This window comes from Apium graveolens, chromosome 5 (genome assembly GCF_009905375.1).
Source record: "Apium graveolens cultivar Ventura chromosome 5, ASM990537v1, whole genome shotgun sequence".
NCBI classification, from domain to species: Eukaryota; Viridiplantae; Streptophyta; class Magnoliopsida; order Apiales; family Apiaceae; genus Apium; species Apium graveolens.
In genome coordinates this window covers 314,318,466-314,390,554 of record NC_133651.1, presented here as the reverse complement: position 1 = coordinate 314,390,554, position 72,089 = coordinate 314,318,466, and the positions used below count along the sequence as shown (strand labels likewise).

At 37.0% G+C, this 72,089-nt stretch overlaps 3 protein-coding genes across 7 annotated transcripts; 1 reads left to right on the top strand and 2 right to left on the bottom strand.

The window, feature by feature from the left end:
* Positions 1 to 25,071: 25,071 nt before the first annotated feature.
* Positions 25,072 to 34,272, top strand: LOC141659449 (nuclear pore complex protein NUP98A). 3 transcript variants are annotated; one of them, XM_074466317.1, is made up of 12 exons: positions 25,072 to 25,224; positions 26,357 to 26,438; positions 26,932 to 27,204; positions 28,058 to 28,621; positions 28,742 to 28,969; positions 29,059 to 29,696; positions 31,634 to 31,715; positions 31,794 to 31,854; positions 32,152 to 32,290; positions 32,681 to 32,797; positions 32,988 to 33,162; positions 33,313 to 34,272. In XM_074466317.1, exons 2-12 carry the CDS (start codon positions 26,420 to 26,422, stop codon positions 33,990 to 33,992), a joined length of 2,976 nt encoding a protein of 991 aa, XP_074322418.1. In that variant the 5' UTR covers positions 25,072 to 25,224; positions 26,357 to 26,419; the 3' UTR covers positions 33,993 to 34,272. The 3 variants fall into 3 exon arrangements, with proteins under 3 accessions (XP_074322418.1, XP_074322417.1, XP_074322416.1); XM_074466316.1 differs by having other exon boundaries at positions 26,932 to 27,210; XM_074466315.1 differs by having other exon boundaries at positions 26,932 to 27,237.
* A 4,106-nt stretch (positions 34,273 to 38,378) lies between these two features.
* Positions 38,379 to 56,068, bottom strand: LOC141659447 (DDT domain-containing protein PTM). 2 transcript variants are annotated; one of them, XM_074466311.1, is made up of 10 exons: positions 54,469 to 56,068; positions 53,764 to 54,375; positions 47,205 to 48,327; positions 45,295 to 45,583; positions 45,067 to 45,191; positions 43,745 to 44,205; positions 41,677 to 41,705; positions 39,331 to 39,978; positions 39,023 to 39,231; positions 38,379 to 38,944 (listed from the first exon to the last, which is right to left on the bottom strand). In XM_074466311.1, exons 1-10 carry the CDS (start codon positions 55,740 to 55,742, stop codon positions 38,669 to 38,671), a joined length of 5,046 nt encoding a protein of 1,681 aa, XP_074322412.1. In that variant the 5' UTR covers positions 55,743 to 56,068; the 3' UTR covers positions 38,379 to 38,668. The 2 variants fall into 2 exon arrangements, with proteins under 2 accessions (XP_074322412.1, XP_074322413.1); XM_074466312.1 differs by having other exon boundaries at positions 38,379 to 38,941.
* A 1,083-nt stretch (positions 56,069 to 57,151) lies between these two features.
* LOC141659448 (phytochromobilin:ferredoxin oxidoreductase, chloroplastic) lies at positions 57,152 to 70,139 on the bottom strand. Of its 2 annotated transcripts, XM_074466314.1 has the most exons (9): positions 69,799 to 69,937; positions 68,903 to 69,102; positions 63,634 to 63,753; positions 63,039 to 63,133; positions 61,462 to 61,555; positions 61,231 to 61,362; positions 60,442 to 60,546; positions 57,638 to 57,688; positions 57,152 to 57,563 (listed from the first exon to the last, which is right to left on the bottom strand). In XM_074466314.1, the coding sequence occupies exons 3-9, from the start codon at positions 63,736 to 63,738 to the stop codon at positions 57,390 to 57,392; spliced, it is 756 nt and encodes a 251-aa protein (XP_074322415.1). In that variant the 5' UTR covers positions 63,739 to 63,753; positions 68,903 to 69,102; positions 69,799 to 69,937; the 3' UTR covers positions 57,152 to 57,389. The 2 variants fall into 2 exon arrangements, with proteins under 2 accessions (XP_074322415.1, XP_074322414.1); XM_074466313.1 differs by lacking the exon at positions 68,903 to 69,102 and having other exon boundaries at positions 69,799 to 70,139.
* Between the last annotated feature and the right edge of the window lie 1,950 nt (positions 70,140 to 72,089).

The window sequence follows — 72,089 nt, the reverse complement described above, 5'->3', positions numbered from 1 at the left end:
AAAACATAAGAATGATACTATATTAGTCCAAGTCTATGTGGATGATATAATATTTGGGTCTACTAATGATAATCTCTGTAAGAGATTTGCTAAGTTAATGCACAGCAAGTTTGAAATGAGCATGATGGGAGAGCTGAAGTTCTTCCTTGGATTACAAGTAAATCAAAGGTTAGATGGAACATTTATTTGTCAATCCAAGTATCTCAAGGAACTCCTCAAAAAGTACAATCTAGAGGACTCTGCATCAGCAAGGACTCCATCAACTACAGCTGTCAAGCTTGGACCATGTGAAAACTCCATTAAGGTAGATGTCACAAGCTACAGAGGTATGATTGGCTCGTTACTCTATCTTACTGCAAGTAGACCAGATATTATGTATGCTACATGCTTATGTGCAAGGTTCCAAGCGGATCCTAGAGATATTCATCTCATTGCTGTTAAACGAATCTTAAGATATCTTAAAGGAACACCAAATCTAGGTATTTGGTACCCTAAAGAATCTGGTTTTAACCTTGTCGGATATACAGATTCAGATTATGCAGGAAGTGTTGTTGATAGGAAAAGCACCTCAGGGAGTTGTCAATTCCTAGGTAGCAGACTAGTCTCATGGTACAGCAAGAAACAACAAACAGTTTCCAACTCAACGGCCGAGGCTGAATATATTACTGCTGGAAGCTGCTGTGCTCAGATCTTGTGGATTAGGAACCAACTACGAGACCATGGCTCTGTATTGAACAAAATTCCTATTTTATGTGACAATACAAGTGCAATAGCCATCACCAACAACCCTGTGCAGCACTCGAGGACAAAGCACATTGACATCAGGTATCATTTTATTAGAGAGCACGTCATGAATGGTACTGTTGAACTATTTTTTGTTCCAACAGAAGAACAAATAGCATATATTTTCACTAAACCACTTGACGAATCCACATTTACCAGATTAGTTGGTAAATTGGGCATGTTGAATAGTTTTAGTGATTAATTTAGTTAATATCTGGGATCTGTTCTTGAATGAATTTACAAATGAATTTTTCATAAATGAAAAATTCATTTACAAATTTATTTTATCATTTTATCATATTTCTTGCTTATTTCTATGTAATTTATATTATCTTATCTGTTTTTATTTTCCCTACTTGTTAATTTAAAATATCTCAGAATATTTTATTTTCTCTAAAAATATTTTTCTATGAATTTTATTTGCTAAAATTCAATAGAAATCTATTTTTAGAATAAAAATAATAAATTCTGATATATTATCTTTGTTTCTGTAAATATTATAGGTCTGTATTTCAGTTTTACTATTTTGTAAATATTTTCTGATATTTTTACTAAGTTATATAAGTCTTTATTCCAGTACATATTTATATATGTGTGTTTCTGTGTTTAAAGCTGATATGACAATCGGCAAGACAATTGAAATTGTCTTGCTGAAAGTCATTTCAGTTTAAATTTTGTTTATTATGTTATTCAATATAGTTTTATACTGGCAAGACAATCGGTATGACTATCAATTGTCTTGCCAGTTATAAACCTTATATATAATTATTTTCCTTTTATTATTATACTGGTATGACAATCGGTATGACTATCAGATTGTCATACCACTTATAATTTTAGTATTTATTCTTTTATTTGTTTTCTTTCTTTTTACCTGGTATGACAATCGGTATGACAATCCCGGATTGTCATACCAGTTATACTACTTAATCGTTTATGTGTGTTTTTATTTTCATTCAGTTTCTCTCTTTTCAAATTCCAACAGTTATCTTTTCTCTCTTCTCTCTCTTCGATCAAAATCAAACTAAACTGCCATTGTTGATCTTAATTGCTCGAGTTTTTACTCAGCATACAAATTCATCACTTTGTGATATATACATACAAGTATATATATACAGAGGTGCTGTTGGATTTTTGTTAAAAAAAAACAAAAACTAATCAAAATCAGTTTCTGTTTTTTATTTTAGTTATTTATTTTGGTTATTTTTAATTTTAATTTCAATTTCTGTTTTGTGTCTTTTGGCTTTTCAAAACTGCGTTTGTGAGTTAAGAATTTTAACGAGATACATTTCTGTCTAAATTTTTCGATTATAATTAATTTAATTCGAATTATTAAATTAATTTAATTAATTCGAATTTTCTTAATATTATTCTTAAAATTCTGAAAGTGTGTGTCTTATTATTATTTTAAATGGCTCTCAATTTCCAAATTATCGCGCATAATCAGGTTGGTTATTTTAATCCGGAAAAATGTGATGTTGAAAAATTTAAGCCTTGGATTAGATTTTTAAATGACCATTCGATTGTTAGCTCTGCTATAAAATCAAATGTGATTTTAAATGCCGATCTTCTTAGACTGATTTGCACAACCTCTACTGTGGCCGATGATTCAAAATCTTTTTCATTCACCGTCGCAAACACACAGTATGTAGTTGATGAAACAGTCGTCAATCGTGCGTTAAATTTTCCACTAGACAATTTCTGTAATTTACCCTCTGAAAATGATATCACAAATTTTTTCCATGCTATTCACTATCAGGGGGTGATCAATTTAACCAAACTTTCTAAATCCAATTTGGTGTCTGAATGGGATATTTTCTTCGATACACTTTCCAAAGTGTTTGCCAACTGCACAAAATCCAATTTTCATAACATCACTTCCACTCTGCAGTATATTGGTCTTGCGGTTGTTTTCAATCAAAGGATCAATTTTGGCAAACTACTTTTTCCCATTCTCTTGAGACGTCTAACTTCTGCTTTACGTGATCATTCTACAAATCGTAGGGTATCATGTTACTATGCTCGTTTTCTCATGCTTATAGCAGATCATCTTCTCACACCTGAACACAAAGCCCTTTTTGCTAACTCTGCAGTAACCGAACCCCCTCCAGTTAGCAAAAAGATTTACACTCGCCAAGACACAACCTTCAAATTCATGCAAGTTCCAGTACTTGTATCTGCTTTCATGGCCACTTATATTCCTTTACCTATTTTCAATCTTCCCGGTCATGAACAGCAACCTCAACCTCCAGTGGTTCAAGCCACCCAGGCTCCTCCAACATCAGATGCTCTTCCATTACAGGTGGTAATTCCTCACTCTCACTCCCTTCCTACTTCTGTTGAAAGACCCCCAGTGGTTGATAGGGCTGACCATGAAGTTGTAGAACCACAGCTTCAATCCCAGGTCATAGAGCCAAACACAAAGTCACATTCTATCTCAACCTCTCCCCCACTGTCTAAAATGTTACCCAGAAGATTACTAGGAAGTAGTACATTGTTAAATATGAGTGAACCCTCAGCTCTGCCTCCTCCTAAGAAAAGAAGAACATATTCTGAGGCATCTGAAAGCCCATCCTTGTCCTCCCAACAGGACATGGACTTTGAAATGGCCAATGAACAGTTACTAGAGGCATTCTCTCAACAGGATGCATCTATTGAAATTCGCCATAGGGCCATGGCATCTTGTACTGAGTCAAGCACAATTCCATTACTCACAATGGAACCATACACTTCCCCAGATCATACTCAGGACACAGAACGAGGAGTGCACGTAGAGTCGGTTACAGTGCCTGCCATAGTTACGGCAGAAGAGCAGTCACATGCTTTAGAGGGAAAATCTGACTCTCCGCCATCTTTAATAGAGTCATTTTCTCCCCTCCCAGATCCAACACCTCTGGCTCCCTTATGGGATTCTCCACTCGCAGATTTATCTGGAGAAAGTGGAGGGCAACTCGGTCAATCTATCCCTGAAGAAATTCAGACATCTATTTCAAAAGATTTGATGGTATTGACTGAGGATCGGGACTAGCGAATTCCCATTGCACCACCACTGACCTCTCTTGAAGAGGCTAGGGTGATTTTTACTGCAGGTACAGAAGAACAGCAACAGGAAGACTCCTCACGAGCAATTATATTGAGAGAAACACAAGCACGTGAGGTGAGTGAACCAAACACGAGTGAAATTCAGGTGAGAGCACACACAGACACAGATACTCAAAACCTGTTAGCTCAAATTGCTGCTCTAAAAGAAGAACTTGCTAAAAGCCAAGCTGAAGCTCAAGCATTCAAAGCACAAGTGGTTGAACGGTCTTCTTCTTCCACCTCTGTCAACAATCAGCTGGCAATCATCAGGAATGACATCTCAGATCTCAAGACCACTGTAATACCAAAGCTCAATTCCATTCAGGACACTCCAACTTTATCAGCTGATGACATATCCAACTTCTGCTCTCTACACACACGAATGACTTCTCTTGAAGACCTCGTTGAGATGAATCATTCACTGGACTCCTCAAGATTTCTAAAGATAGAGACGGGCATGGAACATCTCAATAAAGGGATGAAGCACCTATATTTCATGATCAAGAATTCTCATTGCCCTAATGAAGAACAAAGAGCTTATTTTGAAGGACCGTCTGGTGGAGGATCAGGCTCTGAAGGTGATGGAGGTTCCAAAGGAAGGTCAGAAGAGGATCCCTCAACTAAGGGGGAGAAGAAAGGGAGTAGTGCCAAAGGGAAGGAAAAAGATACCTCTGCTGGAGACAAAGGAAAGGCTGATGATGTCTACTACAGTGGAGAACAGGATGACTTTGACATTTTTGACATTCCCACTGAACCAGTCTTGGAAGATAAAGATGGTTTATTTGAAGCTGAAGAGGAAAGTGATTTTGGAGATTGGGAAGAGGAAGCTACAGTGGATCCTATCTTTGAGAAAGAGTTTCAGCAGCAGTCAGAGATGAAAAGAAAAGAAGCTAAACTCAAAAAGGTCTCCCAGATCATTGACAAGAGGAAAGACATACAAAGAACAGAAACTCTACAAAAGCAACGTCTTCATGACATTAAAGCTCAAGAAAGGAGAAGAGATGTCAGACTGAAGATTGGTGAGAAATGGGATGAAGCTAGGAGAGTACTTGATATGCCTCAGCTGAGCACTAACAATGATAGATAGTTCCTACATCTTCTTGACAAGCTGGAAATCTCAAATCCTAACAATGATATGTACATGAATGCTATCAAGACTGAAGTCTCAAGGATCACAGCTGCTTTTGATAGATCCCTAAATGAGATGAGCATTTTTGTATATTGTCAGAGTGAAGGATCTTTCAAGGTGTCACTTCATATGTTTGAGAATCGTTCTTTGTCAGAGATTTGGGTTCTTCTCAACAAGATAAAAAGAAGCTCAGAGTTGAATGATGTTCTTCGAGAAAGGCTTAAAGAGTTTGCCAGCAGGACTAGTCCTCAAGTGGTCAACAATCCTCATCAAGTGAGATTCTTTAAGTCTGATTGTCTTCAAATCTGTCAGCTAGATGTACAATCTCTTAAAGACTACTCAGCTAAGCATCTGGTCTGGATGGAACATCATTTAAGAACTGCTGGATACTCATCCATGTTGAAGACTCAAGCTGCTGATTTGATTCAAGCTTATTATGAAAAGAATATTAAAAGGTACAATCAGATCAAGAATAAGCTCAAGTCAGTTGGAGTTCAACCAGTCAGACCAGCAAGCTTCACTTCAGAAAAGGATCGTGTCTTTGACAAGGAATTGCTTCAAGATTTAGAAGAAGGTGAAGTCAGAAGAGAAGACAACTGAAGTCAATTAGCTCAAAACTCAATGTAATATGATTAGAGCTTTATGAATCAAGATAGTCTAATGTAGTTATATGTTCAGGCTAGAGGAACATCTATCTTGTATTCACTTGTAAATTTCATTTGGAATCTGGAAAATGTTAAATATAATCCAGAACTTTTCTGCTATTTACTTTGCATTACTGTTTATATCTTTTTCTTATTTGTTAGTTGAGTTATCCTCTAGGTATTTGTTGTTATTGTCTAACAAGCAAATAGGGGGAGATTGAAAGGCATATGTCATAGCCTATTCGTTTATTCGAGGATTTAACTCAACTCTGATAAGAATGTAATAAGTAAATAGTGGATCGACCGTCAGAGAGATCTCACAAAGTAACATCTATCAAAGGATAAAGAAACATTGTTCATGTGCAGACTTGAAGATTCACTGGAAGAAGTTCAAGAATTTGATCATGCCTCAGTGATATAAATCAAGATCGTGGATTTAATCAAGTGACAGAGATCTCGTCAGGGTATCAATTTATTACAAGGATTTAATCAGAGTATCAAAGTCAAGACATGAAGAAACGTCACGGAAGTTAGTCACTCATGAACCAGACAGTACATCGAGTGTCAGCATTGAAGTGGCGGAATTGATTCATAAGTCTCAGTGATTTTCAGAAGATTGTCAGAAGAATGGATGCTGCTCAGGGATAGTATTAATTCTCTATTAATTAATTAAGTCATATAATTTAATTAAGAAAATAAATTATATCTGCAAAGATTAATTTATTGATTAATTGAATTAAATTGATTAATTAATTTAGAATTAATATTGAGGATTTACAAGATTTTAATTGGTTTAAAATCTGCTTAAATTCAAAACAAGACAATTCATTTGAACTAGTATGACAATCGGTATGACAATCGGTATGACAATTGATAGTCATACCGAAAGTCATGCCAATACATTTAATTGTCTTATTAGAATTTCTGTTTAGATTAAAATATGTTATTAATTCAGCAAGACAATTTATTTGAACTAATATGACAATCGGTATGACAATCAATAGTCATACCGAAAGTCTTGCTAGTTCATTTTGATTGTCTTGCTAGTTGTAAATATTGTCATACCGAAAGTCTTGCTGGCCAAAGAGATTGTCATGCCAGTACATTTTTTAGTTCGGTGTTTGATAAAAGCAGCAGAAGACCTTTATTGATCAACACTTACAGAATCCAATCAAACAGAACACACAAGAGAAAAAGGAGCAGAAAACAAAAGCATAACATTTTATTTTTCATCTGCTTTTCTTCAAGATTAAATTTCTAGATTGTTAAGTTAAATCCAATCAACTAGAAATATTTATCTTGTTCTTGTGTATCAATCTAGCGGATTAAAATCCCTAGAACTTAATCTCAAATCGCATTTAGCATTTGATCTTTTAATTACAAAAATAGAAAAAGTTCATGTCGAATTTATTCTAGATTTGTAATAATTGATTTGAGATTAATCCCTTGTAACCGATACCGTAGTTGTAACACCTTTCAAGTTTAATAAAAGTTTTATTTAACTTGAATTTTGTTTCACAATTTTATTCCGCATTTTATTCGATTAAACGGTATTGTTTGCATTCAACCCCCCTTCTACAAACAAATTGGGACCTAACATCAACCCCAACAGAAAACCAGTAAAACAAAAGAGAAGAAACTTTGCTCCGGAGAGGCAGAGAGCCATTGACGAAGAAGTAGAAAAGCTACTCAAAGCAGGAATCATCAAAGAAATCAAATATCCGGAGTGGCTAGCTAATGTGGTCATGGTTAAGAAGTCCAAGGCAAATGGAGAATGTGTGTGGACTACACTGACCTAAATGATGCATGCCCGAAGGACCCGTATCCTCTTCCAAACATTGATCAACTGATAGATGCCACCTCAGGACATGTAATGCTAAGTTTCATGGATGATTTCTCCGGATACAACCAGATAAAGATGAACCCGAAGGACATCCCTAAAACAACATTCATAACTCACAGAGCAGTATACGCTTATGTGATGCTACCCTTCGGCCTTACAAGCGCAGGATCCACTTACCAAAGAGCCATGAACAAGATATTCAAGACCCAGATTGGGAGAAATTTGGAATGCTACGTCGATGACATGATTTCTAAATTAACAACTATACCAGGGCACGTGGAAGATCTGAAGGAGTGCTTTGAAAATCTGAGGAAGAACCAACTCAAGCTAAACCCGGAGAAATGCACCTTCAGAGTAGGAGCAGGAAAGTTCCTAGGATTCATGATCAGCAACAGAGGTATAGAAGCCAATCCGGAGAAAATAAAAGCAATCCAGGAGATGAGAGCTCCCAGGACCCAAAAAGATGTGCAGAAACTAGCAGGATCACTAGCAGCACTCAGGAGATTTGTCTCAAGACTAGCAGAGAGGTGCTTACCTTTCTTTGATTTACTCAAAGGAGCAACCAACAAAAAAGAGGTAAACTGGAGCCCAGAGTGCCAGAAAGCATTTGAGGAAATCAAATCCTACCTCTCCCACCCACCAATCCTAACTAAAGCTGAGCCAGAAGAGCCTCTCTACTTATACTTGTCAGCAGGAGCACAAGCCGTAGGAGCTGCACTAATCAGGGAAGAGAATGGAACACAACAACCAGTCTACTATGTAAGCCAAGTCTTAAAAGATGCAGAAACAAGATACCCAAGATTGGAAAAGTTTGTCTTTGCTTTGGTTACAACATCAAGGAAACTCAGACACTACTTCCAAGGGAGGGAGATCAGAGTAGTGACAAATCAACCACTAAGGAAAATACTCCACAAGCCAGATATCTCGGGAAGACTCGTTAATTGGGCTATGGAATTGAGCCAGTTCAACCTAAGCTTCATTCCCAGGACTGCAATCAAAGCTCAAGCTCTTGCAGATTTCATAATCGAATGCAACTTCCCGGAAGAAGACCAAGAGACAATGGACATGGATCAGGAGCCAAAAAAGGAAATTAGTCTGGGAGCCTGGACCTTAAAGGTAGATGGTTCTTCAACAACCGAGAGGTCAGGAGCCGGACTCATACTCAGGAGCCCAGAAGGATTTAAGATTCAGACAGCTATATCATTCAACTTCCCAGCAACAAACAATCAAGCAGAATATGAGGCGTTGATCGCAGGACTAAAGCTCTCCCGGACTCTAAGGGTCCAGAACTTAAAAATCTACAGCGACTCCCAGATAGTGGTCAAGCAAACAAACGGAGAATACATAGCGAAGGACCCTATTCTGGCGAAGTACCAAGCGCTGGTTCAGAGCTACTTAGCCTCAATCCCAAGCCACCAAGTCCTCCAGATATGCCGAGAAGAAAATGAAGAAGCGGATTTCCTATCCAAATTAGTCCGGAATTTATCAGATCTGGACTGCTCAGTCTACTTCGAAGAACTCCACAGACCATCCATTGACTCCGGAGAGGTCTTTGAAATAGAAAGCACCCAAAATTGGATGACTCCATTCATAAACTACTTGGACAAAGGGGAGCTCCCAGAAGATAAAGGAAAAGCTCAAAGATTGAAAGCAAAAGCAGCCAAGTTCTTCCTCGAAGAAGGAGTACTCTACCGCAGGACCTTCTCATCTCCAATCCTGAAGTGCATCGGCCCAGAAGAAGCAAAGTACTGCTTGACAGAAGTACATGAAGGAATATGCGGTGACCACATGTCTGCCAAAGCCCTAGCTCATAAGATCGTAAGACAAGGTTACTACTGGCCAACAATTCATCAGGATGCAATAGAATTCGTCAAGAAGTGCAAGGAGTGCCAGCTCTTCAGCAATGTGTCCCGGATAAGCCCAGTCCTACCATCCTCAGTCCTGTCACCTATCCCCTTCGCTGTTTGGGGTATTGATATCATGGGACCCTTCCCTCGAGCAAAAGGAGACCTCAGGTACCTACTAGTCACTATTGATTACATGACAAAATGGGTTGAAGCAAAAGCAATGAGGACAATCAATCAGCAAGACTGCATAAAGTTTATGGACAACATTTTGATGAGATTCGGGATACCACGAGTCCTAGTATCAGACAATGGGCCCCAATTCATCGGATCAGAGTTCGAGTCTTACCTCCAAGAGCGCGGGATCAAGCACAAAAAATCATCAGTGGCATATCCCCAAGGAAATGGCCAAGTAGAAGTAACCAACAGAATCCTACTCCGAGGTATCGAGAAAAGACTCAAAGAAAGCAAAAGCAAGTGGCCAGAAGAACTACAAAGCGTACTTTGGTCCTACAGGACAAGCCCAAGGACAAGCACGGGAGAAACTCCATTCAAACTAGCTTATGGAACGGAAGCAATGCTGCCCATTAAAGTGGGCTCTCCTTCCCACAGAGCAATACACTTCGAAGAAGAAGCAAATGAAGAAGGACTCAAAACAAACATGGAACTAATTGATGAGGTCCGGGACCAAGCTGTGGAAATAATGGAGAAATACAAGGAGAAAACAGGAGAGCATTTCAGTAAGAAGTCAAGAGTAAAAAACTTCCAAGTTGGAGACCTAGTCCTTCGAGACACTGAAGCATCAGACCCCACAAATACCGGAAAGTTAATGCCCAAATGGGAAGGACCATACAAGATCAAAGAAGTCCTCAGGCCAGGAACATACAAGCTCTTGAACATGGATGCCTCAGAAGTCCTAAACACTTGGCATGGACTAAGGCTAAGGAAATTCTATCAGTAGTAAAGCAAGCAAAGCAACCAAAACACTTGTAGACAATATTGGCAACCAACCAAAATGTTTCTCATTCTATATTGTGTGAATGATCAATGAAAAGCTTTCTCTTTAACTTGCATATTTTTAGAAATCCACCACTAGTCCGGACGAGCCATTAGTCAGGACTAGAGCAACAAAATTTTACTTAGAATTAATTTTCTAACTAAAAGCAACCACTAGTCCGGACAAGCCATTAGTCAGGACTAGAGCATCCAACTTTTACTTAGAATTAATTTTCTAACTAAAAGCATCCACTAGTCCGGACAAGCCATTAGTCAGGACTAGAGCATCCAACTTTTACTTAAAATTAATTTTCTAACTAAAAGCATCCACTAGTCCGGACAACCTATCACTCAGGACTAGAGCAACCAACTTTTACTTGGAATTAATTTTCTAACTAAAAGCAACCACTAGTCCGGACAAGCCATCAGTCAGGACTAGAGCAACCAACTTTTACTTGGAATTAATTTTCCAACTAAAAGCAACCACTAGTCCGGACAAGCCATTAGTCAGGACTAGAGCATCCAACTTTTACTTAGAATTAATTTTCTAACTAAAAGAATCCACTAGTCCGGACAACCTATCAGTCAGGACTAGAGCAACCACCTTTTACTTAGAATTAATTTTCTATCTTAAAGCAACCACTAGTCCGGACATGCTATAAATAAGGACTAGAGCAATCAACTTTTACTTAGAATTAATTTTCTAACTAAAAGCAACCACTAGTCCGGACAAGCCATTAGTCAGGACTAGAGCATCCAACTTTTACTTGGAATTAATTTTCTAACTAAAAGCATCCACTAGTCCGGACAACCTATCAGTCAGGACTAGACCAACCAACTTTTACTTAGAATTAATTTTCTAACTAAAAGCATCCACTAGTCCGGACAACCTATCAGTCTGGACTAGAGCAACCAACTTTTACTTAGAATTAATTCTCTATCTTAAAGCAACCACTAGTCCGGACATGCTATAAATAAGGACTAAAGCAATCAACTTTTACTTAGAACCAACTTTCTAACTAAAAGCAGCCACTAGTCCGGACAAAAGGATTAGTCAGGACTAACCAACAAAATTATACTTGGAAAAATATTCTAAGGCAAAAACAAACTACAGAAACAGACTAAAACAACAGCAAGGAAAGCATTCATTACAAATTCACCGGCCTCAAACGAGCCCGGAATAAAGTACAAAAAAAAATATTACAACAACCAAATATTATCAAATATTAAATCAGTAGCAATTTTACAAATCAAATATAGATCAGGACTCCGGAGCATTAGGAGGCAGGAAACTGGGACAAGGGCCATCGAACGGCTCCAGTTCACCTAGTCAAAGCTCAATATCTTCCTTGGCTTTGATAAACTCAGAGACGAAACTATCCCAATCAGCCTCCGGATTCGTCTTGATATGCTTTTCAGCAATCAACCAGCACCGAGCTATCTCCGGAGCACCAGCATCGGCAAGGGCTCTATCGTACTCCTCGGACCTTTTAAATTCAGCAACAACCTCAGACTCCGGACGCACAGCGGACATCTGCTTCCGGAGCTCAGCTAACTCTGACTTTAATTCGGAAGCCTCCTTTTCAGCATTTTCCGCCCGGATTGTTACCTCATTCAGGTGCTTATTCAGTCCGGAGAGGGAATTGTCTTTCACAATTATCTGGTCCCGGAGCTGACTAATCTCCGAGTCCTTACCAGCAATGGTACTCCGGGAGATTTTAAGTTCATTGTAGGCCAGAGAAGCTGATCCGGCCATATACCCGCCAAGCTGCAAAAAATGGAAAAACTCAGAAAAATATTCTAAGGCAAACCAAGGCAAAAAACAAGAACGGAAAGAAAATACCTGACCCCAGAGCCTGGAACACTCCTTCATTGTGGCATCAAATCCGGACTCATTCATCTTACTCCACTGAGTTTGAGTCGGAATCCCAGCCATGAAGCGAGCCACATTCTCCTCCAGCCCCGGACCATCTTCATCCGGACTATCCACATCAACTGCTTTCCCTTTGCCAGCCCCGGACCCAGAGCCAGCTTCATAGTTTTCAGCCCTAGGAGGTTTTGACCCAAGAGTCCGGAGCCTCTTCCTCCTCCGCCCAGAATCAGCACCCGGAACCTCCCCAATAGGACCTAGATCCTCAAGATTGTCAAACTCATTACCCATATCCAACTCAACATTATGCTCCGGAGTGGATTGGTTCACATGAACTTCAGGCTCCGGATTGGGGATGGCATTGCTCTGCAATCCCTCCTCGGCCGAGGCGTTTGATCCGGAACCACCAGCAGCATTCTTCTTTGGCAACTTGAAAGCCTTGCCCAGACCTTTCAGAGTATCAATGTAAGCGGAGGACGACATGTCCGGATTATAATGTGGTAAACCTGCAGGAAACAAACAAAAAACACAAGTCAAAAGCAAGAAGCAAACAAGAAGGGGAGCAGATAGGAAACATTTAAAAGATCCGGACAAGAAAGAAAACTACTTACAGCCCAGCCTATGCAGAGTTCTATGATTCATAAAGGTGTCTCGGGTCATCTGGAAACCCAGACATTCACAAAATGCAAAAATTAACCGGAGAGCGTCACCCCGGAGCACATCCCCGCGGAAGCGAGTCCGGACTCCTTCCGAAGCTATATGGGGTAAATAGTGCAAGTCCAAACCCCGGAGCATGATCAACTCCCCATTCCAAAACTTCAGCGAAGATTGCTGAATAACGGGCCTATAAGAGCCACCGTATCCACACTCCGGAGCCCGGAACCGAAGCTCGTATAACGGAAACTGGCTAGACCGGACTAAATGAAAGATGTGATGCCACAGCTTGAACGTGGGCTGAACTTTAAATTGATTGCAAGTGGCAATGAACCAAGTCATCCACTTTATTCCATTAGGCGTTATCTGCATTGGAGAGATCTTGTACACATATTTGCACAAGTGTTTTAGAAACAAATGCCAGTGCGGATTCCATCCAGACCGGAGATGCTCCAACCACACGGGAACGAAGCCATCAGCCGGCCTATGATGAGCCCTCTCGTCCGGAGTTGGCCACCTCCACTCAATCCGCCGATCCAACTGAAAAGCAGCCCGGACCGCCGAATCCTGGACTTCATTATCTAGCCCATAATACTCATCCTTCAACTCATAGTGCTCCTTAGCCACTATGCTGTTAGCAAACTTCCTATCAAAAGCTTCCCTATCATAGGGCCCCGGGCCAGCATTCTCCTGCCTAGCATATCCGGACCTAATGCTCCTAAAATAAAAACTATTTTCTATCTCTTTACTCTTAGTAACAAAATAACCAAGATTCTCCACCCACAAACCCTCCGGACTACAGGGTACCTTCCGTGAAGATATTTTAGCAACTGTAAGCTTCGTTATTGCCTCAGAATCCGAAGTGGAAGCCCTCTTCCCCATCTCAACCCGTTCAGAATCAGCAGAAGACTCAGAATTCGAACTAGATGGCCCCGGATAACAAGTTATGAAGGCCTTGGCAAGAGCTTTAGTCCGGACCATAAACCTAAAACAAATTACAAAGGTTAGTCTAAAACTCCTACAGTTTATTTATCTTTGAAGCTACATGGTCCGGACTACCCTATGATTCAATTTTATTACAAGTCAAAATCAGTCAGTCCGGAGACCCAACCAAAATATAAAACTAAACGTCCTCTCCAGACTGGAAACCCCCAAACCCAAACAAACAACCCTAGCCTGTTATATAAACAACCCAAAAACAACAACCAATTACAAACTCAAAACCTAGCTTATTAGTCCGGACTAAGTACCCAAGTCCGGACTCTAACAGAAAACCCTAATTCCAGAAACACTATCATTACAGGATCAAACACCAAAATATAGACAAAAACATATATATACACACATATATACAGAAATACAAGATAATCAAAACAAGAACTAAACACAACATCATACAAAAACTATAGCAGAAACACAAAACCCAATCGAACAGCAAACTAAAATAAAGAAAAGAAGAGTAAGAAACTTACAAATGAAGAGATTACGGAGAAATTGGGGAAGACTGGACAACGGCGGCGCACCAGCAAGAAATCCCGACGGAAAAAATTCAGAGAAAAGAGAGAAAATTGAGAAGAGAAGATAAAGAAAAGTAAAAACTAAAGAAAGAGGGCAGCCCCTCTTTTTATAGAGGCAGTGAAAAATCCGACATCCACGCCACGTGGCACGATCCCAGCCACCCATCATAAGCAGTAATTATTAAAGAGTAATTATTACAGCACGTCTCTCCATATCCTTACAGCTGTAATAATTCAAATAATTGGGCGGAAAAACCCCAAAACCGTTTCAACTTCCAAGTCCGGAATCCTCTCACTCAACGCACTCCGGACTGGGGGGCAACAAAAGCTCAACTCCTGCTAAAGACAACCACCTTAGTCCTGATTCGCCGAACTCAACGAACTCCGGACTGGGGGGCAACAAAAGCTCAACTCCTGCTAAAGACAACCACCTTGGTCCTGATTCGCTGAACTCAACGAACTCCGGACTTGTGGGCAAGAAAAGCTTAACTCCTGCTAAAGACAACCACCTTAGTCCTGATTCGCCGAACTCAACGAACTCCGGACTGGGGGCAACAAAAGCTCAACTCCTGCTGAAGACAACCACCTTGGTCCTGATTCGCTGAACTCAACGAACTCCGGACTTGTGGGCAAGAAAAGCTTAACTCCTGCTAAAGACAACCACCTTAGTCCTGATTCGCTGAACTCAACGAACTCCGGACTGGGGGGCAACAACAGCTCAACTCCTGCTAAAGACAACCACCTTAGTCCTGATTCGCTGAACTCAACGCACTCCGGACTGGGGGGCAACAAAAGCTCAACTCCTGCTAAAGACAACCACCTTGGTCCTGATTCGCTGAACTCAACGAACTCCGGACTGGGGGGCAAGAAAACCTTAAATCCTGCTAAAGACAACCACCTTGGACCTGATTCGCTGAACTCAACGAACTCCAGACTTGTGGGCAAGAAAAGCTTAACTCCTGCTAAAGACAATCACCTTAGTCCTGATTCGATGAACTCAACGAACTCCGGACTGGGGGGCAACAAAAGCTCAAGTTCTTTTAACAAAACAATCAAAAGCTCATGTTCTACAAACATACCCAAATTCACTCCCCCATCCAGAAAATCTGCATAAGGGAGTGGGGGGCACATGATAGTCCATATAGCTCCTGGGAGGGCTACTCCTAGGCTCCTAACTCCACATAGCTCCTGGGAGGACTACTCCTAGGCTCCCAACTACATACAGCTCCTAGAAGGACTAGTCCTAGACTCCTGACCCCATACAGCTCCTGGGAGGACTAGTCCTGGCCTCCCAACTCAGTCTAGTCCTAACACTACAATCCTGACTAGTCTAGTCCCGCGACCCCAACCTTGAGTAATCCCAGCACGTGAGACGCTGACCCAAGCACATGATGGGAGTAACTGTCACGCATCAATCATGGGAATAATCAAGGCACGTGTCAGAGGATCCTCAAAACATTCCTCGGCCAGTCCCGCACTGACACATATAAAGCATCCACTCCCGCCAGGTGTCCTCCGCTCCCAGAACCAATGGCTACGATTCAAAGGTACCAACCCTAAAACCCTATCCTTGGGCTATAAATAGCCCAAGAAGGTGAGGTTTTGGGGTTAATCATTCTTTCACACTCATATACACACACAGCCACCGTACATTCATATTCATCCTCATCTTCCCAAAAAGCTAGTTCTTACTCTCACGCCGGAGGCGCCGCGGGACTCCAACCCCCCTTCCGGTGTTATTTTGTAGGAACCCAACCACAGCTACACCTCAGCGGCGAAGGATCCAGGACGGCGTCGAAGGAGCAGCCCCGCCACCAGGAGTTATCAACTGTGATATAGTGTAATATGGTGTATGAAGGAATATTATTTTTTTATAAATGTATACTCACAGAGAAAGAGGGTAATCAATTATTTTGTTGCAATAGCTGCAGTGATAAACCCCCTGGATATTGCAGATATTTCTCTGAGGCACACCTTGCATGAGGTAAAAAACCAACTTGCCTTTTGGTCTATCCCAATAGTTTGGGCCTTTAAAGTAACAAATTTAGCCTATCATAACAATTTTATTTGTTATCATGTATAACTTTCGGAAGTTAATATGAGGGGCAGACCGTCTATGTCTGCCGCTATATTTACGGTAGAGTATTTGAAATTTCTTAGTGTCTTGTGCACTGTTAATCAATTTGAGTGGTGACTACCAACTTATGTGTATCTTTCCAGCTGTCATTGCCGCCACAAAGTTTTTAACAGTCATGCGGTTGGTCACCAGTTATTTGTGCAACGTAATTTGAGGCGGTGATGAGCCAACAATGAACCTCAGTGCATTTGTGAGGGAAGAGAATCTATCACGCACATAAGTCATATGGTCAGAATCAGAATCCATGTAGACGGCTGATGCATTTGTGGTAGCAAATTAAACAGAAAGCTGAAAAATTAAAGAACAAGTTGCATACTTGCAAAGTATATTTGTGAATAATATAACTGAATTTTTTGGCTAGTGGTAGTGTAGTGGGAACTAAAATTAAATTATGTATATATCGAGGTAGGCAGTCCTGATGCCTTATTAAAATTGGGTGTGGTGTGTGGGTAATGTAAATGTGAAGGGTGTCATAGCTGCAAACAGGTGCCATGCTCAACCATGTAACTTGATTGAAGTATGGTTGATGAAGATATTAAAAAGATTTATATTGACTTTGGTAGAGTTGATCCTAACAGTTTGCCCCATCTGATTTATGCAAATGATATTGTACTGAATTTGTCCATGTAATTCATGCATCCTATTCTACTTGTGTACCAAACTTTTTTAATATCACCAAAGGCAATCTTCAAACCAATACTTCCTAGATAGCAGCCAACAATATTTGCTGACCGATATGAACATTATTTAACAGTGTTTGGCAAGTTCGTAATATTTCTAATGTATATGCTGCAAATAGTACTATAATACATACCTTAGAGAATGGTTAGATTGTTGGCCCGACTATGCAGTATGGACTCGTTAACAAATACAAAGATGTGGTGGGGGATTTGGATGATAGAGTCCTCCAACGGTTTAAGTAAAGTAGGTTCATGGAATAGGAGTTTAAGCGGACAAGCCAGGGGCCAGAATCGAGCTTCATTCCTTGTCACAAGGGGATTCTTAAGAACGTATATTTTTCCCTTTGTGATATGATCAATGAACGTCAATAACATGGGCATGAAAGGTTTTTCGACGGTGGCATGTTGCAATGTACCCTGCAGTGTTGTGTAATGTTGTATGTCTGGGAATAAATGAAAAATAATTACGATAGTTAAAATATTAGAGTGGAGCTTGTAAATGTCTCACTTTCACGCCGGATAAAATCATGCCTATAAATAATAGTTCCTTGCCGTTGTTGCTCAAGGTGTTCCACACCCTACAAATCCGTACCTTGATGGCACACTCATCAGGAAAGGTAGGTATATTGGAGAGGTTACGGTATATCATATCCGGCGAAGCAACGAAAAAAGTAAATAAAAATAACAAAGGTGGAATGGTTAAGCTATTTGGAGGGGGACTTGTTTTTGGAATGAGTACCAACGAATGTTTAAACCGATAGGTTTTTGGTATAACAAACTCCTCATATAGGCTTGTGCACTTCAAAAGACGACTGTTGAGTTACAAAGTATGGATATTGTTGAGATTTTTATAGTGGTATCATGAGAAATTAAATGTGCGGTATGAGTGTAAACTTTATCCATGAAATCAACAAATATGTCCCCGTTGGTTTACAGGAACGGCCTCTCGAGAGAAGATGTAAAGGCTATAGTTGTCACGCATGTAAATGTAATTTGTATTGCTATAAAAATAATCATTCTTTGAGAAAAAATAAAGATGTAAATTTAGCAGGGCGCATGGTTTTTAGACCTAAAAATAATTAAGAAGTCGGTTCCTTCATTTTTTGTCATTTTTAAAAATACAAACCCTAGTATGAAAGCTGCCCCTAATGACTAGCCAAATCAAAGAAACAAAGAAGAGAATTTGGGATTATCGTATTGTATCCCAATATTAACAAGTTTCACACGTGAAATACAATCATTTAGCGAGATATTTTAATGAGAACAGTGAACGTTTAGATGAGATTATGTGACTTGTATGTAGGTGGAAAAAAGAGAATATTGTAGTCTAGAAGACTCATGCTTGAGGATTGAAGATTTAAATGTTCTGGCTAAAAGAACATTACAACATTGTACAAATCAACCAAAACTTTAAGACCAAGGCCCCCTTTTTTGGAAAACAGTTATGAAATGCTACCTTAGAATGACAAGAATCAGTATCACCTTTCCCAAAGAAAATGAAAGTATTTGGGATAAGAGCCTAAGATTATAAAGCGCATTTAAAGTAGTAAGAAAATACAGATTTAAAAGCGAAATCTACTTGGAAATACATAAGAATTTCCGAATTCTTCTGAAAATAGAAGCTATGAGGGTTTGAATATCCTAAACTCTGAGCTTGAAAAGAACCAGAGTTCGTATATAACATTATAATTTATTTTAGGATCTACATTTGGGAAATCATCATCTGATTGTATGGTGTTAAAAACAGAGTGCAATGTTTCCTTTAAAAAAATAAATAAAACCGGATAACACTCAATTCATCCCCATCTATCAGAATGAATTCGTTATTAAGATGTGTAACAAGATCATATCAATAATTCAGAGAGTTATTTGTAATCACCTCTACATAATCATAACAAAAGGCTCGATCCTCCACTTACTTACTGTTTTAAACATGCTGAAGCTCTTCCTTATCTCGGAAAGCCAAAATTATCTTCCAAGAATCAAGACCATATTCACCGGGACAAAAATGGCTACCTAGATATGCGACCAAGTTATTCTATAGAATTTATGAAATGTTGGAAGCTTTTTTACTTCTAAAAGGAGATATCAAGGGCAGGGTAGAGATAAGATATAACATTACGACACATAAAACCATAATCACGCGCATCCCATAAAATTGCAAAGCACCGTCAACAGCTCAAGACTTTGATTCCTAGAGATGTTTTGATTTCCTCAGAGCATTTCCACCTCTAAAAAGAACAAAAGAAAAACAACAACTTTGTTGTCAGGGTAGAGGAATTTTGATCCCTCGCCAAAACAATTTGCTTTTTGCATTACAAACAAAATGTTAATTTAGACCATCTTATTTTATCTACCATTAGGAGGTCTGTGCTACATCTTCTATTTGCTAATTAGTGAATCCAATGATTTGATCATCTTGTACTAAGAAAGCTCTGGCTTCTTAGAGAACATGCTTTTGCTCTATGCACCACATAGCCCCTACAGTATCCTTTGGGAGTCTTTTATACACATCAACAGTTTCATCATACCTTTGCACCCACAAAAAAGTATACATAAGTGATGGATGCATTTTATATCAAATGGAAGACGATTGATTATCTACCCGAAAACTGACTCGTAAGAACATAATACTCTCCTGAAATAGGGGTGCCGACAAAGCTGCAAGATGTTGGTCTACTTAATGATTGGAGGTTGGTAAAAGGTTAAGACAATGCTGAATTTTAAGAATCTCTACTAGATGCTTACTAATAATGGAATAGTGTACCAGACAGGCAGCTATAGTTGACCTCCATTGGGCAAAAATATATTATAACAAACGGATCTTGCATCTTGTTGAAATATCTTATACTGCAAATAAACCCGCACATGGTGTAGATTCATCTCTATCTGCTTTAACTTTCATCCCACCTAAAGAAATGAGAAAATAAAACAATATAAATAATTCGCATGGCTAATTAGTTATATATGTGATCTTTATTATCAAACTCTAAATTAGACTTATGCATAATCTAGTATACAATTTGCATCATAGTTGGGATACAATTGGTATATGTAAATTCATTTAAAAAACTATTAGTCAATGCACGCTATTATTTACAGGGCTCGCACATAATGGTTTTTTCCAACATACGTTGTACCAATAAAAATCTCAGATGTATTGACAGTGATACCAACCATAGTCCCCTCACAGACAAATGAGTGTTATGCAGCAAGTTATACCACGCATAAGTCAAGGTTTAAAGATGTGACAACAAACAGAGTTTAGGGCTTCACTTACAATAAACGTGTCATTGAATGAAGCAAAGAAGTGAGCAACACCAAAAACATTCTCTCTATTCCTAAAAGCAGGACCCAGGGCCACATTTTCTGAAATGAATTCCCGATGAACAAAATAGGTTTGTTAAATATTAACCACCGATAACGCATTTACGGACCAATAATGGTTGCAGGTCTCAAAGCAAGCTATAGTTATGATGGGGTTGAATTACCCTTTTAAGCGTCAATATATAGGGAAATTTTCAGACACAACAACATCCTTATGTGTGTGGCACGAAAATAGATTTTCAAAAATTTTGTGATAGACGATGTTCTTCGTGTACCCTCTACATTCATCTGCTTCGTCGACGCATACAATTTTCAAACCTCGTGAAGAAGTGACCCGATAGACTGTCACATAAAATGGCCATGGCTAAACACTCTTTTAGGCAAAAACAAACCCACATTCTTCTTTGTTTGGCCTTGACTTTTATTTATAGTCATAGCATAATAAACGACTATTGGGAGTTGCTTTCTCTTCAGCATAAAAGGCACGGTTTTATCGACAGGGGACATGTTTATCCAGAGAATATATGTAATATCGCCTATTCGGTTGCGCGTTATAATCAATGCCTCAATTGAGAAAGGATACGTCCTCGTAACTATGAGTCGAGCCCCGTTGCACAGTCCTTTCTTGAGATTCAAGTTTCGAAGAAGCATTATAGGGGCACCAATTTTAACCCGGATCTTATGATTGGTACACTGCTGAATTTCAAAAAGTTTAGAGATCCGGGTAGATACAACACCTTATCACCCACACCAGTTGAAGAGGCCTTATAAATACTATCACAACTGTTGTAGGTTTTAAAATCCCCTTGCAGTAGCTACAGTACATGATTATTAACATAATCCACAAACTCGTTTAGAGGAGTCAATATAGCCCTATCACGCAGATATTTTATGTCCCCATGCCTCTGACGCAAATCTCCATATACCTCGGCCACCATCGCATCCATTGGGTCACCATTATAGTTTAACCTAAGTTGCACAACATAGGAAAATAACAGCCTCAACTCCTTATTATTGTGAGAAAAATGGTATTAACTTCCTAATTATTTTCAATTATTATGCTCTTTGGTAGTGCTCACAACATGATTGAAATGTGTTAATATCGAATAAAGGATGTGAATGATTTTAGTTATTAACCCGATATCAACCAGTTTTTTGCAGGTAAGGTTTTTTTGAAAGATCATATCCACATAAAACTATAGATTGGTATGAATAAGGTCTTACCTTAATTTTTTTCGCAATGCTATAACAACATTTATGGTTTTTTGAAACCCTCATTTAGCCGTGGGCAGTGTCATAATGCTTGTAAAATTGATCATGACAGAAAATAAGCCAAGCCTTTTTTGGGTCATTCACCTTCAGGTTTTTTAAACATAACGAATTCATTGCAGGGTCAAACAAAACCACAAACAAAAGGTGAAAGTATTAGAAGTTCAAAAACCAATTTTTTTACCTCGTTTAGTATTTTTTATCCATGACGGCTATATGTAGTCACCAAATTGCAAAGCAGGTTCTGAGCCATCACCCAGTTCCAATATCTAATCCCAGAACTCTACCCTTCTACCATCAATTATAAATGGGGGCACATTTATTTCTATCCTCATATTTTCAGTAAGTTGGAACATCTGACAATGTTGCCACAATTTTGACTTGGTTATTACTGATGCAACAACGTCCTCTCTTCCTTTCTTTGGGAAAACCAGAAAAATTTATCTGAAATCGCCCCAAGCAACATAGTAACACCTCCAAAAGGCAACAACCGTGCATTAGGACTTGTCTTATTGCGGAGGTCACGAAATGTTCGGTCAACTGCTTCAAAAATGAAACGGTGATTCATAGGAGCTTCGTCCCATATGACTAAGCTAGTGTTGCATATTAGCTCTGCGAGATAAGTATTTTGTTTAATGTCGCAACAACTGAATTCATTAATGTCTATCGGTATTTTAAAGCGGGAATGAGCTGTCCGCCCCCATCAATTAAAAGAGAACCTATTCTGGAAGAAGCAATGCCCAAAATTATTTTACCTTGGCTCCTTAATCTTGATATGATAGTTGACCACAAGAAAGTCTTCCCGGTCCCTCCGGGTCCGTAAACAAACTAGAAGCCACCCAAGCTAGAGTCCACATACCCGATTATTGTTTCATATATGGTGCACTGCCTTTGATTGAGATGCTCACAATTATTATCCGCCTTCAACCGAAGTTCCTCTCGATCATACATCATTTCCTCAATTAAAAATTCGTTCCTATACTTCGAAGTGCTGACAACATTCAATTTTGGATAGTCAACCAATTTCTTCCCATACCGTTTCAATATATTATTAACGACCTTAGGTGCAAGCATTTGTTTGTCGGCAACATCAATTTTCAATACTGGCAAATTCAATATCTTTCTACGGTTGTATTCAATATCATCGGCTAATATTGTCCAATACTTGGCCCATAGTTCCCGTGATTACTAACTTCACAAAACACCAACATAGTGACAAATAATCTCGTATGTGAGAAGGTGATGCACATATAGATGCATCATCAAGCACAATATGCCATTCTTTATCTGATTCAAGCAAACCTCTCTGAAAATAAGCTTCCTTATATATTGGGCATACCACTCCATCCACAGTTCTAATATCCTTAAAATCCATTGGTCCAGTAACAAAATTTAACAACAAACGCATGTAAATTTTTTCTCCAGATGTAGGATGAGCATAAACCATATGACCATCAACATCCAATTTTTTTCCTGCCGAAACCAGCGTTTGGAAGAGGCATCCCACCAATATTTTGTAGGATATTTAACGAAGGCAGATCACGACCTTGGTCATCATATCGATTATTCAATAACCACTGAATAAACATTGTTCCGTCAGGTCCAACCTACGTACTATCTCTGGAACAGTGTCATTATCGTGGAACCGCACCTCCTGCTTATTCTCAAGGTGGAAGTACAGACGTTGCACAAATGGTTCCCTATGATGTATATGAAACTCAAATAAATGCCAACATGCCTCAGCTGCAGATATATATTAGCATGAGAGTTAGCTTGTCACTTTATTGAAATAGCTCCTTTGCGTAGAGGTGGATGGCTGATCTGTTGTGGTTTGTTGTTGGCCTACTTTTTCCAAAACAAATGTAGTTGTATCCGAACCCTTGCCAATATATTTAAACATGCACTTTATGGACATCAAGCGATTATACCATTCAACATTTATGTGGGCCTGATACTTGACCAATAAACCATGATGACGAGGAACAACATGGCTACACAAACAAATTTTTTTGATAAAGTAAGAGGCTTCAACGGTATTACGAAAGTCAAAATTTTAAAAAAGTACAGTAGCGGGTTACCTATTATTCAGTAGTATATTGTTCCACTCCACAGTTCTTTTCGTATCTCTAAGCATTTATAAAGCATAACCATCATCATCCACAGTGGTTTTGTCGTGGAATGCCTTTGGATAATACTTTGTGCATTTGCCTTTAGACATACATGGACATTTTGGGTTTGTGGCTCCACATGGTCCATGCATCATAAACTGAGAGACTACCTTATACCCTGCAGGATCAACTTTCTCATCATGTAATACTGCATATATGACCTCATCTATGTCTTTTGGAGTTATCAACTTGTTTTCTTCGACAAACCACAATACTATATGAGCATGAGGGATACCCCGTTTTTGGAACTCAATCGTGTAGACAACTGTTAAAAAATACAATAAGGGTATATAAGGGGAAAAAGTAGCCTAAATGCTCTATAGATGTTTATGTATCAGACCACAACGTAATTGACATGTGGATATGCATCGAATCCTAAAGTACTGAAGAAGTACATAAGTTATCATACCAAACTTTCTACTAACAAAGAGTTTTTATTTTTGGCTACATGCACAAAAAAATATAGCAAATGAACTGACTTGGAGTAAACCTAATATTCGGATTGGTAAGGAACACATAGACCGGTTAACAACCATAATCAATCCCTTTGTTTGAGCCTGGTGATAATAGAAGCCCACCTTCAAACCCAATAGATTCACCAGCGAAACAACACATAATTACGGGGAAGCATAAAACTGGCAAACGGAAAATTGCGAAGGAGGCTGAGGCGGGCAAATGAGCAAACAACAAAATCGATCAAACACACATGCATAATGACATCAATCAGTAGACGATAAACCTCCGCCAACTCTCCTCCCTCTACGGTAAATTAAATTGCAGAGAAACCCACCTCTAACCCCTAAATGGGCACGATATAATATAAAGCGGCATCTCTGTAAATTAATGTTTTAAAGGGCAAATTTGTATTTTTACAGGTATTTTTTTGGCTTAATTTTCCCTGGTGTCTCCTTTAATATATAAAAAGAGAAGAGAAGGTATACCGAGTTCATGTTTGAGGAAATGCCTGAATATGATCATATACTGTTTGCCATAAATAATTTAAATATATATAATATATTATTTAAATATTTTGTTTATAATTTACTTATCTTAAAAATTCATAAAAACCATAATAATAAAAATCTATAATAGAAATGAAAAACAGACAATAGCGGAAACTTAACGCTATCACCCCATCCTATAAAAGCTCAATAACCAAATCATCAAAATTAAAAATTAACCTTTAATGAAAAAGAGGGCTAAGAACATATATATACAGCCCCACACATAACTAAACTCATCCATCGATTGTATCTATACTTGTATCTATCTATCTTCATCGGTACGTTCTTTTCACTTTTCGATTTTGTATCTATATGTGTATGTATTTGTTAGGGTTTCGTGTTGTTTTTTTTTGATTAATTAGGGTTTTAATCGTCGATTAGGCTTGGATTACATCTGTTTATTGATTGTTTTTGTATGTATATGCTTTAATTCATGTTTTTGTTGTTTTGTTTGTAGATCTGTTGATTTTTGTCGATTTTTTGAAATAATTTATGTGTTGGTTTTGGATGTGTATTGTATCGGCTTCGTTGCGGTTGATTTTAGTGTTTAGATGTTGATTGAGCTTGACATTTGATTATCGTGTCGATTGAGGAGTTTGAATTTGGAGGAGGTGTGTGTGATGCTGATGTTTGGTTGATTGCATTTGGAAGTTGCGGTTTGAATGTAATTGAAGTTGTTATATTGTGAATTTAGGTTATGTACGTGTTTTAACGATTTATTTTGTTGATTTAGTGTTTTGATGCTGATTGAGCATTTGTGTTTTTGACATTTGATTATTGTGTTGATTGAGTGATTTTAATTTCGAGAAGGTGTGTGGGACACTGATATTTGGTTAGTTACATTTGAAAGTTGCGGTTTGAATGTTATTGAAGTTGTTATATTTGAATTTAGGTTATGTACGTGTGTAGCGATTTATTTTGTTGATTTTAGTGTTTTGATGCTGATTGTATTTGTGTTTTTGACATTTGATTATTGTGTTGATTGAGTAATTTGAATTTCAAGAAGGTGTGTGGGACACTGATATTTGGTTAGTTACATTTTAAAGCTTTGGTTTGAATGTAATTGGTGTTTTAATGCTGACTGAGCATGCGTGTACTCAATATTATTGAGTAATTTGAATTTCGAGGTGTGTGACACTGATATTCGGCTATTTACATTTGAAAGTTGCGGTTTGAATGTAATCGAAGTCCTTGTATTGTATGTAAATCTTGACAGCAGAATATATCTCTGTATGAGTTAACGGAAAAATATCTTGGATTCGTATTCTTATCATGTGGTTATATACTGATAGTCTGATACGTGCGCATGTGGAATAATAATTGTCTGTGATGTTATTTTGCTGCCTTTTTGTGTATGTTTAGCGAAGTAATATGTGCTAAATTGTTTTTAATTTTTTTTTCTGGTTCTAGTGAAAGTTTTGGGTGCAAAGGTGTGTTTCTCTCTGGAGGATAGCTGAAATACAAATTGGCAAAATGTTTGGATCGACTAATCGTAAGTTTTATTTTTTGAGTACACCAATACTCTTTTAATGTGTTGAGTTCCATGTTGACTGGAAAGTCCTATACTTTAGGACACAACTACCATGATGATGGTTTAGTTCTATTTTGACAATTTGATAGGGAAGGATGTATTTCAACATAAATGATCTTACTAAAAATATTGTTCATGATACTAATTTATGCACATAAATGTCCTAATGTCTATCATAATTCAACTTAAATTCCCAAGATATTCAACAGTCAAAATCTGTCAGGTAGTGCTAAAATAGATAAGACTACTAAATTAATGATGGTCAATTTACCTCCGTGCATGCACATGTTAATATACAAGAAAGAAAAATGGAGCCTAAATGTCTTGCTTTGCTTCCTTTATGTTCTTTATGGCATAATAACTGTGGTGTTCTAATTGATTCTGTGTATAGGAGTTTATGAGGGAACAATTAGAATTTTATATGATGTGCTACTAATATTTGAAAATTGAACAGCTTTCGGGCAGTCTTCTACTAGTCCATTTGGCACTCAGTCTGCCTTTGGACAGACTAATAGTGGAAATAGCAATCCATTTGCGCCAAACCCCTTTGGTAGCACAACGCCGTTTGGCGCACAAACAGGAAGCTCTCTGTTTGGTGGTACCGCTACCGGTGTGTTTGGCTCAAACCAAGCTTCATCTCCTTTACCTTCTACACCAGTGTTCGGTGCTTCATCATCCCCCGCATTTGGAAGCTCGGTCCCTGCTTTTGGAGCTTCTTCTACATCAGGTTTTGGTAATTCTTCGTCTTCATCATTTGGGAGTAAGTTTTAATAGCCAAACCTGCCAAGTTCAAATCTTTGATCAGTCTATCTTACTATGATTTAATTTTTATGATGTGTAATGCAAAACCTCTCTAAAGTGATATGGTTTGGACCGAGAAAAGAGTCTCTAAAGTGATTTGGTTGGGACCGAGAATAGAAATATTATCATTTTTATTATATTATATAGGTTTACATTTTACAGTTTTGAAGAAAAATTCATATTTTTGTTTTTAACTAGTAAATATATACATACACAGTTTTTTTCATTAGATTTAATAAAGTTGATGTGCGTTAACACTTTCATTATAAAATATTACTTATAAATTAGATAATATGTTTTAAGCTTATCAACATAGTACACAAATACAGCAAATATTAGCTCACGGGAAACTGAAGACAATTATAAATATAATGGATATCCTATACAATGTTAAAAAAATAACTATCGCAATATAATGTCACGAATCATTTTTGAATTTGTAAATAATTTTTTTTAAAAAAACCTAATGCGGAAGTTGGGACCAGGGTTTAAAACTACAATTTTTAAATAAATAGTAATTGTCGTGATAGAAGGTTATTAAAATTTATACTGTTCCTAATTCGTGGAGGAACATTTTATCAATTTAGATTGGTTATCATTTTAGAGTGGATCACTTTTAAGGGTTTCTACATTATTTCATTTCATTTTTGTACTACACATAATGTGTTTAGAGTAGTGAATCATCATCCGTGTTAAAAAATGTTTACATTTGTCCTTCAGGCCTGAGGGATACGACTTTCAATTTATTATTAATTTTTAAACGAGTTTAATTGCTGCAGGTTCCTCCCTATTTGGGCAAAAACCTTCTTTTGGTGGCTTTGGATCCTCGACTACCCAGACAAGTCCATTTGGAAGCACATTTCAACAGTCCCAACCAGCATTTGGGAGCAGTCCATTTGGATCTACACCTTTTGGTGGATCAAGTCAGCCAGCGTTTAGTGCTCCTAGCACTTCGGCATTTGGTTCATCTAGTACCCCTGCATTTGGTGCCACAAATCCACCAGCTTTTGGTGCTACAAGCTCCCCAGCCTTTGGTTCTGCGTCAACCCCAACTTTTGGTAGCACAGGAAATGCATTTGGTGTTTCTAGTGCCCCCGTCTTTGGATCAAGCAGTCCAGCATTTGGGGCTGCAAGCGCTCCGGCTTTTGGTGCCACAAGTGCTTCAGCATTTGGCACTTCAAGTAGCCCCTCATTTGGTGCCTCAACAACGGCTCCTTTCGGGGCCTCTAGTCCTTCTTTCAGCTTTGGGTCATCACCAGCATTTGGTCAGTCCGCTTCTGCATTTGGAAGTACTCCATTTGGGACGTCTCCTTCACCTTTTGGAGCTCAAAGCTCTGCATTTGGTATTCTTATATTCTAATAGATGTGTATTTATCTTACGAGTGAAAAATGTTTTCATGATAAATATTTCACGTTAGTATTTAAAACCTATTCGTACATTCAAAATTTTCGTTAATATGCAGGGGCTCAGACTACTGCACCGACATTTGGAAGCCCAGGTTTTGGCTCTTCTGCTTTCGGGGGTCAACGTGGTGGAAGTAGGGTGGCTGCTTACACACCAACCGCTGAGGCAGACGGTGGCACTGGTACACAACCTGCTGGAAAACTAGAATCGATATCAGCGATGCCAGTTTACAAAGATAAAAGTCACGAGGAGCTTAGATGGGAGGATTATCAGTTGGGAGACAAAGGTGATTTTTTTCGAATTGTTATATTGCTCATTGCTTAAGCAACTTTTTGTATGTGCATATCATGTTGATGTTTTACTGTTATCTGTTAGGTGGCCCGAATCCTGCTGCACAGCCTGCTGGTGCAGCTGGCTTTGGAGCCAGTACTCAGTCTAATCCTTTCAGTTCCTCATCTACATTTGGTCAAACATCTGCAAACCCATTTTCATCCACAACTCCAACAAACCCGTTTGGTGGTCAAAAAAGTACACCATTTAGTACTCCTGGTTTTGCAGCGTCTACTTCTGCGTTTGGTTCTTCTACCTTTGGAAATTCGTCCAATGCAAATCCTTTTGGGTCCACACCAGCAGCAACACCTTCCTTGTTTAATTCAACGACTTCAACATTTGGTGGCACTTCTGCATCTCCTTTCGGTTCGTCCACTGCGCCATCTGCATTTGCAAGTTCAACATCAATTTTTGGCTCAGCATCAGCTCAGGGAACAACATCCGCATTTAATACTGGCTTGAATTTTGGAAATACACAGCAATCTCCTATTTTCCAGTCTACACCTTCAATTGGGCAATCAGGTTCAGCTTTTGGCCAGGCTCCTTCCTTTGGACAGTCTACACCAGGGTTTGGTCAGACTAATATGTTTAATAATCCTTCTACTGGTTTTGGTGGGAACTTGTTTTCTACAACTCCTTCACTGTTAACAACTAGCAGCTCAATGGGATTTGGTCAGACAATGGTGAGTTTCTTCCTGAGTTGATTATTTACTTAAACCAAGATATATGTTATATATATTTTTTAAAATTTCGTTTTACTGTCTCGAGATAGAGACGGGAATACTGCAGTAGTCAGCCAAATTTTAATGATACATCTGTGACCTGTCTCATCCTTGAACCAAGAATGGTAGAAATATTAAATGGAGGGTTTTCATTCTCATACCAGTTATATTAAGTCTCGACATGATGCTCCTGTACTTGTAATAATGTTTGATTTTACTGTTTTATTGTAATCTATATCAAATCCGTACATTATTTTAGCTTAGGACCCTAAGTAGAGCAATTTTTTTCCAAATTGATCCTTAAAATGTATGCTTGACAGCTAGTGTCTAGTTTACCCTTCGTAGAATTTGGATTTTGAAAATTCTGTACTCGGGTTTAGCTTAGTTTACTTCCTAATTTAAATAGTTGGCACATCACCTGAATCATTTAGATTATAGCATCCTACCGGGCCATCATGTAGGGAACTTTACTATTTTGGCTCGTAACCTTCATTACCCGGACTCTTTAATTTTGCCCTCATACCCGTGTTGATTGGACATGACATAAGTGTGGGTATGGGATCTGAGTTGGATCCTACATTTGAAAACTGGACACTTCAGCTTTGAGCAATCTAGTTCAAAAAATACTTTACAACGTCTCGTAACAACTTTTTTCTAGAGAGGGATGTCCATAAATTACTATTTCCATGTTATCCTATTAATTTATGCTATAAATTTGACAAAAACAGTTAGTTATTGGTAGAAGACACTAATTTACAAATGTGAAATATATTAAATTTAGGTATAATATCACTCATAAGGTTTCGAATCCCCGCACCTTTGTCTAATTTTGGATCCATATCCTTGAATCCTAATTTTTTAAAACTGAGAGTCTGATACTTGTATCCGCACTCATGTCCGAAATCTGTACCTGAGTCCAGGTAACATAGTTCGTAACTCACAAATACTTATATATCTCGATCTCCATTATTAGGTAAACAGATGAACATGGTTTCATGAATGTGCACCTTTGAAAGATTGTCAATCTCACTTGAGCAAGATCTGTGCTCAGTGTTCACTTGCAACACGACAGTGACCACATGGAAAGCTGACTCATAGTGGTATCAATGTGCTTCATTGACTTGGATTTTGCCAAGCTGATAGTAGACTGAGAGAAGTGTATATTTTAGTCACCTCACTTTCCGATGTATTATATAGATATGTGGTGCTGACTCCAGTATTAGGCAATAGCCAAATCCATAGCTTTCCTGGAAGCAAGTCCAATGCATAACTATATTTGGTTCTATAGTTGAAATATAGAACTGACTTTGCAAAATTACCACTGTGGTTTATTTGCCACAACCCAACTTATAGTTATAATTATCCTTGTCATATCACCAATCTAAAATTTCCTTTGGTCATTTTAAGGAAGTTGGTTCTATTTTAGAATCAAGCATTGGAGAACAAGTTCTATTGCCGCGCAGGAAATTAATTTTGATTTCAAAGGAAGCAATGGCTATGGCCATTTTAAAAATAGCGCTGGACTTGCTTTAAGAGAAGAAAAACCATAGACCAATGAAGCCTAACAAAATTCTATCACTGAGTTCAAGGGTAGAAAGTACTGTATTTCACAAGCAACTACTGCAATATTTTTTCGTTCTGGTTTGTATTTGGCCCCCCTGTCCTTTGTCTACTTTCTGTTAAAGACGTGATTAAATATATGCCTTAGTAAGGGGACGCGGACTTATTGTCTTTCATGTTGTTTAATTGTACCTACCTTCTCTATACATCAAAAGCTTTAAAGGATTCCCTTTTTTGGTGTCTTTATTTGGCAGCAAAGCTTGTATAGTTAGATATGATGCGTTGAATATATATTTCTATGTTTCTTATTTAACTTCAATTTTTTCTGTATGAAAAAGCCCCCTCAGCAATCACCTTTTCAATTGACTCAACCATCTCAAACTGCGGGAGCTTTTGGAAATTTTGGTCAGACTCAATCAGGTAATATTTATTGGGTTGGTTTTGAAATATATATTTTTACTGTTTTTTCGTTCTAATAAAATTTATTGTGCCTAACAGCTGGTTTAAGTGGAATTGGTGGTACAGCAGGCATTTTCGGTCAGAGTAACTATGGACAATCGTATGTTTTGGCTTTTCTGATTATGTTTTTTTGTAAAAATCTTGTCATTCTCAAGTTTCTACTGTACAAGCTTATCGAAAGGGCTATTATGTATTGCTTTATATCCGAAAATGCGTAACTATTCAATTTGGAAATGTGTCAACCAGAAATTGTAAACAGTCTTAGTTTATACCATCAAGTAGACCTTCATAATTCCGTTGGAAAGCTGTTGTCTTTTGGAGTCGGTAATCATTGTACTTTTACCAGTAAAGTTCATCACTTGTTTACATCTCTTTTTTCCCTTGATCACTTGGACAGGTCAGTTGCTCAGAACACTGCAGTTATACAACAAGCTCCTGTATTAAATCCCTTTGGCACTTTACCTGCTATGCCTTTGATGTCAGTTGGGCGTGCTGGAACTTCACCTTCAATTCAGTATGGAATTTCTAGTTTGCCTGTAAGTAACAATTTACTGTAAAGTGACTGCAATAACAATAAATCTTATCTTATTAAGCTACTCCTTGTGTTCCTCCCCGATTCTCTCGTCTATTCTATTAATTAGCTATGAAAAAATGCCTTCAATACCTTGAGTATGTACTGAGGGGGTTTACTTTATTACATAGTATAAAATAATGGAACTTGTAATTTGGTAGACAAATTCTATGTTTACACCCCCAGGCGTCACATCAAAAACCTTTGTAATCCTATATGTATTGTGTCATTTTAAATGATCTGTGCGAAGTTAGTTAACAGGGAAACTTTTCATTTTAAATGTGGTTCTTGTCTACTAAACAATGTTTTGGGTCATGAGATCTTACCTGATGTGATTACTAATTTTCCCTCACAGGTGGTTGACAAACCTGCTCCTGCCCGTATATCGTCTCTGCTAACTTCTCGGCACCTTTCTCAAAGGCGCGTAAGGCTGCCTGCAAGAAAATATCATCCCAAGAATAATGGTCTAAAGGTAATTATATTAGACCTAATAGCTATCAACATGGCCCATGTGTTTTTGCTGAACTACTGATGTGCTGTAGTTTTCTGATGTATTTTTGATGAAGTTGTATATATTGTTATTATATTTATTCGAAAACCTACGTGTTTGCAAGGAGGATAATGATCAGTCTTGTTTCTTGGATCAATGTCATTTTCTGCAGGTTCCTTTTTTCAGTGATGATGAAGATACTCCTTCAACGCCTAAGGCGGACACTCTTTTCATTCCAAGGGAAAACCCACGAGCTCTAGTGATCCGGCCCATGGAACAGTGGCCTGGTAGAACAAATGGGGAAAAAAAATCTATATCAAAAGAGCCTACCCCTGTACAGGAGAATGGTAATTTATTTTTGCTTTGCATGTTTGACAATATTGTTTTTTTGTAATAATGATCTGTAAACATGTACATCTGAGAAGTTTTCAATTTATGTCCGAGAAGCTAGAGCTCTTCTGCATGTTTTAATGCCCGACTTGCCTTTTGCCTTGCAGATGAAGATATAGTCAAGAATGGCTCAGCAAATGAGCAAAGTGATCCTGTTAAATCGGGTCAAAAACCAAATGGGGTCCATGATGAACAATTTGTACATAAAGAGGATGCCTACATTACTTTAACTGGTCACAGGGCTGGCGAGGCTGCCATTGTTTATGAACATGGAGCAGACATTGAAGCACTGATGCCAAAACTGCGGCATTCTGACTACTACACAGAACCTCGAATCCAGGAGCTGGCAGCAAAAGAAAGGGCTGAACCAGGGTTCTGTCGACACGTAAAAGACTTCGTTGTTGGGAGACACGGTTATGGAAATATCAAATTCCTTGGAGAGACGGATGTGCGTCGACTTGATTTGGAGTCGCTTGTCCAATTTAACCACAGAGAGGTGATTGTGTATATGGATGAGAGCAAGAAGCCTCCTGTTGGACAAGGACTTAATAAACCTGCAGTGGTAACTCTCCTTAATGTGAAATGTTTTGACAAAAAAACTGGCCGCCACTATACAGAAGGTCCCAGAATTGAAAAATACAAAGAGATGCTCAGGAAAAAGGCCGATGACCAGGGTGCCGAATTTGTGTCTTATGACCCTATTGAGGGAGAGTGGGCATTTAAGGTCAGTCATTTCAGCAGGTACGAGCTTAGAGACGAAGATTTAAGTTTAGATGACTTGGAATGAATGAACATATTGTCCAGCATGTCATGGTCAATTGAATGCCAGATCATGGACCTGGACCTGATATCCAATGGTGGTTAGACTCGCTTTTATGTTGTTGTGGCTGCTGTATTTTGTTATCAACGTGCTTTTCATCGTGTTCTATTAGTTGCTTACTGTTCTTTTTGGTTTTGCCAAAATTTGTTAATGGAAATGATTGTTTTCGAGTGATTGGTTGGATGGACTGTTGACAATTCTGGTTGAAGGTGGATGTGGTTATATCTATGTTTACTTGTTCTGTTTATTCTAGAATTCTTCAGAATTTGTCTATTTATTTAGATTTTTAGTAGTTCTTATTGTACCTTTATATAAATCAGTTAATAAATTACATCAATAACATCATCCCAAATTGTTTAATGTCACGTCTTTTGAGATCAAATTTTGATACTCAATTTGGTGCGTCAAGCACTACTTTAATTTAAAATCTATTTTTTTTTGTTTATGGTAAAGGAGGAAATTTTGTTAGTAATCTTTATAACGATCATGACAATAAACATCTCGTGATCTTGTAAATGTTGTGCACTTTATTTTTACCGAAATTTCAGAAAGTTATTTGAATCAGAAAATGAGAACTGGTAGTTGGAACAGTTTCGCAGGAAATGCGAGATACCACCGTAAATATTCATAGCGCCATAAAAAAACCGAAAATATATATATCTGTGGGTAAAAATTATCACTCTTATTCTAACTTCTTCGGCATCTGTAATATATGAGTGGGTTTTTTATCTATGAAAATTGTAAGAAAGGAAGAAAACAAGAAGTTTATGTACTTCTTTAATGAGATTATTTGATTATATTGAAAAAAGATTACAAAATCAATTAATAGTTTTTTAAAGAATTTTTATTATATAAATAAAAGCCCGAATAAAGTCTGGTTCGGCCCGATCCGCAGGCCTAAAGCGTGTCTTATATTTCTTCGGAAGTCCGGCCCCAACCGATTTTTAAAAAAGTCCGACCTGATCCGTTTTTTTTTAAAAAAACCTGATTTTTTAAAATCCGGATAAAACCCGAGCTGATGAACTTTTTACGCATTTCTAATCACCCGAACAAAACTTTCTATTTCACGAGAAAAATACAAGCAAATGTCGAACAAATACATATACTACATGTTTACCCAACTCACACGCACTCTTCATGAGTTGTTCAAAAATGGCCCCAACTCACACGCACTCTTCGTCTTCACTTTCACTGCAAGTATTTTCTTCATTTTTAGTTTTAGCTACAAATATATAATATACTGATCATGGTTTTGTTGCTGCTCAATTCTTGGTATGCTCTTGGTATGCATACTGTGATTGTACATGTCACATGTGTTTTCTTAATAAATAAAGACACTTGTTCTAAAAATCGGTCTAGGCGGCCGCCTAGCCGCTATATTGTGTTAAAACACCCCGACTCGAACCTAGGCGATGATTTAGGCGTTTTTTTCAAAAAATCGGGTCAAAATCAGAATTAGGCGGGTTAGGCGGTCAAGAATCGGTACTAGGCGGTCTAGGCGAAAAATAATTTAAAAAATATTTTTTTTACATTTTTATAATTTTAATTCATTAATTTCATAATTTCACTCAATATCATGTCAAGTATTGGTAATAAGTAACAAGTAATCTATTATATTTATTTTCTCACTTAAAATATAAAAAAACAGATTATAATTAATTTAAAAGTGTGAATTAAAATATAGCTAATATTGTAAATTCAATAATTAGTACATAACACATGTCAAATGTGTAGATATTGTTTAATACCATATTAATTTCTTTTTTCAAATAAATATTTGACATATCGATCATTATATAATTAAAAAAATTAAAAATAATATTTATATTTTTCCGATTAATGTTCCGATAATCTCCGACTTACCGATTAATCTTTCGAAGGTACTCTCACCGCCCTAGTACTCCTAGCGATTTCTGGAACACTGATAAAAACAATATGTGTGTGCATGTGGGATTGTTGTCCACGACAATCGATGACAATCGATAGCTGCAACAATTTCTGCGCATAGGTTTAATACATAATTTTTTTTGATGTGAATGTATATACCATTCTATCACCGGTTACGTTTTTGGGGTTATTCGTACCCAGGCCGTAAATTTTTTTATGGACAGATGATTTGACAACAATTGTCGGATGAAGATGAGCGCTCGTGCCTATATTAAATGTTTTATACCGTTATGAATTATATTTTTAAGTACTTTTAAAAAAACACACACACTTTCTGTTGCGCCCATGTTTTGTATTTTTATAGTGATTAGGGTTTTGTTATAAAATTACGAAATTGTTAATATACATGTGTTGATCTCTGATAATTAAAAACGGATGATGGCCAAAAACATCACTTTTTGAAATTGATAATCAAAATATCAAATTTGAAAAATGCGGCAAAAAATAATGACGAAATTACCCTTTCTCATATTGAGTATTTGAAATACGCTTACTCAGATTGGGTATATACCCGATTACCCATTCTCTGGTATTTCAACCAATTTTTTTTTTATTTTTTAAAGTTGAAATACGAGATTGGGTATATGAAATACGTTTTCTCAGATTAGGTATATGCCCGAATACCTATTCTCAGACTGGGTATTTCAACTAAATTTCTTTTTTTGTTTTTTTTTGAAAAATGTTTTCTTACAAAAAAAAAGTACGAATTTTTTTTAAATACCCAATCTGAGAATGAGTATTTGATTGATAAAAATGGTTAGAATATTGAAAATAGGTATTTTTATCACTTAATCCAAAAAAATGTTATTTTTATTTTATTTCATTAAAAATTAAAATATATTTATGCATAGATGGTATAGTTATTGGTTTCGGGTATGATAATGTCAGTAATGACTACAAGGTTGTGAGAACGGTTGATAGTCTCTGGTTTATGGCATTATGGTGTCTGTTTACAAAGTCAGCAGAGGTGGTCAGACGAACGGTCCGAACGAACCGTGCCGAATCTTATGCCGACCAATTTAGCTAGTGCAGGACTCGTAAATGGCACGCTTAACTGGACGAGTCATGCCGGGCTCGGGCCGATTCAAGAAATGAGAGCTCGTGAATGACCCGCGGTTTAAACGAGTTAAACTAGTTAAAAAAATTGTACTAGTTGCATGCTGCGATTCATTAAAGCAGCAGTCTGGGCCGTGCCGAGCCGAGCTGCATCATTATTTTATATATACCAATTTCCATTTCCTGTCCCCACAATTCAGTCCATCAGCCACCACTTCAATAAAATAATATTTATAATTAATTATTTTAATTAAAAAGCACAACGAATCATGTGATGATTTAGACTGTTGTTGTCTTGCGGATATTGAAGTAGTGATGATTTAATGTAGTTAGTATGATTACTAACACGGGTCTGGCGGTTCATGCGGTTCACGGGCCGGTTCGTACCGTTGGCGAGTTAACGTGCCGGTTCCGGCTCACGGAAACTGAATTCGTGCTCTGCTAATTTTAATATACGGTTTGTGCCAAATTCTGAACCGGCACATCACGAACCGAGTTAAACAGAGTTTATAACGAGCCGAGCCGATCCGCCTGTTTGACCACCTCTATCCAACAGCAATTCATGGAAATGGGCTGAAACTAATAACCGTCTTTTATACCCTGATTACTGTGAGTCTGCCTTGAATTGAACAGCACGACGATTCTTGTACGGATATATGGCTGATAATTATCAGTGTAACAACCAGGCGTACTTGGATCTTTTGAAACTGTTGCTTTTTCAATAATCTCAATTTGAGTTTGATAATTTAAGCCAGAAAGAAAGAGTGACAGTGTAATTAAAGTTATTTCTTAATCGTTAAAGTTTCGAAAAGAAATACCTGGAATATGAGGTTTACGGTCTTCAAATTTATTTACTAGATACAACAAAATTTTGTACTCAAATTTAATCAAACAAGTACGATGACTCGAGGTATGCAAGCGTCAAAATAATCTTTTTCTTTGCCATGCACCTAGTACACATTCTTATATTTCTTCCACTACATTTGCGAACTGCAACTACAGAAAAGATGAAATTTCAAGTATTTTCTTTTGAAAATTTTGGAGATCAGTTAAAACTTGTTTTATATTGCGAGTGGCACATATATGAAATATCATCATACAAAATTGATGCATATCAAGCATATATGAAATAAACTAGCGTCAAGCAGCGGAGGAAAAACAACAAATCAAAACAATACACAAAGCAAAGAGAATATCGGTATGGATGTGTGGTAAAAATATCATATCCGCACCCGTCTCTGCTTCGAGCATGACACAGCACTTGTAAATTTTATCCACACATCCATCATTGATATAATCTACCAAAAATTCTAACCGCAAAAAATATGTTGCAGACCGGAAAAGAAAGAGTTGGTCTTTAAAGGTTTGAGTTTACACCTCAAACCATTTTTTTTTCTTTTTTCTAGGTGTTCTCTGCAATGTAGTTAAAATCTATGGCTACAAAGTTCTGATACTGAGGTTCACAACTGGTTTAGTTCTATGGCAGGTAGTACTAGTACATACATCAGTAAATTTTTTTAAAAAACTAAATATAATCTACAATACTTCTAGCTATGAGACCCAAGTTTTCTAAATATCGAACCAATAGCGCCTATCCCAGCTGGGTGCCACTATCTTCTCATATTTGCATACCAGAGATGTCAGTTCTTATCAGGAATATCAACATTAGAGTCAAACAATGGAGATTCCCTATCAGGAAGAGTACCTTCTGTTGCAGAAAGTCCACCACCTCCAAGTGAACCATCTTCCACCCTGTTACTTTCATTGCACCCAATCGACATGTCCTCGAGCCTCCCAGTATTTCCCTTGCAATCATTTGTTCCTTCTATACTCTGCTCCATACCAAGCAACGGGGGCTCACATTCTGCGAGTTTGGTTAAAATATCACTGGAACCAGGACCAGATCCTGCATGCTGCTATTTATGACCGCAACAATCAGAAAGAGAAAATGGTTACAATTAAAAGTAAGCATAACATCTCAAAAATGAAATTACCTCATTTTCCAGTGCAGGACTATTATAAGCTTCCTCACTACCTCGAATCCCAACAACATTTGACCCATCTAATTTACCTACATCAGCTCCTATGACAGGCATATGGGGGCAAACTGAAGGAGCCTTACTTCGGCAACTGTAGCATCTAAATCCAATGAGCATTCCAGTTCTTTCAACAGTAAGCCCAAAAGCATCCCCATGAAACCACTCTGCAAAATGTGAAGATCACGTAAAATATACTTTAATAATCAAAAATAGGTTAAATATAATAGATTTAATTGACTTAACCATTCGATACTCCAACTTACCTCTACACATTTCACAACAGACATAATTCAATGTAGATGCAAATTCGGTTTCGCGGCAAAGACTGCATTGAGGCCTATCAAGGAAGGCATTGGTTTGCTCAAAAGCCAAAATAAGTTTTTCTCTCCGGAATTGCAGGATCCTTTCATCATTTGGCTTCCTACTCAGCCGAAGACCATTAAACCAATAAGGAAAACATATCGCCGTTCTTTTCTTCTGCCAAACACCTTGCACTGTAAACTCTTGCTTTTGTGCGATCTTTGCTTTTTTTGTTTTCTTTGGGTATTTTGGTTTCTTCGGTCTCTTTCCCTTCTTGAATGTTGTTTGTTTCCCTTTGTTTAGGCCTCCCACAGTTTCACTTTGGCGTGAAATAAATTTAACTTTTCTTGTCGAACGCCGCAAAGGAACAACAGAATTATTCTTGCTGCTGTTAGTTTGTTTCAGCTTCTTTCCTTTGACAGCATTTACACTACTTTTAGAATACACTGACCTCTTGCCCTTGTAGGAGGTATTTCCTTTCTGCAACTTTGGCCTTCCCCTCTTCTTGATAACTTTAACGCACGCCCCATCTTGGCACTTACGACATATATAAGTACATTTCGAAGTAATTGATCCAGTAGACTTTGTCACATGCTTTTTATGGAAAAAACCTGTACAATTACATCACCAACAAAAAGCATGCCAAACCTGAGAAAACACTTTGTATAACATGTCCCACTAAAGCTCAATCACGACTAACAGTAAATTAGTTAAAAGTCCCTAAATTACTAAATGCCATATACAAAACACCCATTTATCTTAGCATAGGGCAAATTTTAACAAAGCAATCTGTCTAGATGCAGGTAAGCAAAATAGCAGCCACGGATTTCGTCAAAAAATATAAAAAATTAAAAAGCAAACAAGGATCACTTTACAACTTTAATGACAAATCAACGAAAGGGCATTACCAGAAGTGCGAAATAGTAGAGACGTGTATGAGCTGGAACAGAGCAAAAAACGAGATGATTTTTTCATGAAGGGATAGACATGCAAAGTACTTTATGGAAAAATCATATATTTTTATATGCATTAATCAAGTTTATGAAAAGATCATATATTTCTAAATGTATTATCTTGGCTCAATCCAGTTATAAATTCGACTAGAAATAAAAAGCTTTGTGGTCTTTAGGTTCTAACTATTTCTAGAGTCATGCAAACTATTACACCAAGTATGGTTGAAAATCGAGAGAAAACGAAACTGAAAAGGAATGGAATGAAGTTTGTAAATAAATTTTATACCTTTACCTAACTCCATTCCTACCAAATTCAAGAGGAGCTCAAACCCACCAATTTGAGAATGGATGTTCTCCATCCTATTCATTTCACTCACAAACTTTATAGAAAATCAGTACCACATTATCTATTTTCATTCTCCCCTCTTAGATTCTTCTCTTCAATTTTGCTCACAGATTTCCATTCCATTCCTACCTCAATCAATTCTTCCCAACCAAACGTAGCAACAGTCTTTATAGTTCCCACAATTTGTAGAATATACTATAAGAAAGTATGTTTGGAAAAACCCTATACCGCTTTTGAATTATATGCTACGGAAGATATAACAGACCGGCAGATGCAAATTGAGGGCAAAGCACATCCTTCACATTTTCAAAATTTCTATCATATAATTAATGGTTATACTTGTTGGTATGCCAGGCTTAGAGCTGAGATTTATGTAACAACTTTATTAGAAGCAAGATACATAGGCCAAAACTTGCTATCATTTCACCGGAAAAGGGTAAAACTAATTAGGAACATGCTTTAAATCGGGCATCAAATTATCATCCAACCAACACTACCATTACCAGTCGGTATGAGCCAGTCTGAAATTACCTCTAGAGTAGGCAGAGACAAAGCAAAATAGGGACTGTATTTTTCTGAACCCCAAATGTTCAATTGACATCATGACATAGGAGTGGTCACTGATATCATATACATATTCTTTGCAAGAATTAGAGACAAAGAAAACTACTGTTTTGTCAACAAGGAGGACTTATGTAGTAAATTTCAAAATACTTACCAAGGAGATGTTAACATGAATTACATATTCTATAAATCGGATTCACAGAGAAGTTTTTTGTTGTGTGATATTAGCATTCCGTGAAAGACTTTAGTAATTCCCAACTACTTATAAACTCTTCAGACCAAGCATCTGAAGTTGTCAAAATCATCTAAAGCAAACCATATGTATAGTAAAGTAAGGTGAAATTAATCTACATACATGGTCACAAGTAAACAACATTTTACCTTAAGAGAAGCATAAACTCAAGAAGGCACTACAATATTAAGCACATTCACTATGTAATATATACCTTCACAATACTGGCAATGCACAGCCTCCCTGCAAATGAAATTAAAACGTATACATTAGCATGACTCATAAGTTACGAATATTAAATATGAACTGTAAACACTCATAGAGAAGTTAGCTGTAATGTCTACGTGACTTTACAGTCGGTTGAAAACAGAAGAATACTTGTAATAATTGAACAAAAGTAAATATTTAAAAGAGAGATACCGTGTGCCCATAATTTAATTTAAAAAATTTGTAAACTTGAAGAGAAGAACAAACATTTGTTCTTGTAGAAAATAACTATTTAAAGTTCAACTCTTGAAATGTGTTTCCGTTACTACCTTAGAGCATGGGATACTTCTATTAAATTATTGGGTATCTAGCATGAATATCTGGAACTGTGCATCTATAACTTCTCAGGACTATTTAAGTAAATGAAGCTGTCTAATTTTATTTTATGTATAACTAAGAATACCTAGTGCATGAATTAGAATTATATAGGACATTAAAAAATAATTCAAAAACACAATTGGTACATGACAACGACTTTTAAAGAGCAGCCACTACAGATCAACAATTGCACTCGTTCAAGACCTCTTGTTAATGACTTTGAAACCAAAAACAGTGAGGAAAACCAATGCTAGAGCAAAGAAGATAATGACGACTACTATCAGATACCTCTGCATTCTTCTCTAACACACACTCAATTGTAGAGCAGTACAATTGATAGTGTATATATGAAAATATAATTTTGTAGTATTTTTTGTTTCTTCCGTAATTGGAAGACAAAGAAATAATCTTTAATTAAAAGGTTGTCCAGCACTAAAATTCCAACCAGAGCAAACCATAAACAAGCCTAAAAAGTGGATTAGTAATTTCACATTAAGAATGTGAGTTGTTTTGGAAAATTTCTATTGTCTATCTATGAAACCATTAATACTCTTGGTATAGCAAGGTAACGTACATATTTTTAGATAGACTTCACAATCCGTATTCTTGAAGTTACTGATCCACACTTCAATGGAATTCTTAAAGTTGTATTCTTCTGCTTTAAATTTCTCCTGTACCGATTGTTTTGTTTACTTGTGTACACACGAACACACATTTAGTTTCTTATTTGACTATGAATAACTAAGAAGGATTAAGTAGTATACTTTAGTTATATCATATTTTTATATTTGATTTTAGATATCACCAACTTAGTAATCTATTAACGAGCACTTTATACAATTAAAGTCTTGAACTGGGGGGGGGGGATGTGAGTTATCATTTTGATAAATAATTATAACCTTTTCTTCCTTTTCACATCCTATTTGGTTATTCGGCGACAAAAAATAAGCCAGTTGTTTGACTACCAATCAAGCCAAAAGGTTACTATGATAAAAAGCAGTTTTATACCTTACATTTACTTTACTTATTTTTCCCTTGTTATTCTTTTTATAGATCGTAAAACGCAGCAATAGTTTCTCTTACCGCTTCTGATGATCAGTTAGTTTGTAGCACGGTTTGAACAAAACTAGCATTTCCACTGGAAAATCTATTTATGTATGATCGGTGTAATTGCTAGAATAATTACGAATAAATTGAAACGAATGGCCAAAAGAATAGATATTCTGTAATTTCGAAGAATAGATATTGCAATGGCCAAAAGAGTAAAAACGAATGCATAAGGCAGTCCCAACTGACAGTATCAGAAGGAATCGGCTAAACTAGTCTGATGCTTTTGAGAAACAAGGTCAAGGTCTGTTATTCTGTAACAAATCAAAGGGATACATGATTCTGGTCTTAGGACTTTTTCCAGGCATGTTTCTTGCATGACTAAAATGGACAGAGAATTACTATGGTGGTAACAATTAATAAATGCTTAAGCAAAAAACTAAACATAAATACACACCGCCAGTTCACCATTTAATAAATGAACCAAAAAAAAAAGTATCTACGGATGGGTCCGGTTGTGTAAATAGTAGTATTAGTAGTAGCAATAGCAGCAGCAGCAATTATAATACATATTCGATTGTGTGAAATATGATTGAAAACATTAGATAGTATAATTTAAGTATACAATTACATAATAGGATCTATAATACCTGATCAGAACATCTTTTTTGCAGAGTCCACATTGATAATATTCTGGTCTTTCAGCCTTAGAGAAAAGATATGCAAATCCTGCTTTCTTAGAGAACTTTTCAAACACTTTTCCACTCTCTTGATGTTTTACGGCGCTTGTTTGGGTGATCATCCGGGCAATTCTTCTGTCTTCAAAAGCTTTTAATAGATGCAACGGAACATAGGACTCTTCCAGCCAATATTTCTTTCTTGAGCTTGAAGAATCTTCAACCACGGATCCATGCTTTGTAACAGTATCAGGAATAAACCGTCTCTTGCCAAAATCAAGAAGATACTTCCCTATCGTTCCCTCTAAGGTCTTCCGACGGATGATAACCTTTTTAAAAAATCTGACTGATTTCCCGAATTCCTTGTCCATCTTAGAAAGAAGTTTAATGTTTTCAAAGGTATCCCATTTAATGTTGGCATCAAGCTCTCTGACCTGAGAATGTGTAAAATAAATTATCAGGCTACACAAATAAATGACATACCAAAGAAAAAAGGAAGCAAATAACAATATGTTATGTCCTGTGTATGTCCTACAAACAATCAGAGACTAGGCGTCCTTTTGTTTCTTACTTCCCTCTGTGTAGGTCCTACTACAATCAGAGACCCGATAAATTTACTTTTTGTCAGGAAATTTCTTTTCCATACTGCAGATGCAACACAACTAAAATCACTAGGATTAAAGGAGGGATTTTTAACTATAGTCTGTGGCCATTTTATCTGTGAAGTAACTATTTTTACTTCACTGCTGACAATCATTAAATGTGATGGTTTGTTAAAAAAAAATACAGTCATGAGGCCCAGCGGCCTACAATCCCATTGAATATAGGGAAGACCAAAGTAAAGTACTCTGTATTGTGACGCCAAGTCAGGCCTCAACACCTGATTACCTTCGAGAAGATTAGTTGACAAGTTGTTCATTACACATATAATTACAAGATTTATTATATAACAAAAATAAAAAGTAACAGGAAAAAAGGTTCAAATTAAGCATGATTTATCCATAAAATTCAAATACCAAAATATCAAACATATCCAAGCAAACAAAAATCAAGCTAATTCATCCATCTCAATATCATGTTCATCTCCATCTGCTTGTGCACTGTCACTCTGTCAGTGGTTGGATCATGCAATGGTACACCATAAATTAATTATCAGCGCCAAATCGAGCTTTGAGTACCTTCGAGAAGACTAGTCGACGACTAGTGGTATTCGTGATAAACATAGTCTGTATTGCTAGTGAGCGACAAATTGCTGCAGGCATTACATAAATTATTTCTGGAACAAATTAATATACCTGGATAGCAAGCTCTTGTACATTAGATGATGCCTCAACAGATGCTCGCCAAGCAACACTTCTACTCCTCTTTGCATTGTCTGAAGAGTCGGAATAATATATGCCAGGTATCTTCCTGTTCCCACCTGCAAGTAAATGAAAAATGTAATGGCCAAGAAGCTACATATGATAGTGTCATTTATGAAGATCTTCAAAGCTTAATGGGAATATATATAACAAAGTGAAAACCTTGTCTGGAAGCTTTGGAAACCAATGATCTCGGCAGAACCTTCCACTTGAATAGCCCTCGGGAAATCCTACCACCCCTCCACCATAGTTGCACCAATCCACTAGCAGCCTTTAAAGATGGTTTTGGCTCCAAATCAGAAAATCTAGGCCTTCGTCGACCAATTCCATTCTTCGAGGACATGCGGAGAGAGCTGCTCATAATATGAGATGCGGATCCAAGTGTAGTAACACTATCCACCTGCTTATGCCAATCTGCTGAAAGTGCACGACTGTGCAGATTTGATTCCAACTGGAATAAAAAGTGGGCGAGAATAAGAACATAACCAGTTAAGTATTTAGCTAAAAAAAGAATATAACTAGTTAAATCATAAATGGTTTATGATGCTAGATCAGTGCAATGTGTCAAAGCTCAAGTAAAAGCAATAATACTAAATACAAAGGCCTAAACATGTTTTGTTGCAATAAGTATGACATACTAACAAATTTGCAAAATAAATTTAGTACATTTATTTAGTGCACAAGTCCTTAAATTTTGTAATCAGTTTGAGGGTTATGTTGAAGTTAATATTAGATGACCACCAGACCAACTGTAGAAAGAGGATATTTATTAGTCGCAAATCCTTAACATGTGATTGTAAGGTAGATACGAGATGAAGATTTTATTTTGTTACATGTCTGATGTTTGCTAATTCAAATCTTATCTTTCAAACTTCATCCACCCTTATCTACAACAGATGGGTAAGTGATGCATGAAGTAATTAATAAAAAAAATCAAATTACTAGTAAACCAACAGTGTGCTTTTAATTAGTGAATGCACCAACAGACAATCCTCTGATTTCATGCACTCCTCTGCCCATATTCCCCGGAAAGTCTTACCATCTTCAAGATTATAAAAGAGAAGATAATGATCATGTACTATTTCAGAATAAATCAATCACGCTACCTACTTGATAAAGCACAATTGAAGTTTCATTTATTTGACCACAAAAGCCTGCTACATTACTCAACTCCCAAGTCATAGATCAACTGAAAGTACAGAACAATAGTTGGCAAGTACTTTTTCATCAAAGAACTAGTGTGTAGTGTACAAGGCAGGAGAGAGTATAATATAAATCAATTTAAACCAAACCCAATTACAGGGCACTGAACGAAAACGTCTACAATATTAACATGATTTCTCGGCCATAAAATTGCAAGGCCTTTTAGGGGTACAGAAAGAAGGTAAGAAAATACATAATTTTTTATTAAAGAACTGGTGCGTAGTGTAGAAGACAGCAGATAGTTAGTTAAGGGGGTAATCACATTAAACAAAAACAAAGGACCGGGTAAATGGATATGAGGTCTAATATTTTGGCACACTAGATTGCTTACTATGAGCTTGGAAATCAAGATGTAGGGAACCACTTAATATTGCAATTTGATTTTCAGTTGTCTCCTATTACCTTTGAAGATTAAAAATTAATACAACAATACAATTTCTTGCAAAAGAGATGTTGAGTACATATATCTAATAAAAAATATATGCCACCTACAATCTGATAATATTTAAGTTTATATTTCTTACAATTTTTAAAAGATATTGCACTTCTACAACCTTGAATATCAATTTATACCCCGTCATCCACAACTTATATCAGATTTTCAAATGATTGAAGTCAGGACAACGATATTTCTCAACACTTAATGAAGTTTAAATCCTTAGAGACTGGATACACATAATGACATAGTAGACTCACAACACAGAACAATCCTAGGATAGCAACCTCAAAGCTCAAACACATAATAGATTCAAAGTAACATATTTTAGGATAAAGCCCTTAACAATTTAAGAAACCACCGAACCCCCTATCACGCGAACTACAGCAAACTTTAAAATATAAAAAAAAACAGATAAAAGACACATTCTTACTGTGAGTAAAAAGTGTTTCACTGAGGTGATGTCACAAGTCCCGCAGATAGCTTTAGACCAAATTATGGAATAATGTGGATTCAGCCATGGACCCAACAGAAGGCCATGTAAGCGATCTTCAATGCATAGGATGTGGCTGATTAGATCTATAAGATGACCTTCGTTTTTAGACTGAACACCTAGAAATTCACTTGTCTTTCTTTTGAGAAAGGAGCCTTCATCCTTCATAATGAACAAGCAATCCCCACCCTCTTCAGGATATTTGCATGAGATACACCAGCCACATTTTTCTTTCTCAACATCTAGGTTGTAAATACTCGACCAACGAAACTCGATTGGAATAATAGAAAAGACCTTCAGCTGCGCTGAAATAAATTCTTCAATTGACATTCTAGTTTTTTCAGAGACTTTATCTGATGCTTTGTGCAGTAATGCTTCCCCTGCTAATGAGGCTGTGCGAGCAAAACTGTAGAAGTTCACGTAACTTGGGCCACATTGACCATGTGTTAAAGCTTCTCTTACATTAGATGGTGTACTACCAGAATCTGCAAACTGTGTGTCTTTTTTTATTTCAACATCCAGATTGGTTGAGATCAAGGCGGTATGTCCATCATATACCGATTTTTCTAATACCTCGGATTTAGTTGAAATACCTGCATCTTTGTTTCTATTCAATCCCTTCGTCTTTAGGCTACGAGTTCCCTTAACAGATTGAGAACTTTCAGCTGCCCCTCCTGAACTTTCTAATTGAAAGCTTGCATTCATAGAGTTATCCAAAACCTCTGGCTCCGAGAAGTTACCAGAAATTGTAGATACCGAAGATTTGTCTACAAGTTTTACTTTATCATGAGTATCGTCTTCGAGACATGTCTCCAAAGGTACTAATGCCCGAGAAACTAGAGGCTCAGCAAGCATTTTCCTGTCACTCATATAGTCAATGGAAACAGTAACAGACTGTGAACCAATTGCACTTGTTACTTTGGCTGATACATTCCAATACTTCATGATTGCAGTCAACAATGTGTTATAGAATAAATGTGACGACTTTATTGCTTCAAGAACAGAAGTGAAATCATTCACATGGTAGTATCTGAAGGGAAATTCAATGTCAGCTGAATCCGACCTGTAAATTCATAAGATGTCAATTGTGTACTTATGCCAAGAGTAAAAGATCAAGATAATTACAAAAGTGAGCATCAAAATATATATCTTAACAAAACTGCCATCCATGAGGAAAAAAGTACTCGTAACCAAATTTCATAGGGATGGAAATGACTTTTGAGACTGAATCAGTATGTTTTACTGCTGCAAAAAATAGACAAAAGGTTTGAGCACCAATAAATAACATTAGCCTTCCATACTTGCACTTGCAAAGTGTTAGAGGGCAAAATCCACAGACTTCGACAACCTTTGGTGATCAAGAAGCCCATAAAAGATCAAGATTAAAAGTAATTTTATAGCATTTATTTAAGGCTGAAGTCTATTTGATGCAGGAGAACGGTTAAAAACCCAAAAAGACTATTTGGAAGCAATGCAAAAGGCATTAGAAGCTCTTTAGTTGGATTATCCTAGAATTAGTTAATCACATTATTAGTTATCGATGAAACCAGGGCAAATCTTTCAGGGTTATCTATATTACTAGTTATTTTTTGGATTAGAATTTGACCCAGACATAGTATCGGAGTTGAATCCTGTATGTTTGAAACAGTTCTCCAGTGCCAACAGGATTCCCGTCAGAACAATTATCTAAAACCCGGATCAAGTTCCTTAGTTGAGTTGCCAGAGGTGGAGATATGAACACCTTTAGTGACTGTAAAGGGCCCATGTTTAAATATGTAGAAATAATTGGCATAAGTATATACAGAACTTGAGTCTAATGCCAGGTGCACCAAAGGCACGACGTCTTAGGGGGCATGTGGTGATTTACTGGATGACCTGAGTTGCTGCACTTGGGCAGGTGGACTCCGTTATTTTCATTTCGAATTCCGGATTTCAGTCGGGTTGTTACAAATTCTTTAAAAAGGCATTCAATGATATGTTAGTTGATTATCTAGGGGTTATCACTTATCATGGTTCTGGAACCAGCAGTTTGGATCGGTTTTAGTACCAGAACCACGGTTCTGGTCAAAGAGAAAGCTAGATTCTTTTATGTGGCTTATGAGTCAGAAAATATACACATTTTTTAACTTCCAAGTAACTTATATACATGATATTTTAGATATTTATGATAATTTTAGGATCAAGAAATTAATTTATTGAAGAATTGTATTTTAGGAACATTCATGAAAGTTATTGTATTTATAAAAAATTCTTGGGATATATCCTCTAAATAAGCCATATAATGCACGCATAAAAAATATTTATAGAACTAGGTTGCTTTAGGAATGCGAGAATACTTTGGGGATATCGATGGCAATTAATAAATTATTCTATGCTTGCGGCCGACAAAACCGAGGGGGGTGGTAGATTCAGCAATTAATGCACCCGGTTCTATCTCTAATTCTTTGTTCTCAAATTTCTATCAAGTCAAGCTAGTTCATTCACATATCGTACTAAAACAAGTGAGGATAAAAATGGGAACTCCCAATACTTCCAAAACAATATATAATAGTTTAGATCAATTCTATTCATGACAAAAACAAAAAGCATCACATTTCTATCCTAGATCTCTCCGCCAAGCAGCTTAGCTTTCTCTTGCGGCCGCCCTACCATCCCCAATTGTCTTTGATCTAATCTTTACACTACCATTTCTCGCAGTCATTACTCCAATTTGGGTTTTCGGCATTATGGGTTTGCTTCATTTGGGGATCTTTAATTTGGACCTTCAATGATTTTTGTATTATTGACTTGGGTTCTTTAATTTCAGTTTTCTAGATTTGGGTTTCTTCCATTTTGAATTCCTGTGAGGGTTTCACCGATGCACTAAATGATCAGTTTCTTAATTCAGGTTTCTATGATTTGGATATTCCGCGAGAGTTCACCTGATCAAAACATCGAGTCAAGTTCTCTTTGCTCCCACAATTGCTCATCCGATCAGCTATGTCTTTCACCTTATTTTTCTTCCAGGTACCTCCTATGCAGGTAGGAGAGGTAGGAGGACTGGATTCACGAGTCAATACCAGAGTCATCACAGGCCATTGTCGATGACATCACCATCGGCAAAACATCTTTGGCCCCAACAGCTACGGTCGGTATTGCATCTATCTTTTCTTTTACTTATTTGGTTATTGTATTGTGTGGTTGTTGCGAATGTCTATAGTGTGATCGGTCATTTATTGGGTGAAAATTCAAGGGACTGTCTACATTCTTTTTTCCCCTACTTTTAATAATAATGAGAATAAGGATGTAAATTTCAATCCGACCCAAGGGTTCCGAACTGTATCCGCACCGGTCATGATGGATAATTAACAGAGTATTGACCCGAATACAGGATTAATGATAATTTATAAGTTAAAATTTAAACATACCAACTACTTCCCACATAATTTTCATATGGTAGCTTCATTCATTCCCATCAACGAGCAAAATGATGCACGTCTACCTTTTATGAGTTCGAGCAACACAAGATGTTCTTTTTCTCAATCCAAGAAATGCATTGTTAAAAGTGGTTCAGAGCACCAAGAAGTATTAGATTAAGCAAACATGAGGGATGTGTCATTTCTACTAATAAGATCTTTCTATTGGTTATTTCCATGATCGGTACTCAGAATCAAGTATAATGATGGTATCGGGTTGAGACCAAGGACAGAGCATTGAAGCTGAAAAAGTGTGCTCATATTTATGATAGTATTATTATGGTATAATTAGTGAGAGGAGCAGAGGTAGTTACCATTGTATGTATGACGAAAAAGGTTCTTAGGAGCTTGAATAGAATATTATTTCTAGAGTCATGCTGAGCGGGGAAATTTTCATAAGAACACTATATTTTTTTATAAAACAATTGCCTAATGTATATTTATCTGCTTAATTAACAATACAAGGAGGCTAGTGACTAGGGATTGACAAGAGTGAATCCAACATATTAAAGGCAAGATGTCTATATGATGTCATTATGAGCGTTACTTTTAGCACGTCCCTAACTCGAACGCCCATCTTAGGATCTAAGATCTATCCTGATATTGGAGAGTTCATCACTAAGAGCCCCCGAGCATGACCTTAGTTCCCAAAAGAATCATCTTGGAATTGAAGATTTAAATTGGAGATCATATTAGAACAATAGATTGGATAATACTGGATACACTGAGACTAGAACAGGCAACCACTCAGCATACACAAAAATCATGATAGATAGATGACCATCATGTTGATTTGTTTGAAAAAGGTATCAACTTTCCTTAAAGAAGGCCAGAAATTGCCTAAAAAGTACTCCGGTGTGTGACTGAGATCTGTCTATATGGTCTTTCTTGTCTCTTCTTCGTCTGTGTGTACTTATATAAACTGTAGTTATGTATTTTGTTAAATCATGGTATGAATTTTGTCTGATGAGCAAAGGAGTGAAATGGAGAAACTGGACTTAGAATTCTCTTAAAAACTCAAGTTTTTAATCAAATGCAATCACTGCGTCTTGGGAAACTTGTAAACTCGCTCTAATTGAAACTCACAATCTATAATTACTACGAAGATGAAAAAAATTGTTGCTAATTATGAAACAAGTAGTAGACGCTTGTGTAAAAAAACTCTAGGGCCTAAATATTCAAGCGATGATTGCCTAATGTAATGATTTGAAGTTTGAGATTAAGTTATTATTTTAGTTATTATTTGTTTAAAAATGTCATGATGAAATAATACCTTCTTGTAGTAGATAAGTATTTGGTAGTTACCTTTACCAATTAGGATCAATTTCCTCTTTTCTAGGATTTTCCTTGCTTGCTAAGTATTAAGATATCGATTTGTATAGTTGTAACTTGTAATCTTCATAGTTGTTCAGATTTAAATTATATAAGGACCGACTATTTTATGATGTATCTTCATTGTTAATCAGTGTTAAATTATAGTATTAAGTAATGTTAATGATAAATCTACGGATTTTATCCTATTTTTTGCTTTTTCTTTGTAAAGATAGGTTTTTATTACAAATCACAATAAGAAGCAATTATATTTATCCTAATCACATTTTCTCTAGCTAGCATATGTTAATTTCATCATATAGCCTATAGGTAGTACACAACAACAAGTCTACTGTAGAAATAAACTCCCGCCGTCCTCGTAAGCAATTGTGATCAGTGTTATCGAAACTCGAAAGCACTAAGCGCACCAAGCGCAAACCCTCCATGGAGCCTAGGCGCGAAGCGCAAAAGCGAAGCGCACGCTTCTTTGAAGCTAGGAGCACATTTAACAAAATATTATAAAATATATAATTTAGGATTATACATATAATAGCTTAGGTTTATATCATAATTTATACTTTATAATGTATTAATTCACACTTCTAAAGCAAAAATAACATAATTGATAATTCATAAAATATTAAATTAGAGTTCTTGATCGAAACAAATCCTAAATTTTCTAATCAAGATTCAAATTTTAAGGTGTATGGGTAAGTTCCAGGCTCCCAGATTTCATTCATAATCTTTATCTTCTTCAAAATCATCCTCTTCCTCCCAATCATCTTCTTCAAGTGTGGAAGTGGTCCCCTCAAATTCAAACTCTTGTTCTTCTTCCTCTTCTTCATTCTCGTCTACCAAACGTCGTTGTCTCTTACGTGAACCCTTACCTGAATTTGAAGCATTAGACTTAGTTTGACTTTGTTTAGATTTCAAGGTTTTTGTTTGATTGTGACGTAAAGGTATATCGAGGCTCTCCAACACCAGCAGCTTTTGCAAGTGTTGTTCATCCTAATCCATCATCATCAGCGGCTCTGACTTGGCTTGAATGATCTTGGATTAGGGTTTTCTTTCCTTTTTAAAGCGGCTGCAATCTTTAAGTGTGTTGGCCTTGTTAAAAAACTTATTTTTTGGCAAAGCTTTAATAAAGGGCGCTTTTTTTGCGCTTCTTTGAAGGTGTAAGCGCGCGCTTGTTTAAAGTCGATGCGCTTCACACATATCTAGGCGCTTGACCAGCGCTTCACCTGCGCTTCAGTGCGCTTTGCGCCTAGGCGCGCTTTTCACAACACTGATTGTGATAACCGCAGGATTAAATCTTTAAGTAGGGACTTGTGTGTTAGGAATACGTGAGAGTTATTACTAGTGTTATGAATCACTGAAAATTGACAATAGCCATTAACTCATCTAACTTAAACTAGCTAGACCTAAAGAAGAATGACAACATGAAACCGCAATATTAACTTCGCAGTACATTTCTCTTAAAAATCCAATTCTTGCCCACATCATATAGTTATTTATCGTTTACAAGCACCACACTTCGTTTCTGGAGCCAACATTTAATGTCATATACAAATAGCAGTATTTGGGAACTTTGATACTACTGTGGTTGGCAAATTATGTCAGCTTAAATATTGGTTCCAGCTATTAAAAATAAAATAAATACTTCTACTAGAGTTGTATCAATATTATACTTGTAACAGGATACTATAATGATTAAAAGGAAGGAAGATACTTACACCAACAGGTAACCGCAACTATTGTAGAATAGCCGGTCATACGGATCAATTCCTAATAGTACAGCTCCCCGGATTGACTTTTCTGCTCTTTTTAAGGGATTACTCTTGTCGATATTGCACTCAGGGCAATACCAATCACCCTCTGGCAACAGACTGGTGGTAACCCCAACACACCTGGCATGAAATGCTGCAGGGCAACCATCGCAGCATATCAAGCTTCCATCCATCTTACAGAGGCAGCATTCATCACTGTTCCCGTCTGCTGTCTCATCAACCACCTCTGAGTTCCAAGAAGTCCCAGAAACATCCGTAACAGCCCTCGTTTTTTTTGGAGTCTCAAATGCCGTCTTGCGATCAAAATCAATAGAAGGATCGGTGGTCAGAGTTCTTTTGTTAAGCTCGGACCTTATTATTTCCACTTCATTCACATCATCGCATAAACATTGAAGCATCTCAATTTTGACAGATGCTGGTTGTTTGTAGTAATCACTTTCAAATAACTTCAGTTGACTAAGATCAAAAGAAGGGCTCACCACAGAATGGTGTGTTAGAAGGTACTCGGCCATGAAGACAGGCCAAGTGATTAGGTCTAACAAATTCCAGTTAAGGCTCCTGCGTTTAAAAAAATAATGTTAACTTTGGAATAGTGTTACAAATTCAAATCAAAAGAACAAATTGACCATTGGAGAGGTAGAAGATGAGCACCTCAAACAAATAGAAGCAGATTCGGAACTTTCATCAGAAAGGGACTCTAAATGCTTCCTCAAAATTTGTAATAGAGAAAGATGTACATAATCAAACAATAAAGAAGGAGTCTTGCATCTCAGGGAAGCCACAAAATCACCCAACTCGAAAGGACTCAAAAACAACAAAGTACTAAATGACCTCAGAAAAGAATAAACCGAAAAAACATCACAGATGGGAATATCGTCTAAATTTAAATTATTGGAAGATGGAGGTAACTCGGGCTTTGTAGGAATATTGTTACACTCTTCTGATTCTTTACATTCTAAGACTACATCTGATTCCTCGACAACTACCCTGCCTTGAGGAGATTGCGGCTCATGCTTCGCTTCATCTAAACACACGGCAGCAGGTCCATTGACTTGAACTGATGTCGCAGGTGCTCCTCCTCTACGAGCACTTCTTCTCAATACAGTTGGAGTTGCACGATCTGCAGATTCAGTTCTTTTCCTCCTCTTCCTACTATTCCCTTTCGGTGTGCTTTCATCATTCTTATCACAAACATCAATGGCAACAGAACTTCCATCATCAGTACTCTTTTCCAAATCTCGTATATTCCCACCTTCATCCCCACATTTCGCCTCCAAAACTCCTCCTACCACCGTTTCACTAGAATTACCAGCAGGCTCAACTGGCATTACACTACCGACCTCGTTAACATCATCACAAGTCCCCTCAACCTCTTTCTTCTCACTCTCCACACCAAAATTCAAATCAAAACCTAATTCCTTCCTCGGATTCCCCAAATTCTCCCCACCACTCTTCATTTCCTCGTTCCCATCATCACTAACATTAGCATTAACATTAACATTCAAATCAATCACATTCTCCCTATTTACCGCCTTTCCACAATCTAACTCCATTTCAACAACATCACCATTCAACGGAACAACATTCAAATCCAAATCAATGACACGCTTATCATGACCGCAATTATCATCAATGATACGTTCATCATTACGACAATTATCATCAACAACAACATTATTACTCGAAAAAGTACCTGAATCATGACATTTAAGCCGCTTGAGAGTCCTGGAGTCAACTACATCAGTCAATTCATCCTCCTCCAAAATCGAAACCAATTCATCGAGTCGTAGACACTCCGAACCTCCGTTTCGATAACTGATCTGAAACAATTTCGACTCGAAATCATACGAATTGACAGTTCCGTTATAAACCCCTAGCCCTGGACCTACACACACTTTTCTCACCTTTCTCCCTACATACTCCATTTCATATATAATTATATCAATTAATTAATTAATTACTATATAATTAGCTCACAATTGAGAATTCTCAGAGAGAGATAGGAGAGAGAGAGAGAGAGAAAGAGAGAGATTTGAGAGAGAGAGAGAGATGGGAGAGAGAGAGAGAGATGGGAGAGATTTGGGAGAGAACAGGGGAGAAGTGATTCTCTCTCTAGAAAACAGGAATCTAGAGAGAGAGAGAGTTGGAAATGAAATTGAAGAGCAGGAGAGACAGAAGAGAGAGAGATTCAAGAGAGCGAAGAGAGCATTTTGAGAAACAACACAAAGGGGGAAACACTTCTCTCAATTTTATGCGGCCTTTTTTCGTATATATCGTCTTTGTATAAAATATTAATATGGGCTATAAATTATAATTTTAATAATATGTTATTCGGAGAACTTGAATTTTATTTTTTAAATCATATTTAACGATTTTCATTAATTTGATGTCACGGTTTAGATTGAGTGACCAAAGATTAACAACCAACAATTTTTTTAATATTTCGTCCAAATATAAATTAAATACATAAACAAAACCGTTTTTCGAATTTTTTTATAATACCACGTGTTTTTTCAGATTTTGATTTGTTACTTTATATTTTACTAGTGTTTGCTTCTTTTTTACTAATTTAATTTATATTTATAAAGAATTGAATCCAACATAAATTTTTAAATACTTGAGAATGACATTTTACTAAGTGTTTACTTTCTATTACATTGACATTACTTTTTTTGGAAAATGAATCGGTATAAGTTTAATAATCGGTCAAACTGAAACAAAAAAAAAATCCTAGATTTGTTAGATTGTTACAGTTCTTTTTTCATGAATAATATCTTATGGATTTTGTGGGGCCTAATAGCTTAAAAGCTTAAAGTATGAAGTATTTTTCATATGTTGAAAATAAATTTAAAAACATCATGTTATTTACAGTTATAATTTTTCAATAGAACTAATGTTTAAGCTACACTTAATAATTTATAGAATTGGTAAAATCTTGTATTTAAAAGTTCATCGATTTTTATAATAGATGATTTTTTTTAAACCGAAACTTTTGTGCTAAATATAAAATGATCAGATTTTCAATTAAATGCACATATTTTATTTCATTTGTAAAGGAACAAGCTTTTATGTGTAAAAAAAACGTCCTCTAATTAATTATAAGAATATTTTATGCTTAAGCATAAATAAGTAATGGATGTATTTTCAATTTTATTAGTAATGGTATTATAAGAACAATAACGAAAAAAAAATAATATTTATTTTAATAAAACAAACCAGTTTATACCAACCATGTCCCTTGAGGATTGTCTGGATACTATAATTTAATGAAATAAACTTAAAAAACCTATTTTAACATAAATAGAAAAATTAAAAAAAAAACTAGGGGCAAATATGTAAATTAAGATAAACTCATGCTAGCATGCAATGTGTGCTTTAAGTAGAGCTAGCAAGCACAACATTTGTGCAGCATAGCTGAGTAAGTGTGTTAAAGCATTAATACTAGTTAGGCATCCCAGGGCAGAGAATTACTGAATACCTACAAACCAAAACTAGAAAACCATCCTGAACTGATCGAGAACTACAACTAACTACAGGGTGCAAGACTAATGCACACAATCTATCATAAACTATCAACCTATAAAATCTCCTTTTTCGTCCCAAGGCCGATTTTCGTATGATTTACCGATGATACTGCGTTTCATATTTACGGTTCCATCTTCGCTCTTGTACTCGGGAAAGTAATCAAGGAATGTGTTGTTTCCTAGCTCTTTCACCCCGTGGAAGAGGAAGTTCCTCATCAAATCCTACACATTTATAAAGATGTCAAACTGAGTTGAGAACTAAAAAAGAAGATAGTTGGTTTGTAATTATTTAATACCTTTGCATTCTCCTCTCCAACTAGTTTTTTGAGAAGTTGGTGCCCCGGATCCTGCATTTAGAAACAATGATTAGGCAACTACGTAGATGTGCACAATATTCTGGAAACAAGAGATTCCATAATAATTGTTTGGAGCAGTGTTGAGTAACCAGCTCATCTAAAACCTTAAGGTGTTAGAGGAAGGCCCCAATAGGATCATATATTTAACACTCCCCCTCACTCGAAAGCTCATTTATGGGTCGAAGAGTGGAACACCGGCGCCCATCTTTGGAGCATTAATTGCTTTTAGCGTCCACAATAAATTGTGAGAATGTTGGGGGTGGCTGGGAATCGAACCTTAGTTCTCCCGCCAGCCTAAGCTCTGATACCATGTTGAGCAGTAATCGCCCTCGCTTTTAAATGATAGTTGAAGAGCTCTTTCATCTGCACTATTGCAATTTTATGTTTGTATGTACTCTGTCATTATACATAAACCTTACAATAATATAGAAACTTTGCTACGGTAAGGTTCTGGTGTGTCCCTAGTGCAATATTAAGGACGTCTTGGAACTCGGAGGTGGTTGATGAAACAGCAGACTGGAACGGTGACGAATGCTGCCTTTGTAAAATGGATGGAAGCTTAATATGCTGTGATGGTTGTACTGCAGCATTTCATGCTAGGTTTGTTGGGGTAACCACCAGTCTGTTCCCAGGCGGTGATGGTATTGTCCTGAGTCCAATTTCGACAAAGGTAACCCCTTGAAAAGAGTAGAAAAATCAATCCTTGGAGCTATACTATTAGGAATTGATCTGTTTGACCTGCTATTCTATAATAGTTGTAGTACCTGTTATTGTAAGTATCTTCCCTCCTTTTAGTCATTATAATTTTAATGTTATGAGTATAATCTTGATACAACTCTAGTGAAAGTACTTGTTCTATTTTATTAGCTGGAATCAATATGTAACCTGACCTAATTTGCCAACAGTAGTAGTATCGAAGTTCCCAGATACTACTATTGAATTTGACATTAAAATGTTGGCTTCCAGAAGAAAAATCCGGTGTGTGTCAAAGATAAATCACTATTTGGTTTGGGGCTAGAATTGGCTTGTTCAGGGAAAGGTATTGCGAACCTAAAATGGCTTAATTTCACGTTATGATCCTTTTCTAGGTTTGGTATAAGTTAGATGAGTTAATGGCTATTGTCAGTTTTCATGATCAATAACATTAGTAATAACTCTCGCCTGTTCATAACACAGAATTTCCTACATAAAACATTTTACCCTTGCAGTTATCACAATTGCTCACAGAGAGAGAGGGAGTCTAATCCTATAATGGACATGTTGTAGTGTACTACCTATAAGATGAATTCAACATAGCTAGAGAACATATGATTAGGATAGTAGCTTTTATGGTGATTCGGAATAAAAACCAATCTTCGCAAAGAATCGGCAAAAAACACAATTAATCCCCAGATTCATATATATAACTCTAATTAAAAATGAAGATTTATCATAGAATAGTCAATCCTTATATAATTTAAATCTGAACAATGAAGATTGCAACTATATTAACCGATATCTTATAACTTATCAAACAAGGAATTTCCTAGAAAAGAGGAAATTGATCCTAATTGGGAATGGTAACTATTACCGGAGACTATCTACTACAAGAAAGTATTATTCTACAGAAGCGGGTAGGCCTTGTACATAATTAGCAAAAAATTTTCTCATTTTAGAAGCATAATATGTACATCAAGCTTATGTTAACAAACCTGTTTGCCATCCAGCGTTGTAAACTTTTTTTTTTATTAAGACATTTCGGGATCAAAGCAAGTGAACCCCCCCCCCCCAAAACTTACTTGATTAACTTAGAAAGTAAATCAGGTCTATTAACTTAGTAATCATTTTATTAAGTCAATATGCTACTTAAATTTTGTAGGTACAACAAGTCCATAGACCTTCTAAGTAGAATAAAAATGAGGCAGTGCAAATTTTCAATGATGAAGTTCGTGAGAAAAATGAATAGCAAGGAGTATTGGAGTATTCCTTTTTCCTATTGGTGGATTTGAGCTATAGTTGAGATTGCTACAAATATAATGGAGGAAGGAATGAAAATTTAGAAACGCTTGCCCATTAAAACATATAAATTTCATTCAGTTACCCTATTTCATTCTGTTATTTTCCAATCTCATTCACCCCAACCCGAGAACCTTAATTTGTAAATGCTAGAGGAAGATATACCGAAAGTAAATGTCTGGGTGATGTCAAGAATAAAATGAGGGTAAGTTTCTGTACAGGCAGCGAAAATACAGCAGACCACAAATTCATATTTGCATATATTTTAATAACAGTCAACGAAATCTGAGAATAGAACATATGCAACAAATCAAGTTTGAGCAGGGTTTATTTCTTCTATACAATATAACTTCCCTGAATTTAAGTATGACGTCCAAATCACAGTTCCAGAAAGTTCTATATATATTGTTATAGCCCCACTTTCCAAAATTTACCGTTGTAAATTGTGAATAAACTATGCTGATGGTAATTTTATGTAGTGTAAGGATGCGGGGACCAGGGAGCGGGGTGCATGTCTTCTATCTAATTATTAATTAAGCTGGTACATATATAAGGGTGCATGTCTTCTAACTAATTATCATTCATTTAGTTGACGAATCTTTTCAAAATAACATGAGTGACATCATTCTTAGCAATCACTTAAATCAACCTAATAAATACTAAACTACACATCTACTAATTCACAGTTTGTTGGGCTCTTAACGAAGGCATATATGTCACTTGTTCACAAAATTAAAGAAATTACCCACCTTTTGCTCTCTCCATGTTAGATATCGGTGCTGTGCTGTCTGATTGCAACTTATACGAGAAGCATCCTTTTCCTCTTCGGCATGGTCCATAAGCTCAAGCCACGCCTGTAAGGTTTATTAATAAAAAGTAAACATATACACAGAATTACCTGAAGTCTCATGATAAAGGATGTCGTATTTTTATAAATTGGCTCAAGTCTAAACATGCTATGAGTTCCAGCTGGTTTACTCAGAACCAACAATCACCAGGTAGAGTTGTCCTAGCCTCCTAGTCGCTACAAAATAGGTATACAATCTCAATGCATTCGACATGGAACAATTTTATAACACTCCTCCCACATATGATGCAATTTCACGATGGTCTTGAAAAACTGGCACAAAAGATTCAGAGGAAAAGGCTAGCATAAGAGGGTTTTTTATTGCCTAATTAAGATGCTGCTGGAAAATAAAGGAAACTTTAAGCCACAGAAGATGTCAGCTGTGATCGATCATTGTGCAAAACATCACGTAGGAGGAAAAAGCCATAACTAGTACGTAGACACGCTAATGATTGACTTTGCACTCAAACCATAAAATTTTTGACAAAGGTCCAAATTTAGCAAAATGAAGAAATTAAGCAATCACTCACCAAAATCAATTGATATCGTAGAGTGTAAACCAGTGACTATATAGTAGATATTCAACGGGACATGATATAATACATCACCAAGAAAGAACATGTTTGAAGTATAAAGACAAAGGAACCAAAGCATGCACACTTTATGTAGACGAAATTGACCTGCAAATTACCTTATAGTAATCCATGAAGGCAGAATATAAAACATTATAATTGTCCTGGTTAGAAGAAAACTTGCTCCAAATAACTATTGGTGAGAAAAATCTCATGGACTCGCTAGTAAGCTTTCCTCCCCAAGGTAAAAGCTGCATAACATAAGTTCTTTAATTTTAATACACCTAGGGCAACTTTAGTATTCAATTTATTTTAAATATCAAATGTAAAAAATTGAGCATACCACTTACCTCAGCATACTTGAGCCCAAGGGGGATCAGTTCTTTATAGTACTTGTCCTTGTAATCCTTGTTACTGATGACATCATGCAGAGGATTCAGGTCTCTGCAAATATAACATGCAGGATTCAGGTCTCAGCAAAAATAACATGCTTCACGATAACGACCTTGAGGTGACTCATGATCAAGTAATCTATTGAAAGCTAGTATACATTCTGTCCTTGTATGAGTTTGTCGATTTACATTATAAGACCTTGTTAATTACCAACTCTTCCAGAATTTTGAGGTAATAGGAGGATTGCTTAATACGAAGTATGCTTATGTTAACATGCCCCCACACTCAAAGTCTATATTGGGATTTAAGAGTGTACTACTAGGAGCCCATTTTTGGGGGCAATTACCAACCTTACTGTCAAAATTAAGCATCTGAGAACATTGGGGGTTCCCACTTCCCAAAATTCAAACTTGACTGCCAGGTCAAAAGAGCTACAGTTTCATCTCATGTTACATTGCCTGCTCTCTCAAAACTTTAAGGTCTTTGAAGGCTTAATATGTAAATCATGCTTATGTTAACGAACCTCTTTGCCAAACCATTTTTTTTGTAAGGCGCTTAAGATCAAATCAAATGAGCCCCTGAAACTTGTCATTTTGTAATTCATAAACTTAGAAAGTCTCAGAAAATATGAGAAATGTGGAATAATTAAATTGAATGATAGTAAAGAGGAGAGAAAAATTGGTAAAGAACCTTAAAATCTATATTATAGATATTCTGCTACAAAGATCACAATGAGGCAAAGCCTCAATTTATAGAAACAGAAGTACTTACTGCATCGAAACAGATGCTGAAATAGAAATGGATGACAAGCTGACTACACTGCCTGTTACTGTTAGTGTAGTACTTTCTCATGCAGTAAATATTATATTACAGATATCTGACAGAGTATAATCAGCCTTAAGTCTATACACTAGTTAGCTTATGTAGGTACAACAAGTATATAGACCTTTCAAGGGGACTTGCAAGATCTTGTTTTAGCTGGCACCATGTACCATTATATAGAACTCATATGCAGTCTTCGTATTCGAGGGAAGAAGTACGAAGTATCAACGGAAAACTTTCTGTTGCTAGAAGGGTGAGAGGGTTAAGGTGTCTAAAGCCTTGGCCTTTAAAAACCCAGAACTAGTTAACCATGGTCTGTCATGTCTAACATGTTTTATATCATTAATCTTGCATTATAAAAAAATGATTACAAATAAAAAGAACATACCAACTTCTAAGAATAGTGACGCTTCTTGCTAAACTTTAATCCTAGAACAGCAAGCAGTTCATAATATTTTGTAAAAAATCAAAAGCTAATAATGCAGCAACTCATGGTATTGCTGTCTAAGTCTCTTATGTATCGTATGTGTCATTCATGCAACATTAGTGTGAACAATTTCAGCTTATTAATCACTAAAATTTAGCTGACCCGCTGATGTTTCCTTAATTCTCATAATGGACAAGTTAAATAGACAATTTCTTTTATGCCTATCTTAAGAAGAAAAAAAGGAAGATAGGTTAGAAAATATCAATGCTAGGAAAGATAACTTACAAAACAACAATGTTCGTGCTAGCAGTGCTGTAAAAGTTGGCACAGAAGATAGGCAGATCAAATTCTGGTTCTGGAAAAACAGCAAAGTCCAGTACCTGAATACATGTTTAAGAACAAGACATCAGAATGTCATATCTCCTTCTTTACTCTTTACTCTTAACTCTTCTGCAAGTAAATTATACATTATAAAGAGCCAAAAAAGGGGTAGCGCCCTTGGTACATGTGATAAAGGAGAAATCAACACACAAGTAACACGTCTGCATCACAACAATCCATATCAAATGCACTTCCGTTCAGTTTATACAAAATAAACAATAGTTGCAAGTTCTTTAATCAACTAGTCCACTCAATATTATGATGCAATATATGTGATATTTTACATGTAAAGAATGCTGAAATGTAACAAAACTGTTGGGGCCCATTCTGAAATCTATGTAACATTTGAAAAGACCAGTAGTAAACTAAAACAGTTGAGCTTGATCGTATCGTTTTCATATTTTGGGATAACTCAGAAAAAGGTTTAGCTAATATAATCCGAGTGGAAGAAGTTATAGGAAGGCTTAAGACATTACAGTACGAAAACCAAGAGACATACCTGATTAACTCCGCTCACTTCAAATGTGAAGCTCCGAAGCAACCTAATCTTTGGAGCTTGGAAGGAGACCATTTGAAGCTCAGTTTTCCCATCCAAGGCAGTCATAAATCTATAGCTATCCTGTAAAAATTAGAGTATAGGTTTATTTAGAATGCTTCACTTATACCCGAGGGAAAGAGGAAACACAAGTTATTGAGGAACTTGGGGTGGGGGTACGCTGAAGCCCCGGCTAATCTTGTAAATCAAGTTAACAAACTTTTTTCGCCTCAGTCATCTTCGAAAGGAAGTGTATTTTCTACAGTAATGCATTTTAGCCCTGGCTTTATTAAGATCCCGGTTCTGCCTAGGTAACAGAATATATTCGATGATGACAATAGGATCTTGATTCTTTACCATTTCACAAACAGTAAAACAATTAAATGGAACATATTATATGATAATAAGATAAAAAGGATGAGATCATAGTCTAATATGTTCCTGCTTATATACACGCCATACCCAGTCTGCACTACGAAATAAATAATCCTAAAATTGTTAGTTGGCAAGAACAAGTTGTAACCGTTGAAGATAATACAACCATACAAATGGAAGTTGAACAAGTTGTAACTGTTGAAGATACAATCATTCAAATGGAAGTTTATAGGCTTGATGAGTTTGAGCTGATCAAACTTAGGCTCCCTTTCCACCATAGAAGCACGGGGAGCATGTATGTGTTGCTTTAACAAACAAGATTTGGCGATTGAAGAATCAAAAAATCTTTGTCAGTCAAAGGTCTCTTAGTTCAGCAACTCTAAACTCTATTGAGGAGCAGAAACACGACCGTGCTGCCTTGATCAGGGCCATGTCTCATACCAACTAGCCTGAAGCCCTGAACCTCCACTTTTTGTCCTCAGTTCCGTGTTCACCATTTTATTCGTGTATGTTAGAAAACACTCCTATTCAAATATGAAGAAAAAATTAAGGTATATACCACACTCGGTTATCAAGTTCCATGATGTGAAGTAGTATCGCTGATCAAGCTGTTACTTTTGTCCTTTCTGTTGGATGAAGCAAGCACAATGGTTGCATTGAGTTTGTTTTATAGATTTTCTTTATTTTGGCATTTGGGGATACGCTAAATTCAGATACTCTGGAAATATGATACATATAGGGTCATGGGGGTTTGTTCCACTATAAAATCATAATCTACAGCTACAAAATCAATGGTATTAGTAGCACAAACAACTACTCACAGTACCGTCACACTACTATGCATTACTGGGTAGTGTAAGAAGGGAGGGGGAGCTAGGAGGAGCAGGGTAAGCTGAAACTTGGTCAATCTTGTAAAATCAAGTTTATAAAAACTTTTTTAGCCCCAGTTATCTTGAAAAATAAGTGTATTTTTTTAGTTATGCATTTTAGCCCCGTAAAATCCTTGTTCCACCTATGTAACAGAATATTTTCTATAATAACTATAGGATCTTCAGTCTTTACCATTTCACAAACAGTAACTAATTAAATGAAACATATTATATGATAATAAAACAACAAGGATAAGAATAAGATAACAAGGTTAACATGAATATGCTCCAAGTTATAAACACACAATACCACAGTCCGTACTACGAGATGACCATCCTTAAATCATTATTTGGCAAGAATAAGTTGTAACAGTTAAAGATTATACAATCATACAAATGGAGGTTTTTATGCTTGATAAGTTTGAACTGATCAGACCATTAAGACTAAGGAGCAGCAACAAGACTTCGGTGCCGTCACCACTTGCCAGGGCAATGTTCCAGACCAACTAACATGAACCATCACTATATGTCCTCAATCTCGTCTGTTATAGCCAAAATTTGGTACGAAAGATATCCGGGTCAAATTCGGGTCAACATGATTTAATAAGGGCGGACAGCCAAGGGCGGACGACCAAGGACAAACGGCCAAGGAAGGACGTCCAAGGAAATGGGTTTTTTGCTGGAAAAGTTAGGGCAAGCCCAAACCTTGGAAGAGTTAGGGCGCGCCCAAACCTTGGACGAGTTGGGGCAAGCTTAAACCTTGAAAAAATTAGGGCGCGCCCAAACCCTTGGACAGCTTGGCACGCGCCCAAACCCGTGGACAGCTTGGCACGCGCCAAAATCCTTGGACAACTTGGCACGCGCCAAAACCCTTGGACAGGTCAGGGCAAGCCCTTACCTTTGCACATATTAGGGCGAGCCCTAAAAGATTCCTCGGACAGATTCCTTGGACGAATTCCTCGGACATGATTACTTTGACAGATTCATACCTTGGCTTTACTTGGACAGAGTTAAGGCGAGCCCTAACGGTGAATAGTTTAGGGCGCACCCTATAATATAGAATGACAAAAGAAGAGATCAAAGGCTGATGACACAGGGCGGCGCCAACGTACAGAAATGTTTGGGCGCGCCCTTAACTTCTACTTGGCACATAATGCAACTTTGACATGCTACTTGGACGAACTCTTTGGAAGATTCAAGGAAGATGGAGATTATTATTACTAACCTATTTGATGCAGGTACTCTATTGAAGAACTCCTTCTTGTAGCACATCTACAGGAAAGACGGTGTCCGTGGTCAGAGACCTCCAGGGGTATGCCTGGACGGAAGGTCTCCTCCTGTAGTCAATGAGTGTCCTCATTGGGGATGTGGGGTAAATTCTGGTGTGTGCTTTGGGAGCTCTATCTCTGTAGTCAACAGGTGTTCTCGTTGGGAGACTTCGGAGTATCCTGCACTTTGCACCCAAAAGCTTGGGATCACTTGTCCTGTAATCTGGTAGGGGCTCCTTATCGGGGGCAAGGATGCGTCCAACATTTAGGGTGAACCACGGCTATACCTGCGTCCGCGGACTAGATAAACAGCTGGTAGCGGAGGGTTATCCTTGGCCAGGGAGATGCCTTATCCGTGAAGTCTCGAAGCAGCGGACGAGCCTTGGGCCTTTGTGGTTGGGCCTCATCGGCGGACATTCCTAAAGCTAGTAAAAGACGGTTTCCAGTGGGTTTCCCATTGGGCCTCGGGACAAGAAATCTAAGCCCGTTAGGTTTCTTGTTCCCCAAGAACTACGTTGGCTTGATTCCCTATAAATAGGGATACGTAGGCAAATTGCAAGGGTTCGAAAGCGAGAGCCTTAAGGAGCCACCATCAACCCTAAGCAATCTCAGCCACCAATAATAACCACCACCAAACACTGTTCATCTTTTCCGACGAATACTGTTCATCGGATCCACCGATTACTGTTCACATTTCCGACGAAGAACCGTCGTCATAGTTGGAAGATTCAAGGAAGATGAAGATTATTATTACTAACTTATTTGATGCAAGTACTCTATTGAAGAACTCCTCCCTGTAGCACATCTACAGGAAAGACGGTGTCCATGGTCAGAGACCTCCAGGGGTATGTCTGGACGGAAGGCCTCCTCCTGTAGTCAATGAGTGTCCTCATTGGGGATGTGGGGTAAATTCTGGTGTGTGCTTTGGGAGCTCTATCTCTGTAGTCAACGGGTGTCCTCGTTGGGAGACTTCGGAGTATCCTGCACTTTGCACCCAAAAGCTTGGGATCACTTGTCCTGTAATCTGGTAGGGGCTCCTTATCGGGGGCAAGGATGCGTCCAACATTTAGGGTGAACCACGGCTATACCTACGTCCGCGGACTAGAGAAACAGCTGGTAGCGGAGGGTTATCCTTGGCCAGGGAGATGGCTTATCCGTGAAGTCTCGAAGCCGCGGACGAGCCTTGGGCTTTTGTGGTTGGGCCTCATCAGCGGACATTCCTAAAGCTAGTAGAAGACGGTTTCCAGGGGGTTTCCCATTAGGCCTCGGGACAAGAAATCTAAGCCCGTTAGATTTCTTGTTCCCCAAAAACTACGTTGGCTTGATTCCCTATAAATAGGGATACGTAGGCAAATTGCAAGGGTTCGAAAGCGAGAGCCTTACGGAGCCACCATCAACCCTAAGCAATCTCAGCCACCAATAATAACCACCATCAAACACTGTTCATCTTTTCCGACGAATACTGTTCATCGGATCCACCGAATACTGTTCACGTTTCCGACGAAGAACCGTCGTCATAGATCTTGATTCCGGCTACGAACCTCAAAATTTGTTGTTACCAAATTCCTCCGTCAACACCGTCATCACATTTTCTTCATGTTTATTTGAAAACACTCCAATCCATATATGAATAAGAAATTTAACTATGTTTTGGAATCGGTAATTAAGGCCCTTGATCTCGAAGAAGTATCACTAACTCAAGCTATTAATCTTTGCTATATATTTGTTAAATGAACCACGCACAATTTGAAAAAAATAAAAAATCTTCCAAGGCATTTGAGTGTATGCTAATTTCATGTTTCGATATATACATACACAAGGTCATGTTCAACTTCTACTACAAACTCTACAAATTAACTACATAAAAATCACATTTTTAAATTTGTAGGCTAAATTAGTTTTCATTTCAACGACCTCCTATACATATTTAAAAGTGTATGGTGTTGGCCTTATAAAGCATGTAAATGATGTATAATTGCAAGAGAAAAATGCCCCTAAGCAATGCCCTTACTTAGCTCACTTACGTAAGTACACACTACTCCCTCCGTCCCTAAAAATGTTTCCTGTTTGTGTTGGACACGTTTGCGAATACACACTTTTGATTGTTAATATCTTTAATTTCGTATTAGTATTAAATATAAAAACTTCATTTTATTAAAGTACTCATAATTACGAATCCAACAAAATCACTCATGACTATGTTTGATCTTATAGATTAGACGTAAATTAGTAGTCAATCGTTTACCATGAACAATACAAAAAGTCAAAAGAGGCAAAACATTTTGGGACGGAGGGAGTACAATTTAATGGCACAGTCTGTAATTATATAGTTAAATTCCGTAATTACAAAAATACTTCAATTATTATTCACTCGGTTCGCCTCCCACTTATAAGTTCTTACAAGTTAATTATAGGGAAAATAAATTCATACGTCCCTGAACTATTGGTGTTTTCTAAAGTAGGTCCCTGAACTAAAGATTCCAACATTAACGTCCCTAAACTTTTAAATTTTTCTCACCACAGTCCTTCCGTCAGTCAACCAGTAACGGACGTTATGTTTTTGCTGACGTGGCATGCGGGTTGAATATGTGGACTATTATGTGGACGTCCATGTGGGAAAAATAAAAAAAATTAGGGTACATTATATCTGTCCGTTACATTATATACATACATACATATATTTAAAATTAGGGTACATGTTTATAGTTTGGGGAAGATTACTTGAGAAATTGAGTGAGATGAGATCTAATGGGAGTAACACTACAATCAACTCAAGCTCTGCATCGAAGGCACAAGCCATCTGTAAGTGCGGGTTTGAATGTCCCATTTGGACCTCCAGCAAACCAAATAGTCCACATATTCAACCCGCATGCCACGTCAGCAAAAACATAACGTCCGTTACTGGTTGACTGACAGAAGGACTGCGGTGAAAAAAAATTAAAAGTTTAGTGACGTTAATATTGGAATCTTTAGTTCAGGGACCTACTTTAGAAAACACCAATAGTTCAGGGACGTATGAATTTATTTTCCCTTAATTATAAGTTCAAAACACATGCACAAGTCAGAAATACATACATTTTTTTAACTTATAACTAACTTATAAAATATCTCAAACAAGCTTAGTTTACGTACTTACAAGTATCAAACTAATACTCCCTCCGTCCCATTTTGTTCTTCCTATATTGACTTTCGGTACTGTTCATAGTAAGCGATTGACTATTAATTTACGTCTAATCTATAATATCAAACATAGTCATGAGTGATCTCGTTGGATTCATATTTATCAGTACTTTAATACAGTGAAATTTTTATATTTAATACTAATACGAATTTAAAGATATTAACAATCAAAAGTGTGCATTGGCAAACGTGTCCAACACAAATAGGAAACGTTTTTAGGGACGGACATGCTATGTGGCAAGATCCTACCGTCCTTAATACACAAATGTATTTAAAGACGTAATGCAATGTGTGTTAGTGCAGTGGTTCGAGCTCTTGGCTTCCAGAGGTCACGAGTTCGAACCTCGGGGTGTGCGTGCGTGGTAACTATCAAAAACAAAAAAGAACAAGCAAAGATAAGCATATATAAACATCATTTCACACACAAACACACTGACCTGCAAGGGAGAAGAAACGAGATGGGTGTGTAATCTGGTCTGATTCAAAGCAAACTCAACGAACTTGTTGTAAGAGCAAGTGATAAGCCTCACTATTTTTCCCCTCAATTTATTACTATTTTTATTATAAATATTGTAGTAATTAAGTGATGACCCAGATGAAAAAGATGCAAGCTTTGAGAATTGTGATGAAGATGGTGAGCAGAAACACTCCATTAGAGTAGCAAATGCAGCAGAACAACAAGAACCAGGAAGATCCGAGTCCACTCGGTAACTCGGACTCGGACAGAAGTAGTGATATTCTTTTGTCTGTCGGTATTTCTGTTCTGTCTGGATAAGATTAAGAGCTACATGTACATTTTATTTTCTTTTTAATGTTTTAATAAAATTGAGTTTAATTAATTTATTGTTTTTAATTGGTATTTTACTTTGATCTCCATTTGAATATTTGTTTTTTTGCTGTAATTTTGTATTATTATATTTATTATTTACTTATATCGATACTTTTAAATACATATATTGTATAAAGTGTATAGGCAACATATTTTGAAAACCGAAAACGATCGGTTTAGGTACTGATTAATAATTAGTAACATTTTTTTGAAAAATTGAATGTTTTATCAACAATTTATTGAATCGGTCAAATATTATTAAAGAATTTATCGGCGATTTTTAAAAAATCGGGTTGATTTCTATAACCATAATATAGATATGTTGGTCGTAAATTTTGTGTTAGGTGTAAGAAATGGTTAATTCTTTTCTTTTTTTTGCTTAATACGGTCAAGGTTAAAATCATCCCAATTTTTTTTTTTTTTTTTTTTTGCAAAGCTCAATTTTTAAAATTGGTGATCAAAATATAAAAATTGAAAAATGGGTTCAAAATTACTAGTAAAATAATACCTTTTGGATACTCATGTAAAAAAATGGATATTTGGTCTAAAAAAATGGCCAAATATTAAGAATGAATTTTCTTTTTGGACATATGCTACAGAATTCATAATCTTCCCTTTAACAACTTATAAACTCATGAATTTCAAGACAATCTGTCTTTGTATCATTACAGCATGTGAACTTGGAGCTTTAATGCTCTTGCAACATTAATACTCTCTCAGTCTTATTGGATTGTTTACGTTACTTTTTGGCACCTCATTTAAAATATACTTACATAATATATATATTTTTTTAAATCTGAAGAAATTTTCATGTTTAAACTTTTATTTAAATTTTTTTTAAAAAAAAAACCAATATGAAACTATATTTTATTAAAGCCTTCGTGCAAACAACTCACGGACCGAGGGAGTATTAAGTTACAACTTACAACAGTCGTTTTGTTATGAGAAACAAGAGTACTCTTATTTGAAAAACAGGAGCTCAAGGCACAACATTGGAGTTTTATTATTGAAAGCTCAATTAACCAAAATTAATTGAAGCGGCCAGGATCTGCAGCTGTGTCTGATGTCTCGGATTTGTGTACAAATTCTGGACCAACTGGCTCAGAAAGAACAACTGATGTGGATTTAGAGACAAACTAAGGACCTACAGGTTCGGAGTTGGCCATATCTCGTGATTCTCTCCTGTTTGTAAATCTCGACACGAATTCAGGACCTACTGGTTCGGAGTTAACCATATATCGTGATTCTCCCCTGTTTGTGAATCTCGACACGAACTCAGGACCTACTGGTTCGGAGTTAACCATATCTCGTGATTCTTCCCTGTTTGTGAATCTCGACACGAACTCAGGACCTACTGGTTCGGAGTTAACCATATCTCGTAATTCTCCCGTGTTCGTGAATCTCGACATAAACTCAGGACCTACTGGTTCGGAATTAACTATATCTCGTGATTCTCGTGATTCTCCCCTGCTTGTGGACACAAACTCATGACCGACTAGTTGAGAGTACTTCACCATTTTCGATGATTGTCCCATGTCATTCATCACAAACGAGCGTGCATACCCTGTAAGAGTTGTAACACTCCATAACGCCACTAACATCAAAACAAAAATACTCGTAGAAATTTTCATACTGATTACTTAAAACTATTTACCAAATTAATAAGTAAGCTCAAGATCAACTGAACTATATATAAATCCTGCACACCCTAAAACTAATGTATTTATAGTGAGTTTGCATGAATGTTAACATCAAAGCTGCTAATGAAATTTTCTTTTAACAGCTAAGAGAGTTTAAAATTTAAAAAATAAGTAGCGGCAGGGCATATAATGCATGCATAAGGTGAGTGTTACCAACAAAAGAGCAGCAAGTATCTTAGCTAATCAAGCCAGTCTTTAC

Bases quoted from the DNA above. Each gene is read 5' to 3' on its own strand.
- LOC141659449 (XM_074466315.1), top strand. The intron at 28,970-29,058 runs GTGATTTTTTTC...GTTATCTGTTAG, and splicing joins TTATCAGTTGGGAGACAAAG to GTGGCCCGAATCCTGCTGCA. The intron at 33,163-33,312 runs GTAATTTATTTT...TTTGCCTTGCAG, and splicing joins TACCCCTGTACAGGAGAATG to ATGAAGATATAGTCAAGAAT.
- LOC141659448 (XM_074466313.1), bottom strand. From the start codon at position 70,014: ATGGAGTGTTTCTGCTCACCATCTTCATCACAATTCTCAAAGCTTGCA. The intron at 61,363-61,461 runs GTAAGTGGTATG...TATGTTATGCAG, and splicing joins TTGGGCTCAAGTATGCTGAG to CTTTTACCTTGGGGAGGAAA. The intron at 57,689-60,441 runs GTGGGTAATTTC...TTCTAAATGCAG, and splicing joins TAACATGGAGAGAGCAAAAG to GATCCGGGGCACCAACTTCT.
- LOC141659447 (XM_074466311.1), bottom strand. From the start codon at position 55,742: ATGGAGTATGTAGGGAGAAAGGTGAGAAAAGTGTGTGTAGGTCCAGGG. The intron at 48,328-53,763 runs GTAAGTATCTTC...ATGAATTTACAG, and splicing joins AGTTGCGGTTACCTGTTGGT to GTCGGATTCAGCTGACATTG. The intron at 41,706-43,744 runs GTATTATAGATC...TTTCATTTGCAG, and splicing joins AAAAAAGATGTTCTGATCAG to GGAGGCTGTGCATTGCCAGT.